The following is a 72,089-nucleotide window of genomic DNA, read 5'->3' as shown; positions in this document are numbered from 1 at the left end:
AGCCAATCAACAGCCATCCAGCCCTGTGATGTCACAGCCCTATAAATATGACAGCCACCTAAAATTCTGCCATTTACCACCGTACTTAGTGCAGGGAGAGACATGTCTGCAGGCGCTAGGGACAGTGATAGAAAAAAATGTCATTCTTCTAAAAAAAAAGATTTACAAGTGCAGGGAAAAATTATTCAAGGTGTAGGGAAAGGATAGGGAGGAATCATTCCACAGCATTTCTGTTGAACAGGGTTCATTCAGGAAGATGACAGCCTGGATAATAGGAACATTCCTATTAGACCTTGCAGTACTGACTGGGCACCCAAATTGCCATCATACAGATCTGTAATTCCAGGAAACTGTACTTATTAGGGTGCAAGTGCTGTTTGATACAGGCATTAACAGTGGTTATTACAAGGAAATATTTATATGTCTTATTTGCCCTTGTGCGGTGCACTTATCTGTAGTAAAGGCTTTTGTGGGGTGTTTTAGCAGAAAAAGAAAAAAATACATTTGTCACTCTGCGGTGCAGTATTCTGTAGTAAAGGCTTTTGTGAGGTGTTTTAGCGGAAAAATAAAAAATATATTTGCCACTCAGTGGTGTAGTTATTTTTTGTAAAGCCTTTTGTGCCGTTTATTAGCGCAAAAAGAAAAAATACATTTACCACTCTACAGTGCAGTAATCTGTAATATAGGCTTTTGTGGGGTGTTTTAGCTGAAAAATAAAAAATAAATTTGCCGCTCAGTGGTGCAGTTATTCCTTGTTAAGCTTTTTGTGATTTGTATTAGCACAAAAAGAAAAAATACACTTGCTGCTCTACGGTGCAGTTATTTCTTGTTAAGCTTTTTGTGACATGTATTAGCTCAAAAAGAAAAAATACATTTACCACTCTACAGTGCAGTAATCTGTAGTATAGGCTTTTGTGGGGTGTTTTAGCAGAAAAAGAAAAAATACATTTGCCGCTCTGCGGTGCAGTTATTTCTTGTTAAGCTTTTTGTGACATGTATTAGCAAAAAAAGAAAAATACATTTGCCGCTCTGCGGTGCATTTATTTTTATTGTTTGTTAAGCTTTGTGTGATGTGTATTAGCACAAAAAAAATTATAAAATTGCCGCTCTGCAGTGCAGTAATCTGTATATAAATTTATATTTGATGCTCAGTGGTGTAGTTATTTCTTGTAAAGCCTTTTGTGACATGTATTAGCACAGGAAGAAAAAATACATTTTCCGCTCTGCAGTGCACTTATCTGTAATAAAGGCTTTTGAGGTGTTTTAGAGGAAAAATAAAAATATACATTTGCCGCTCTGCGGTGCAGTTATTTCTTGTTAAGCCTTTTGTGACGTGTTTTAGCATACAAAGAAAATATATATTTGCCTCTCAGCGGTGCAGTTATTTCTTGTTAAGCCTTTTGTGACGTGTATTAGCACAAAAAGAAAAAATACATTTGCCGCTCTGTGGTGCAGTAATCTGTTATAAAGGCTTTTGTGGGGTGTTTTAGCGGAAAAAGAAAAAAATATTATCTGTAGTTTTGTGGGGTGTTTTAATTTTCTTTTTATTTATCTGATCTAACAGTATGTCAGGCAGAGAAGTGCCAGGCCCTGCACAGGGGAGTGGCAGAGGCCTAAATGTTTCTGGCGCAGGCAGAGGTTGCAGCAGAGTAAGGGGCCGTGGCAGCAGGGGTCACTTCGAGAGGCCTGAGCTCCCAGTCTCAGCTAGCGGTCATGTCGTGACCAGCAACCCAGCGGTTCTTGAATGGTTGACTCAATCTTCGACTTCATCGTAAGTGCCTACAGACACCCCTAGCCAAGAGTCAGTGGGTTTGTCAGACACAACCCTTAGTTGGCATGACCCTGGAGCAAGCCCTGTGCCTTCACCTGTCCTCAACCTGCCTCTCTCCTTTTCTGTTCCCAGAGCCACAGAAGTATTGCCTGCTGTGGGCTCAGCTCCACTATACAGCGAGGATGAAGTACTAGAGGACAGTCATCAGCTACTGCCTAGCCAAGATCTGAAGGAGACATCCGCCGCTTTCTCCGCTAGGTGGGCAAGTAGTGACGAGGGGAGTGGTGTGGGAGCTGGTGTTGCGAGCGGTCAGGCTCCTGACCCAGAGACCGTTAAGAAGGACATCAGTGACGTGCAGACAGTACTCGATGATGATGATGTAGCTGATCGCACTTGGGAGCCGGGTGATGAAGAGGCTCATCATTGGGAGAAGAGGGTGGCAGATTGCCCTTGAGCCAGCGACGGAGCCAACAAGTCACTAGCATTGCCGGGAGTTAGCAGATTGGCAGCAGTGGGAGGTTGGGAGCAAAACATGCCAGAGGTAGACCTCCCGCTTCGCGAGAGACGACCTGCCCGGGAAGTAGCGGTGCAAAGGTTCACGGAGGCAGCCACGGTGGCATTCAATCAGTGCGTAGTGTTGGTGGTAAAATCCCCTACTCAGCGGTGTGGCAGTTTTTTATTAAGCCTCCGGAGGAGGAGGAGGTAAACGTGGCCATACGTAGAATCTGTGGGCAGAAGGTGAAGCAGGGCCAGGGTGCCACATGTTGGCACTACAGCCCTGCGTCAACATATGCAGCATCACAATACAGTGGCCTGGGAGAACCGTCGCTCCGATGTAAGGGTCCATCACCCTGTGGCACGCATTCGGTTTCAGGCAGTCAAGGCTCTACCACCTCAGCCAAAGGGAGCTGTATGTCATTCCCATCATCTACTGGTTCTGATGCTCCTGCTCTTCCTCCTCCTACTCCTCGTCACTCATTCCATTAGCAATCAATCACCGAAGCGATTGAAAAGAGACAACAGTATGCGTGCACTCATCCAACGGCACAGAATCTGAGTGTGCTCCTGTCCAAGTTGCTGGTGCTGCAGTCCCTCCCATTCCAAGTGGTCGACTCTGCACATTTAATAGAACTGATTGCTTGTACCTAGCCGAGGTGGAGAGTCCCAAGCCGTTATTTTTTTTGCGAAAAAGGAAGTACCAGCCCTGCACAAATATGTAGAACAGAAGGTGGGCCAGTCCTTGAGCCTGTTGGTGTCTGCCAAAGTGCATGGCAGCATCTACGTGTGGATCTGTAACTATGGTCAGGGTCAGTACATGTCCTTTACAGCCCAGTGGGTGAATGTGGTACCTGTACAGCCAGACCAGCAACTTGGCCAGGTGAGGCCGCTTCCGCCTCCAAGTTGCCACGCCATTGTTCCAGCGACAATGTCCGCCTGAGCCTCCTCATCCTTCACAGTGTCCTAGGCCTCCACTGCAGGGACAATTCACATTGCTCCTCCAGCATACCATAGGTTCTGCACCTTGTTTGCCTTGGCGAATGGAGTCACACAGGGGAGGAACTGCTCCGTGTCCTTCAGCAAGAAAATGTATCCTGGCTTTCTCCGCGACAACTGAAAATCGGAACCATGGTTATAATGGAAAATAATAGGATTCTTTAATAAAGAATGCTACAGTAAGTATAATGTCAATTGAGGGTTAAAAAATAATAAAAATATAACTCACCTCATCCACTTGATCGCACAGCCGGAATCCACTTCTTTGTTCTTCTTAAAGGACCTTCATTCAGCAGGATCTGTGCTGACATCACTGCACTTACCATGTGGTGAACGCGATGACATCAGCGAAGGTCCTTTTGCAGGTCCTTTAAAGAAGAACAAAGAAGATGATCCCAACTGCGCGATCAAGTGGATGAGGTGAGTTACGTTTGTATTATTTTTTAACCTTCAATTGACATTATACTTAGCATTCTGTATTAAAGAATGCTATTATTTTCCATTATAACCATGTTATAAATGAAAATAATAAAGTAAATTGGGTCCCGGGTCATACATTACTCGTCTCCCACTTGCTTGCGGATGCGATGCAATTTTCATGCAGCCCCATTCATTTCTATGGGGCCTGCGTTGCGTTAAAAAACGCTGAATATAGAACATGCTGTAATTTTCACGCAACGCACAAGTGATGCGTGAAAAACATTGCTCATGTACACAGCCCCATTGAAATAAATGGGTCAGAATTCAGTGCGGGTGCAATGCAGTCACCTCACGCATTGCACCTGCGCGGAATACTCGCCCGTTTGAAAGGGGCCTAAGAGTGGCATAAAAGAAACAAATTAGTTATACTTACCTCCGCCTCTTCCCTGCTTCTCCTATTCACTCCTATATGCTCACCAGGCCCACTGGTCTGAGATTCCTGGTGCTTCTCAACACACAGGGAGAGCATATTGATCTCATCGCTGTCCACAATGGTGATCTGCCATAGCTAATGACTGAATGAGCAGACATGTCCTGTGTCGAGACTAATCAGGAAGCAGAGACCAACGGGTACCTATAAGCATCATTACAGGACCAGCAAGGAATCTGGAGAGGTGAATATGACTTATTATGCTTTTTTTTAAAATTTAACTGTGAGCCTTTAAAAATGAAAGAAAATTGGTGGAACAACTCCTTTAATACTATTCCTCAATTTTGGTATAATGTGCACATCCTGATATTTATAATGATCAATAAATATTTGGACCTTATCTATTTATATATCTGTCCATCCATCAGTTATATATCTACATTTTATCTATTGACCTACTATGAATACAAGGTAAATTTTAATGGTTTAAATCGTGTTTTAAAGCTTAAAAAATAGGCTCACAACATTCAAAAATATGCAGCTTTATAAAATCGGCAGGCTTATTTGTTTTCTCCTTTAATGGTGATTCCTGCCAACCTCTAGGAACCAGGATAGACAGGTTAGAAACTTTATTAGATAGCAGCTTCATAGATAGTGTAGCTACTATAGTATATTTTATTTACCAGATGTTGGACTGATCATAATTTAAGGGAAGAACTGACTACTACTGCATTTCAACCCTGACAACAGTCAGGACCTAATGTCATAGTCATTAGACACAGGCTCCAAATGTCAACAGTCAACACCAAAGAAGGCAGTTAACCAAATATTACTCCTTCTGCTATATGACTGTATATGTATATCATCCTGTTAGCAGGTTAATACAGGGAGTGCAGAATTATTAGGCAAGTTGTATTTTTGAGGATTAATTTTATTATTGAACAACAACCATGTTCTCAATGAACCCAAAAAACTCATTAATATCAAAGCTGAATATTTTTGGAAGTAGTTTTTAGTTTGTTTTTAGTTTTAGCTATTTTAGGGGGATATCTGTGTGTGCAGGTGACTATTACTGTGCATAATTATTAGGCAACTTAACAAAAAACAAATATATACCCATTTCAATTATTTATTTTTACCAGTGAAACCAATATAACATCTCAACATTCACAAATATACATTTCTGACATTCAAAAACAAAACAAAAGCAAATCAGTGACCAATATAGCCACCTTTCTTTGCAAGGACACTCAAAAGCCTGCCATCCATGGATTCTGTCAGTGTTTTGATCTGTTCACCATCAACATTGCGTGCAGCAGCAACCACAGCCTCCCAGACACTGTTCAGAGAGGTGTACTGTTTTCCCTCCTTGTAAATCTCACATTTGATGATGGACCACAGGTTCTCAATGGGGTTCAGATCAGGTGAACAAGGAGGCCATGTCATTAGATTTTCTTCTTTTATACCCTTTCTTGCCAGCCACGCTGTGGAGTACTTGGACGCGTGTGATGGAGCATTGTCCTGCATGAAAATCATGTTTTTCTTGAAGGATGCAGACTTCTTCCTGTACCACTGCTTGAAGAAGGTGTCTTCCAGAAACTTGCAGTAGGACTGGGAGTTGAGCTTGACTCCATCCTCAACCCGAAAAGGCCCCACAAGCTCATCTTTGATGATACCAGCCCAAACCAGTACTCCACCTCGCTGGCGTCTGAGTCGGACTGGAGCTCTCTGCCCTTTACCAATCCAGCCACGGGCCCATCCATCTGGCCCATCAAGACTCACTCTCATTTCATCAGTCCATAAAACCTTAGAAAAATCAGTCTTGAGATATTTCTTGGCCCAGTCTTGACGTTTCAGCTTGTGTGTCTTGTTCAGTGGAGGTCGTCTTTCAGCCTTTCTTACCTTGGCCATGTCTCTGAGTATTGCACACCTTGTGCTTTTGGGCACTCCAGTGATGTTGCAGCTCTGAAATATGGCCAAACTGGTGGCAAGTGGCATCTTGGCAGCTGCACGCTTGACTTTTCTCAGTTCATGGGCAGTTATTTTGCGCCTTGGTTTTTCCACACGCTTCTTGTGACCCTGTTGACTATTTTGAATGAAACGCTTGATTGTTCGATGATCACGCTTCAGAAGCTTTGCAATTTTAAGAGTGCTGCATCCCTCTGCAAGATATCTCACTATTTTTTACTTTTCTGAGCCTGTCAAGTCCTTCTTTTGACCCATTTTGCCAAAGGAATAGAAGTTGCCTAATAATTATGCACACCTAATATAGGGTGTTGATGTCATTAGACCACACCCCTTCTCATTACAGAGATGCACATCACCTAATATGCTTAATTGGTAGTAGGCTTTCGAGCCTATACAGCTTGGAGTAAGACAACATGCATAAAGAGGATGATGTGGTCAAAATACTCATTTGCCTAATAATTCTGCACTCCCTGTATAGACCACAGTGTATAGACCACTAGTGTATAGACATTTTAGACGCCGATCTTAATTAACTATAGTACAGACCAAAAGTTTGGACACACCTTCTCATTCAAAGAGTTTTCTTTATTTTCATGACTATGAAAATTGTAGATTCACACTGAAGGCATCAAAACTATGAATTAACACATGTGGAATTATATACATAACAAACAAGTGTGAAACAACTGAAAATATGTCATATTCTAGGTTCTTCAAAGTAGCCACCTTTTGCTTGGATTACTGCTTTGCACACTCTTGGCATTCTCTTGATGAGCTTCAAGAGGTAGTCCCCTGAAATGGTTTTCACTTCACAGGTGTGCCCTGTCAGGTTTAATAAGTGGGATTTCTTGCCTTATAAATGGGGTTGGGACCATCAGTTGCATTGAGGAGAAGTCAGGTGGATACACAGCTTATAGTCCTACTGAATAGACTGTTAGAATTTGTATTATGGCAAGAAAAAAGCAGCTAAGTAAAGAAAAACGAGTGGCCATCATTACTTTAAGAAATGAAGGTCAGTCAGTCAGCCGAAAAATTGGGAAAATTGGGAAAGTACGGGCTATTTAACCATGAAGGAGAGTGATGGGGTGCTGCGCCAGATGACCTGGCCTCCACAGTCACCGGACCTGAACCCAATCGAGATGGTTTGGGGTGAGCTGGACCGCAGAGTGAAGGCAAAAGGGCCAACAAGTGCTAAGCATCTCTGGGAACTCCTTCAAGACTGTTGGAAGACCATTTCAGGGGACTACCTCTTGAAGCTCATCAAGAGAATGCCAAGAGTGTGCAAAGCAGTAATCAAAGCAAAAGGTGGCTACTTTGAAGAACCTAGAATATGACATATTTTCAGTTGTTTCACACTTGTTTGTTATGTATATAATTCCACATGTGTTAATTCATAGTTTTGATGCCTTCATAGTCATGAAAATAAAGAAAACTCTTTGAATGAGAAGGTGTGTCCAAACTTTTGGTCTGTACTGTACGTCCAGACCGGGCCATTTACCCCCTTCCTGACCAGGACAAATTTTGCAAATCTGACATGTGTCACTTTATTTTGTAATAACTTTGGAATACTTATCCAAGCCATTCAGAAATTGTTTTCTCCTGACACATTGTACTTCATATTAATGGTAAATTTGAATCAGTATGTTTTACCTTTATTTATGAAAAAAATCTAAAATTTTGAAAAAAATACACTGTTTTCTAAATTTGAATCTCTCTGCTTTTAAGACAGTGATGCCTCATAAAATATTCATTAATGAACATTTCCCATATGTCTACTTTATGTTGGCATCATATTTTTAAGAAAATTTCCAAAGTATTATGCTGTACAGCCCCCAGAGAGGCTGTACAGCATAATACTGCACTGTACAGCCTCAATGCAGGGTTGATCGAGGTCTGTTGAAGACCCAGCAGCTCCTGCACTCCCCCGGCCACAGCGGTCGCATAACCACCGAGCCGGGACAGGAAGCACACATTGCTTCCTCAGCTGTATCCACAGCTCTGTGTATACAGTGATCCAGAAGGCAGGGACACCAAGGAACAGCCTACTCTCTGGGGTTCAGAAACATTCGATCAGAGATAAACCCGATCGCCCAGGACATTTATAGTCAATGGGCGGTCGGGAGGTGGTTAAGCCCTAAGCTGGTGTTAGTTCCGCCAAAGATATGAAGAGGCGCAGGCTTCTGAGCTGTCTTACATCTAGAACTTTTTCTACGCCTAAAACAGGCCTAGAAAATGGACCTGCTGGCCAGTCTCCTTCCCTGCCCATGCCACGCCCACAATTTTAGACCTGCCGTAGGCGGGGAAAAGTCACAGATTGTGGAGCAACTAACCGTTGCGCTGCCATCTGTGCCTGAAATACGCCAAATATAGGCATATTTCAGATTAGTAAATGACTCCCTAGGTAGCTAAAACCAAAAAATACATGCATTAAGCTAACAAAGTCTTTATTTTTTTTAAAGTAATGCTATCTTAAACGGGTTTTCAAAGCTCTGTAAATTGATGACATATGCTCAGGATAGGTCATCAATAACTGATAGGGGGCTCTGACACCCCATATTCCCTTCTATCAGCTGGACTCAGCACCCTCCAGCACTGGAACCTGGAGCATGGCATCATTCAGAATTAATAGGACTTGTTGGGTTACTGCATTAAGATCATTGGGAGCTAAACTGCTGTAACCCGGAATACTACACTTTGCATGTTGCCGTGCTTCTGGCTCTATTCAAAATACTAGGTCTAGTGCCAGAGACTGTAGTCAGATTGCCACGAAACTGGTATTAATAATTTAGGGTACGAATACATGACAACATTTGTAGCGTGACAATAAGTCAGCTCAACAAAAGGGTACATCTACACTGCAACATTTGTCACGCGACTATTTGTCACAGTAAAGTTGAGCAACATTTTTTTGTAATAATAGTCCCTGGCTGTAGCGCTGTCCAATCGCAGCAGAGAGCGTTATAGCCCGGGAGAAAAAAATAACTCACGTTCTCTCTGGCTGTGATGCTCTCCGCTGCAATTGGACAGCACTACAGACAGGAGAGAAGGAGACACCCATGGAGAAAGACTCAGTCTCCTCCTCATTGCTCCGATGCTAAAATTAGCATACCAGGCGGGAGAATACCGCAGCGCCCAGAAAGAACAGTATGTGCAGTTAGATCCCTGCACTATGCCCTGCATATCCTGATACTTAGTTTATAATGTTTGGACCCATGAAAGGGCCTCTTTAATTTCATTTTCTCAGACATTTTAACAATTAAAATATCCAAAATTTTGAGGGCAAACAACGGGTAAATGCTAACTTTCCCTATCCAGATCTATTTTTATCCATTTTATTGGTTCAATGGTAAGTGTCAGTGACTAACATTATAAAATGTCATTTCCAAATGTCAAATTCATTATGCCTTTAGGATTAACATAATTATAATTTTCAGTTAGTTTCTTTGAGGTTAAAGTTTAGGCCATGATATTCTGCTTAGACACAAATTAAGAACTATGAAGAAACTATTATGTTTCATAACCTTTACATTACATGTTAAAGAACCATTGAGACAGATGTTGCAACAGTTTTAGGACTGATGATGGCATAGCAATACATAGTAAAATATGCTGAAGCTATATCTTTATTATAAACCTTGAAGACCAGGTTGATAATAGATTAGGAGACAAGGCAAGATTTTTTATTTCTTTGCATTTTGGTGATCGTAACTATTTTCTCTTTTTTATGACTTTATTTATATTTCATGATAATAAACAATAAAATAGCTGAGCTTTTGTGGCAGAAAGGCCCAGGAGAGGAGAGCGGGGGATGGGAGTGGTAGCTTTAGCCCTAAGGATGGTAGTAGTGCTGACAGTGTAAATTTGCTCCATTTCTGGCTTTCCCTGGGCCTGCGCAGTGACAGGAGGATACACTGTTTCACCCCTCAGGGCAAACCCTGGTCTTAGGGCTCTTGCCTGGTGGTGATTGGGATACCCTTGATGTTAAGTGTTTTGGCAGGGTGCAAGGCAGGGGTGCCGGCAGATGATGAAAAGAGTCAACAACCAGGCCAGTAGATAGGAATCTATGTCTCTTTACTAAAATGACAGACAGGAATAGTAGTACATCTAACAGTATCAACGCACAGTTCCAAGAAAATCAGCTGCGGTATTTTATGCTGCACCTTGGTATCTGGTTCCGCTGGGGCAATATATGGTGTTGCACTGTAGAATTTGGTTCAGCTGGGGGATATTTTGTGGTGTACGCTGGCATTTGGTTCTGCTGGGACGATATATTTTGCAGCACTATAATTATTACAAGCTCCACCTACTTATGGTTTCCTTGCCTACTTATGTTGACTCGCCCATGGCATAAGGCCACTTTTATTTATTTATTTATTTTTTCCAGTGCCACTTCAATTTCCCACTCCACCCCTGCACATTACTATGAACAGGCACAATATGTTTGCATAAGGAAGTATAACTGCATATAGTATATAAAAGAGAATAAGTCATGACTCTATTTCTAATTTAAAAAAATTACATTAAATTATTTAAAGTTTAACCCCTTCAGGACCCTTCCATTTTTCACCTTAAAGACCAGACAATTTTTTTGCAAATCTGACATTTGTCACTTTATGTGGTGATAACTTTAAAACGCTTTAACTTATCCAGGCCATTCTGAGATTGTTTTCTCGTCACATATTGTACTACATAAGAGTGGTAAAATTGAGTCAATTTTTTTAAATTTATTTATAAAAAATTTCCAAATTACCAAATTACAATTTCTCTACTTTTATAATAGTAATACCTCCAATAATAGTTATTACTTTACATTCTCCATATGTCTATGTTTGGATTATTTTGTGAATGCCATTTTATTTTTTGGGGATGTTAGAAGGCTTAGAAGTTTAGAAGCAAATCTGTAAATTTTTCATAAAATTTCTAAAACCCACTTTTCAGGACCAGTTCAGGTCTGAAATCACTTTGTGAGGATTACATAATAGAAACCACCCAAAAATGACCCCATTTTACAAACTACACTCCTCAAGGTATTAAAAACTGATTTTTACAAACTTTGTTTACCCTTTAGGTGTTCACCAAGAATAAATGCAAAATATAGATAACATTTCAAAATATCACTTTCTGGCAGATTTTCCATTTGAATCCATTTTTTCCAGTTACAAAGCAAGGGTTAACAGCCAAACAAAACTCAATATTTATTGCCCTGATTCTGCAGTTTACAAAAACACCCCATATGTGCTCGTAAACTGCTGTACGGGCACACGGCAGGGTGCAGAAGGAAAGGAATGCCATACGGTTTTTGGAAGGCAGATTTTGCTGGACTGGTTTTTTGACACCATGTCACATTTGAAGCACCTCTGATGCACCCCTAGAGTAGAAACTTCGAAAAGTGACCCCATTTGAGAAACTACACTCTCAAGGTATACAAAACTGATTTTAAAAACTTTGTTAACACTTTGGCTGTTCCACAAGAATTATTGGAAAATGGAGATTAAATTTCAGAATTTCACTTTTTTGCAGATTTTCCATTAAAAATCAATTTTTTCCAGTTACAAAGCAAGGGTTAACAGCCAAACAAAACGCAATATTTATGGCCCTGATTCTGTAATTTGCAGAAACACCCCATATGTGGTCTTAAACTGCTGTACGGGCACATGGCATTGCGCAGAAGGAGAGGATCGCCAAGCGGTTTTTGGAAGGCAGATTTTGCTGGACTGGTTTTTTGACACCATGCCCCATTTGAAGCCCCCCTGATGCACCCCTAGAGTAGAAACGCCAAAAAAGGGTATATATGATTTTTGGTTGCTCTATATTACACTTTTTGTGAGGCAAGGTAACAAGAAATAGCTGTTTTGGCACAGTTTTTATTTTTTGTTATTTACAACATTCATCTGACAGGTTAGATCATGTGGTATTTTTATAGAGCAGGTTGTCACGGACGTGACAATACCAAATAACAAATTGTTTCAGTTTTACATAACAAAGCATTTTTGAAAAAAAAAATATTTTTTTGTGTCTCCACATACTGAAAGTTGTAGTTTTATTTACTTTTTGGGCGACTGTCTTGTGTGGGGGCTCATTTTTTTCGGGATGAGATTGACGGTTTGATTGGTACTATTATAGGGTGCATATGACTTTTTGATGCTTTTTTATTTATGTAAGTTTTACACAATGATTTCCTTTTTGAAACAAAAAAAAAATAATGTTTTAGTGTCTCCATAGTCTGAGAGACATAATTTTTTCAGTTTTTGGGCGATTATCTTAGGTAGGGTATGATTTTTGCGGGATGAGACGACTGTTTGATTGGCATTATTATAGGGTGCATATGACTTTTTGATCGCTTGCTATTACACTTTTTGTGATGTAAGGTGACAAAAATGGCTTTTTACACCGTTTTTATTAAAAAAAATTATGGTGTTTACCTGAGGGGTTAGGTCATGTAATATTTTTATAGAACAGGTTCTTACGGACGCGGCGATACCTAATATGTATACTTTTTTTATTTACTTAAGTTTACACAACAACAGCATTAAAAAAAAAACTATGTTTTATTGTCTCCTGCACCTGCCCGATCCCCATGAAGTACATGTACATCACGGGTCTTTAAGTCCCACAAAGTAATTACATACATGTACGTCATGGGTCCTTAAGGGGTTAAGTTAAGTACATAATATGTATTTTTAATAACACAATAATAATGATGATAATAATAATAATAATAATAATAATAATAATAATAATAATAATTGTATTCAGCGAATTGAAGTTAACAAAATGGACTTCGATATGAATTTAAGGAGAAATTTGATTGGTCACGAAGGTGAATTTGGTGGTGACATTATCACCAGTGCGCAAGAGATTTGGTGTGTTCTCTTCAATCAAGATGGCCGTGACGGCCTTTCCTCGATCAAATGGATGAGGTGAGTATGTACTTTTTTAACCCCTGAAAGGCCTCAATGTGACTCTCAGATTCTTCAATCAGTTTTGAACGTGGCAGCTAAGGCCGGCCGCGCAATCGCTGTTCCCTATCATTTAACTCGCTACATACAATGTAGTGCAAGTCCTGACGAAGTACTTCATAATTAATCAAATTTCTTGTCTGAGTTTTGCGAAGCAGCCAAATCCAATTTTTGAAAGCTTTGCTCATCCCCAATAAAAAAAAAAATAGTAATAATAATAATAAGAAGAAGAACAATAAAAATATTTCCCTAAAGTAATAAATTTTTTATATGGAATTGGTAGAGCCCTTGCTATAAGATAGTGTTTATCTAAATGTATTGCAAGTCAATGATGGGGGTGAATATATTTTTTGTATTGTTTAAATCATATTTATACTTCATTCATACACATAACTATAACAATATTCTGTTTTATTTTATTCTTCGGTTTTTCTCAAAATTACATTTGACTAAGAGGAAATTAAAATGGTTACTGCATATACTTAGACCAGAACAAATGTAATATTAATAAAGGCTGTATCAAAGTAATGAAATGAATGTATTAACAAGGGACATTTCTGCTTGACATTTGCAGGAACTATTTTTGAAATATTGGTATAATTATAATTCTAAGCCTTATTAAAGAAATGATTCCACGCACAAGACATGACTTTTGAGTCATTGGGTGGACTTAATGGCACAAATATTATTTAGAAATATCTGTATAGCTTCTATATTTAAATTTTACAGATATATAAAAATTGTACCTCTTCCATGTTTTTGACCTATTCTGGATTTGGCTGGCACACACCAAATAACATAGTTACCAAAATACTGCTGTGTGAAATTTCACCTTTAAGGCTGAGTTCACATCAGTGTTCAGCTTTTCTGTTCTCCTGCTCCGTTATAGGAGCAGAACAATGAAAAGACGGATTTGGCACATAACTGAGCCGAATTGAGCCTACAGACCTCATAGTCTGTAATAGGGTCTGTTAAGTTTCCGCTCAGAGGAAGATTTTTTAAGCGGAGACAAAAGTCCTGCATGAGCGTAAACCTAACGGACCCCTTTATAGCCTTTGGGGTCCATAGGCTCCATTCAGCTCAGTTTTATGCCAAATCCGTGCTTTTCAGTAGACTCCAAAGATTGTTACTATTGATGAAAATAGCTGGAAAAAGTCCAACAACTCTCCTGCTGCCAGTCTAAGGCTTTGTGGATATCATGTAATGGCAATCCATCAAAGGCCATGTTTTTTTTAAGTATACTGTGCTGTATATATGTATAGGTATTCTTAATTTTCCTATACAGTTAAATAAAAAGTAAGCTGATGTATTCCACCCTAATGTCGGTAAAAAGCACATTCTGTTGGCCTCTTTTGGATGAAAAGGTGCATATATATATATATATATATATATATATATATATACACACTCACCTAAAGAATTATTAGGAACACCTGTTCTATTTCTCATTAATGCAATTATCTAGTCAACCAATCACATGGCAGTTGCTTCAATGCATTTAGGGGTGTGGTCCTGGTCAAGACAATCTCCTAAACTCCAAACTGAATGTCAGAATGGGAAAGAAAGGTGATTTAAGCAATTTTGAGCGTGGCATGGTTGTTGGTGCCAGACGGGCCGGTCTGAGTATTTCACAATCTGCTCAGTTACTGGGATTTTCACGCACAACCATTTCTAGGGTTTACAAAGAATGGTGTGAAAAGGGAAAAACATCCAGTATGCGGCAGTCCTGTGGGCGAAAATGCCTTGTTGATGCTAGAGGTCAGAGGAGAATGGGCCGACTAATTCAAGCTGATAGAAGAGCAACGTTGACTGAAATAACCACTATTTACAACCGAGGTATGCAGCAAAGCATTTGTGAAGCCACAACACGCACAACCTTGAGGCGGATAGGTTACAACAGCAGAAGACCCCACCTGGTACCACTCATCTCCACTACAAATAGGAAAAAGAGGCTACAATTTGCACGAGCTCACCAAAATTGGACTGTTGAAGACTGGAAAAATGTTGCCTGGTCTGATGAGTCTCGATTTCTGTTGAGACATTCAAATGGTAGAGTCCGAATTTGGCGTAAACAGAATGAGAACATGTATCCATCATGCCTTGTTACCACTGTGCAGGCTGGTGGTGGTGGTGTAATGGTGTGGGGGATGTTTTCTGGGCACACTTTAGGCCCCTTAGTGTCAATTAGGCATCGTTAAAATGCCACGGGCTACCTGAGCATTGTTTCTGACCATGTCCATCCCTTCATGACCACCATGTACCCATCCTCTGATGGCTACTTCCAGCAGGATAATGCACCATGTCACAAAGTTTGAATCATTTCAAATTGGTTTCTTGAACATGACAATGAGTTCACTGTACTAAAATGGCCCCCACAGTCACCAGATCTCAACCCAATAGTGCATCTTTGGGATGTGGTGGAACGGGAGCTTCGTGCCCTGGATGTGCATCCCTCAAATCTCCATCAACTGCAAGATGCTATCCTATCAATATGGGCCAACATTTCTAAAGAATGCTATCAGCATCTTGTTGAATCAATGCCACGTAGAATTAAGGCAGTTCTAAAGGCAAAAGGGGGTCCAACACCGTATTGATATGGTGTTCCTAATAATTCTTTAGGTGAGTGTATATACACACACATACACAAGACTCCTGTCTGGAGTCTTGATGGTCCCTTGGCATGAGAATCCAGAAAAAAGTCATATGTTCACATCACATGACCATTTCATAGGTCAACAAGTCACAGGAACACGGAGACTATGGACAGGAGCAGAAAAAGTTCTGAAAGGATTGTGCATGGTCTACTGTATCTGTCTCTGTGTGTGATGTACGCTGACTGCGGGCCAATGTCTTGTATAAGTAATACACAATACCACTTCTCCTGTCCCATATATGTAACAGTGCATTGCATTTATCCCATATTATCAGTATCTGTCCTTATTCTGTACACTGCACACTACCACTTCTGTTGTTCTGTATTCTGGGTGCTATTTTTTATATCTGCTCTTATTATAATAAATAGACATCAGAAAAAATTAACAATGTTTGGGGAGGGACATTTGTTAAACTTTTGCATTGGGCACACCAATGCATTAAAACAGCCCTGATTGTAGGGCTCACAGCAGTTTTATAATAATCTATAAACCTTTGTATGAATTATCCAACTGAATGTGCAGAACCTAGAATAATCTTTTCTTAATACTTTCCCAATCTGGAATTGTCTAAGAAATATTAACTTGTCATTCATGCTACATTTTGTGTGTTTCAAAATGTAGTAACTAGGAAACTATCTCTAGGAAACTCATTCAAGTTCCAAGTTCACTGAAGGTCATTTTAACCTATGAGCATGATTTTGAAATTTGTGAGAAACCCTGAGGAAACCCACATAAGCATTGAGAATTTAGAAAGTTAATGCAGATGTTGTCCTTGGTGAAGTTCTAACCTAGGATCACGGTGCTGTAAGGCAACCATAGTCAGTGATTAACAATGCTTTCAAGTATATTGTTTATTTCATGGTTGTTGGAAAGAAAATTAGAAAAAATAGCCACTGATTAGTCCAGCACGGGAAAGGACTGTTACTGTTATTTTTTTCCTCTTCTGGCCCATTAGAAAGATACATGACATAAATTGTAGAATTACCATATAGCGAAAGTAATCTTTTTTTTACCGGTGACTGTATTTGTGAGTTATCAACTTCATTTTGGTCTCATCTGTGTCATGTGACTGACAAGCTGAATCTCCAACCACCAAAATGTCTTATGTGTGGACAGGAAGTCCGTTTCTCTCTTCATTACTATAAAAGTGGATTTAGACTGGCAGATCATCATTTGAGTGATCACCAACACGAGCAACTACCGACCAAACGTTCTTGCAGACAACTAGCATTTAAATGAAAGGATTATCGTGTAAAAGTTGGGTTTTCTTCAATGGCATAATCGTTCATACGCCTGCCTACACATGGCTCTCTATCGTAAAGAATAGACACAATGCACATTTACGTAACGCAAGTCAATAACGACAAACGATGATTGAACTTGCTCGCATCAACAATTTCACAGACATTGAATGAGCATTATTGGTAAGATCACATTTAAGCGCCATGATTCTCGTCCATCTTGCGCTCGAATCGTAACAATTATCTGCTTGTCTAAATCCTTCTTTAGACTGACAACGAGTCACCTATAGGAATAACTGACTTCATGTCCACACATAGGATGTTTCAATTGGAGAGTCAGAGTGTCAGCCACATCTTCCACCTGAGGACCAAAAGGGATTGTATAACTCGTTAATACTGCTGCCAGTAAAAAAGATTACCTCCAGTACAGTTTACATCATATTCCTTTCTAAAGGGCCAGAGAATAAAAAAAATGTGGGATTGCTTCTTTTAGCCTAAAGGGACCCTGCTACATTGAACATACAGTCCTATCTGAGGTTATAAGGGAGAGGGGGACCAACTCCAAATTAATAACTATGAATTTAGAACATGATGTCATAAAAGTGTCGTTTTTTGGGAAATGATACAGTATTGTCATTTATGCATTTTAAAAAGGACCTTTCATGTTTTTTTTTTAACCACATACATTCTCTTAATGCCACGTTCCTCCCAATTTCAGCAATATAGTTTATTTCCAGGTCTCACTGTCGTCTTGCTGTGTTTTCACACTAGACATGTTAATTGCCAGCCATGGAAAAGGGAGTCAGAGACCACATCTGTCCTCAGTAGATGTTATGTTCTGCATCACTATGATGCTGTCTAGTCAGAGAGGAAAGACCTGCTAATCTTCATGAGAGTTAAATAATCCTGCAAGACCAGTCAATGTAAATGCTTCATATTTTCTGCATCACTTGGAGGCTGTCCACTGCAGGACTACTACTGATGACAGATGGGCAGATATGGTCTCTTTCTCTCTTTAACTTGGCTGCCAATTAGCTTATCTGGCACCAAACGGATCAGGGGCAAGAGCAGGAATGGGGGAAGAAAGGTGTCTAGAAAAATAAAAATTGCATCACTGTATTCAGGAAGGCATCTTTAAGGGAAGGTACAGTATGTGGTTAACAGTCCTGGTTGTTCTTTCTAAGGAGTCCAGTGGGTGGTCCTGCTGGACTACTAAGCATGAAATGAGCAGAGATTTTAATGAAATAAATGTTATATTTTTTTTCACACAATACTATATACAGTATCAACCTGCTCCACATATCCTGCTCTGTAACATGCTGCCCTCAGATTAGATTGCATTTATACAGTATGACAAATAGCCTTTAAGGTGGTCAATGTTTTGATTTAAACAGTGTGTCCTATATTTATTTAAGGCTAAAATGAATATACTCATATTGTTCTTGCACAAGTTGTCTTTAAAAATGTTCCTTACATTGAACTCATTTAAAATAGGCATTTTTTACAGCAACTGAATTTTATAACAATCCAATTAGAATTCCTTTTGAAACACATTTTCATTATTTTCTTATGTCATTTCTTTCATCTATACAAACTTTCTAGAAGCTGAAATTGTGATAGGAAAAGATTACGTTTATAAAAGTGCTTTTCTTACACCCTATGGATTAGTAAAGGCCAAGCATATTTCTTATTACACTAGCGATAATGCTAAAGCTCATATTGCCACAAACATTTTATCTTTGACTTTTAATATTTTATATTTTTCTACAGAATATTTCAGTACCAAACTGAACTTTTATTGCAAACACTTTTACTACAAAGTATAATCAATCTACCAATATTCTAGCACTGGATAATCACTTTGTAAGTTCACATCATCATATATGTCAATATAGATAGATATGGTATTTTTGTACCCTAGGGTGGGCAGTGGCAGAATTAAGGATCAGAGGCTTCAAAAAGAACCCTAAATGATAGTCTTGGTCCTTCTAGAGGAAATTTTAATTTAATGAAACTATTATTTTCTAATATACTTTGGATATCAATTCCTCAAATCTTTCAAAAGATCGGATTGTAAATAATTAAATTATATCCTGGTCATGTGATACTTGGCTCATATGATCTCACATATATGACCCTATTAGTTCTAAGCAAACTTTCAGTTGAAAGGAGCTATAATACACCTTCAGAGGTCTATAGTGTCATACACCCCTATGTATTCGATTTGAAGCAATACCAATTGCATGTTTTTTTAAAATCAGTTTTAGTATGATAAATGGGCGTTTTTTTATGTATTTTATTTTTCTTAATTTTAAAAATATTATTTAACTATTTTTAACTCTCTCTCCTCCCTAGGTATTCAACTGTATAGTGACTTACTGTTCCTATTACTAGAGTTATATAGGAATAGTAAAATAGCAGGCTTGAGGACCTTCATGCCATTACGAACAACCAATTAGCACCCTGTAATTTCATTTGGAATGGAGGGTCTGATCGGGGAAAGAGGGAGCCCACTCCCTCCCTGTATCTAACCACTCAGATGTCATGGTCTCTATTGACCGTAGCATCTGAGTTGTTGAATACAGCGACTGGAGTTATCTCAAATCCCGATCACTGAATGCATGTTTCGGCTATGTAACACAACCTACACTCACCACTTATTGAGCAGACTTAGCTATTGAGCTTACTTCATACATGTTCTTCCCTGTATGAAGAAAGGGTTAAATAACTGTTTCATTCATTGTATGACATCATGGCCAGAGCCTCATGCTCTGCATGATCTACAGCAGTGTTCCTCAACTCCAGTCCTCAGGGTCCACCTGCCGGTCATGTTTTCAGTATTTCCTTAGTATTCAGCAGATGACAGAATTAGTGTCAATGCATCAGGACTTACTGCAGGTACTCATTCTGTGGTATATTCTCAAATGATGACTGGCAGGTGGGCCCTGAGGACTGGAGTTGAGGAATACTGATCTATAGGCTTCCACGTCTCTTCATGGTACTTTTCAGTGTGCTCTTTATATTAGTGTTTGACTATTGTTGGGAATGTCCTTTCCCTTTATTACAAGAAAGAAGGTAATTCCAGCATTTTTTTTTACTATTTTAAATTCATGTATTTAAAATTATGCTGACCTAAACTACGTTACACATATATTGAAATATATTATTGTCCACATTATTTTTCAATTTGATTATCAGTTAATGTAAAGTGTTGTGTCTTGATTTCCATATATTTCCATGTCTGTTATATCTAACAGTGTTCAATTCCATTACGATATTTTAAAGATATGAATAATAAATTAACTTTGATGTTACCGATTTAAAGTATTTTTGTGACATATACTTTACCTATCCCTGTAGCCCCATTGCTTGATAAAATAGCATAAAGTTGGTGAAAAATGCATTTCATCTTAGAATTTAGGCTCCCAAAGCAACACAGGTCTAACAAATTCATTTCTTGGCATTTTTGTTCACATGCAAAGGGAAATGCAACATTTCTTGGAAGTGTCTGACAACAAAGATGGTAAATGTCAAAGGCAATTAAGCGCAGTTGCAGAAAACTAGCAGCTGAAGATAAAAAGAATACAAGCTGTCGAAGGTCTTTTCCGTTCCAGTGGGACACTTCTGATCATATAAGATGAATACTGCCAATATAAAATGTGCCATATTTTTAAACAATATTCTTAAATACAGCAATTAGGGCTTTTATTATTGCTAAAGTCATTAAAGCTAGAAATATTTCTGTTTAGCAAAGACATGGTTGATCCACTCTTTTATTATGTTTTTGCTCCGCTTTCATATAGCCATGTTAAAATAAAAGCACCCTTTTGTCTTCCGACCTGTTTCATGTTTAATGACTATTTATTGCTGAGAGACTCTTATACCATAATAGAAATGGCATGTTAAGCCGAGAATAACATTGCTTTTTGAAAAAGTATGCCACTACCAAAAAAAGAAAAAGAAAATAATTGGCGTACTATTTCATTGACCCATGACTGTAAAAAAACAATGTGCTATTCCATCTGCTTCCCATTTCAGAGAGTGTAATACAACAAAAGTTCTGAAAAGTTAGAATGAGATGACCTAGGTCACTTACTGTAGAAGTGTTCTGCAATCATTGAATATAAATGCTAGAAACCTTCTCCATGGTGATTCATGATAACGTTAAAAGCCATGGGTACCTTGGAGTAACAAGAAGAGCATATAAATGCACACACTGACCTTCATGGAATAATTAAATGCAGGCATCCATTCTATTACCAATCTTTCTTACTTACACAATGCTGTTCTCAGATAATGCCCAGAAGGTCACTTCCATTTTACATCTTTTTTGTGCTATTTTTGCACTGTACAATTACAAGGATTTCTACACCTGTGGAAAATCCCTGCTAAGCAAGCGCTATGCCTCATCTTTTTTGTTGCTTGGAATAAGAGGTTACTAACAGTAAAGATTAGCTATATTATTATACTTTATACCATAGCAACTATAGGATTATATGGTACATTATGGAAAGCAATGTCATATATTAAAGTGGAAAGCAAAATGTCATTCTTGTTTTCATGCTGGACCTGAAAATGAATATTGATGCTCTGAAAGGTGCTGTTGACCACAGATGAATGCACTGACATTTACAATATTTGGAAAAAAGCCAGCAAAAGTAAAATGTTAGATGTGCTGCAAAACATGATACCTTTTTACTCAACACTTTAAAATGTTAACATTGTATGTTAGGGTCGCTAATCTAAGTTAAAAGTAAAGTGATCGTATTAAAAAGAAAGAAGAAATCCCTTAGCTATGAATGATTCATTGAAAGGGTTTTCTGAGACTGATGACCTATCCTCTAGTATCTGATCGGTGGGGGTCTGATACCTGGGACCCCCGCCAAACAGCTATTTCAGAAGGTAGTGGTGGTCCTGTGAGTGTTGCCTCCTTCTTGCTGGTTACCAAGAACAGCACCATACATTGTATAGTGTCTGTGCTTGGTATCACACTCAGCCCCATTTACTTCAATGAGGCTGAGCTGCTCCATGAATGTGTCGTCACTGGCTTAGGAAAAGCTGAGAGAAGGGTATGGTGCTCACAGGAGTGCAGGTGCCTTCGCAAACAGCTGATGGGCTCCCGGATGTCTGACCACCACCAATCAGATACTGATAACCTATCCTGAGGATAGGTCATTCATATAAAAATCTCAGAAAAAACTTTTAGGCCCTCGTATATGACTATTATTGCATTCTGATTTATTATTTCAGTGTATTGCTCTGTTTAAAGAGGACTTGTAATCAGCATAAGTCATACGAATAGATGCTCCAGAATTGTTTTTACAAGGATGAAACAAGTAACAAGAATAACAATTCTGGAGCATCTAATCTTATGACTCTTACAATTTGTTTATTATTTTTTTTCCAGAAGTTATGAATGCATTACCAGCAGTTTGCAATGAAGGTCCAGAATGAGTGTTACCAGTTGGGCATATGTCCTACACAGTCTGAAACTAATCAGTACGGCAGAGAACGAGAAAGAGGAGAAGGTGCTCATATGGTAAATAGGTAAAGGTCTAAGAACCCTGGTGGGGTATGTAGTCTGCTCACCTGTATTTGTTGTGCAGGGCTGGCGGTGGCCAAGTGGGGAGAAGAATTGCACAGAAATGAGCAGAAGTATGGTATCTGCCACGTCTCTAGATGGATAGTCAGTAGGCATGAGACATGACATGAGGCACAGATGAAGTAGTGATCTCTTATTGACAACACATTTCGGGGTGCATGACCCTTTTCTCAAGTCTGCAGTGTGTGAGATTGATCGTGAAAAGGCACTGCTGGGAACTATGGCTGTTTTGCACATATGGAATGAGCTCATGCATCCATCTGGAGATTTGGCAGATACAGTACCATACTGCTGCTCATTTCTGTGCAACTAATCAGTACTGACAGTGGCAGACTTTGCAGGAAAACCCTCCCAACTGGTAACACCCAGCTGGACCTTTATTGGAGACGGTTGGCAATTAATTCATAACTTCTGGAAATGGACGTTTCAGAGTTGCCATTACATGTGAAATGCAAGTAGTTAATAAACAGTCATGTCAAGAGAGGTGACTGTTTCTATTTAACATTATCAAAATTATTCTTAAATATGAATAAGAGTTTATGAGATTTGACATGCTCCTGTCAATTAGATATTTCTGTGCACCATTTTGGTCATAAAATATAATCAGTTTTGCTTTAGTAAAGAATTTGTTACTTGCCACTAAAGACTGCTTACAGCATTAAATGTTATGTTAATATTAGTGTTGACCGAATAAAAGCCAAACAAATTGACTTTGATCCGAATTTCAGGAAAAATTTGATTCGCCGCAAAGCCAAATTTCCTCATACTTCATGGTAACTAATCAATTTTCCCTGAAACGATGGCAAAAAAACAAAAAAAACTCATCCACTTGCTCGCAGAGAGGCTGTTGCGGCCATCTTGAATGGCCTGGAGCAGTGACGTCATCAGCGGTGTCTTCAATCAAGATGGACTTGACGGCCTCTCCGCGAGCAAATGGATAAGGTGACTATGTTTTTTTTTTTGGGGGATTAAGGGTACTTTCACACTAGCGTTTTTCTTTTCCGGCACTGAGTTCCGTCAAAAGGGCTCAATGTCGGAAAAGAACTGATCAGGCATATCCCCATGCATTCTGAATGGAGAGTAATCTGTTCAGGATGCATCAGGATTTCTTCAGTTCTGTCTTTTTGACTGATCAGGCAAAAGATAAAACCGCAGCATGCTACAGTTTTATCTCCGGCCAAAAAAACTGAAGACTTGCCTGAATGCCGGATCCGGCATTTTTTTCCATAGGAATGTATTATTGCCGGATCCGGCATTCAAAATACCGGAAAGCTGGATCCGTTTTGCTGGATGACACCGGAAAGACGGATCCGGCATTTTAATGCATTTTTCTGCCTGATCAGGCATTTTTAAGACTGATATTAATGTTGGGTTACAGATGTATGTTTTTGTGGCCCACCAAATTTAATTAAAAATGTAGAAAAAAGTGATCTGTAATTCTTAGATATTAAAACTTAACTTTTAATATATAATACTACTAATAAATGGTTGCCCCTCCAATTGATGATTAAAAAGTACAAATCGTGTGTCAATCCACAATAAATGGAGCTAATGTAGAAGTAAATCACCAACTTATAATAGAGTAACAGGAGACATAAATCACTTCAACAGGTTGGATAAAGGTGCACAGCGGCACTCTAAAGATAGAAATAAACCGTTTGTCCTACCACTCCTTCGAATGGTTCCAATTGTACAGCGATTACCTCTCGGACCCTAGATGTCATGAGTCTTTGATGGTTTAAAAAGATATGCTGCACATGGGTAGGAATCCAGACTAGATTTTCCTATATATGCACTAAAAGGGGATCCTACGCTAGCCCTATAGGCCTAACCACGGAGCACCCACTAAAATAAGGGTGTGCCATCTGGAACCTAACCCTGGAATTGAAGACCCTAGTTTGCCCTCTCCTAAAAAATCCCTACACGCATGTTTCACTTACAGATGAGAGTAAAGCTCATCAGGGGAAACAACAGGGAGCTAGGCATATGATTATCTCCAAGTGCACAACCAACAGTATTAGCTGTGCACCTTAGATATTAGGATTATGAGTCCTGAGATCTATCAGGTAACAAAAATCCATTCAATGAATAGGGGGGGAGAGAGGGTAATAGATAGATACCCCCTTCCTCCTAACAAAAGAATTATGGTCTTTCTTAGGGCCCGATATTGCCATGTGATTCCTACCTCCCTCCCACAGATTCTGCTATGGAAGCTCTCCGCTCTCTCATATAAGCAAACTTTCAAGTATGTGGAAGAAGTTAGGAGGATTTCATACAATTTTACAACAAATAATATTTTGTATTTATATTAAAGATTGCAGAATTTATTTATTATGTTCAAAGTTTTCAGCAAATTAAGGAGATTTGCTCTTTAGAGAAGCAATGGAGAAGAGAATAAAAAAAAAAATATTTATGGCAGATGTGGAGTCTGGAAATTTTTTTTTCCACAATGCTCCAATTTGTTATAACAAATCACTGGCATGCTATACCTTACAATGGAATTGTCAACAAATCAAAGCAAATTTGTATAAAATGCTGTAAAATGCAGAGGGGAGAAATGTTTTCTCTTTGCTTACCAACATTTATATTTTGACACTAGGATTTAATCTTGGGGCATTGCCAGGGAAAAGTATAAATAATGCTGCCGAAATTTGTACTTGATAATATACACCAGTGATACCATTACATTTCCCCAGATCTGCTTTGCTGTACAAATTCCATTTGCAGAGATTTATAAAATAAAATATATCAATTTTTACCATTGTAAGACTTCAAAGCTAAATGTGATTCCTGAGTAGCAAATATCTTCATACCCACATGTTTCTATTCTTCACATAATCCTTTTGCAAACTGTATATGCTAATGTCACTTCAAAAGAACAACCACTCCCTGCTGACTCTTGTTAATTATAAATGTGTTTTTGCCAAACATGCTTTATTTTTAAGCATTACCAACAATGTTTTTCTGGAAACCTATGATTATGGTGAAGTAGGAGTAAGGATGTCTTTCATTTTTCCTGCAATATATAGGTAGGCTTAAGTAAAATGACTTATGCTATTCTTGTCACACCTACCATTGTAGCTAGAAATACTAAAAGTGAACTTTATTTTATATTGAAAAAGAAAAAGGAGGATTATATGAAAAATTACTGATCTGTTCTTCAGGGAAAGTACAATAGTCCTCCTGAGAAACAGTATTAGCATCATGACATTAAGAGGTGTGCATGTTTCCAGCCTGAGAAATTCTAAAATGTGTAGCTAAACTGGATTTTGATAAATAAGTAAGATGAATAGACTGTAGATGTAAAGTAAAAGAATGTTTACAGGTTTAGTTATTACAAGAAAAGAGGGAACATCGCAGACAGGTACATGGAATGAATAGAAATGATGTGCAAGGTTATTAATGAGAAATGCTGATGGGATGGGATACAAGTTCTTTTATGTGGCTTCTCATTGTAAATGTCTTGTGCTCTCTGATTCTTGCTGTTATTCAATAATTTTCTGTTAATTTTTCCAGTTACCTTTTCCTACATAGGTTAGTTTCATTTTGCAAGTACACAATCATGAAATAAATAATCTCCACTCAAGGTGGGTTGTATCACTGGGGTCCTGCAAGGGAAAGTTGTTAACAATGTAGAGTTATATAATACTTAGTGTTGAGCGCGAATATTCGAATCACGAATTTTAATCGTGAATATCACCACTTCGAGAATTCGAAAATATTTAGAATGTAGTGCTATATATTCGCGAATGGTGTTAAATAATCTAATCGCAAATTTATCGCGAATATATTACATTGCCGATTATCGCAATCAAGTAAAAAATGACTGGAGGTCACGAATTCCTGAATTTGCAAATTTATGGCAAATAGTCGGCCAAAAATTGATGAAATATCCCAAATTTGAATATTGCCTATGCCGCTCATCACTAATAATACTAATACCTTTGACATAGCTTGATCAGGTCATTAAGGTCTATCTTAAACCCTTGCTGCTCCCTTCTTTCCTGCCTGAATTTCTTTGATCTACTACCAACTTGTTGGCTGTCCCTTTACATCAATTATCTTTTTGGTATCTTGGCTTTTTTGGTATTGATTTTTGTCTCATTTTATAACTTTTGTTATAGGAGGCAGATGTGGATTTGCTCTGCCACAGAAAAGATTTGACATAGGTCTACCTCTAAGTGTGTTATCTAAGTGCCCCCTTGGTATTCATCCATTAACTACTATACAGTGCTCTGGACTCCCTTGCATTAGAACCACCAGACTGCTACCTCTTAGAGAAGTCTCTGATCAGTGATTAATTATCCACAGGGGTCAAGAGACACTGGTGTGGAGCACCAAAGTATCAGGTAAAAAAATTGTCAGGAAATAAGCCAAGGTTCGGACAGGCAGTGTATTAGAAATCCAATAAACAGTTCAAAGGTCAGGGTAGGAAGCACATGGCCAAACAAGGATCCCACGGATGTCAAGTCATGCAGTGAAGGGTCAAATCCAGAAACAGACAGAGGTCGGTGCACAAACGGGCAAACAAGACAATAGCATACCTTTGTAGGAAACTAGCTAAACAGAACTTAATGCTCAGGCACTGCCCCACAGGGGAAGGTGCTTTAAATACCCTGAGGTGGACTGCCATAGCCTGGGGAAGATTAAGATACAAATGCATACTGGCCCTTTAATAGCCAATGAGAGGACTTGCATATGCGCCCTGCAGGCAATGAGAGGCAAAAGAAGGTGACAAACAGGCCTCAGCCTTCATGCAATGGTCAGAGCAGTGCTGTTCTGGCACCTGATACTGCCGGAAAGGAGCAGCAATACCAAACAGGGCAGAGCAGGTGTGCATTCCCTAGGCTGTACATGCCTGGAGGAGTGAGGTAACAGGCATGGACCACTGGCATAGCAATTCTGATGTGTTCAGTCTCCTCATTGGACCTCTGCCTTATGTGTCAACTGTATCACTGACTGCTCTCCAGCACTGTATTCTAGTCCCAAGTCTGTCTGCATATCAACTTATTTTAATCACTGATACTGGAAGACTGGCACACTATGGGACATAGTGGGCAAGTCCAAACTGCAATGAATTTATTATACACACAGATAAAATAAAATAAAGATAAAAAGTATAATGTTAAAATGTTAATAACAATGGATAAAAGGTGCCTGGAAATGCAGAGTATTGCACAATGTTGCAGTAAGTATCCAGCGGCTAGCTCAGTGGAATTTGCAACATAAAATATTATACACCATTAATACCGTATAACCAGCAACTTGCTCCTATTAGAACTTGGCGTCCTCAGATATGTCCACAGTTATTGGTTAGGTTGTAGAATGGATATAAAATCATTAATTGTATCCTTTCTAGCAACAATGAGTCTATTTGTTGATATCACTTTAGATGTAATTGTGTCCTTTTATGAAGTATTGTTCACTGGTCATCTGAATCTTAAAACCGGTAATGATAACCCACTTCTTTGGGCTTACCTTTCCTTGTCCCGGCTGTTCAACGGTGTCTTGAAGCTTTCCAGGGCCCGCTGAACACTGGCGTCCCGGCTGTTTCTCAGTCGGCGTCCCACGTGTATTTAGAAGGTGGTTGATGCTTCCGGAGATGACGTAGCAGGCAGACGGGACTAGGACTTTCAATATTTCTTAGTCCAGATCCTCGATCCAACAGTCGATAATATTAGGGCGATGATTGCTTGCAGAATTCACAGTGCACTGTTAATCATCACGATAAAGTCCATTCTTTTGGAATAGGGGTCATATCTTGATTTTATACCAAACACGTTTTGGGGATGACTCTCCCCTTCTTCAGTGGTGATGACCCTTCTGTCTTCATTGTGGGTTTTTATACCCTGATTGGTTGTCTCCAAAAACCGGTATGGATTATTTCTGATGCCATTTTTCTCATTTTGCAAATTTCCCAAATTTATTTTTGGTTTGTATTTGATGGGGCATCTGTATGTCGTTTTTGCTAGTTGTAGTTTCCATTCATTCAATTTTGTACTCAATTTTCCCACCTGCGGTTTTGTTGCGGTTATTGTGCGTTTTTATCTTAATGGTGCGTTTTTTTTATATAAGTTGCAGTTTCTTGCATTATACATACTACATAGAAAATTCATTCGATATATCACTTCTATAATAAAATAATACACTTGATGTATTTAACCTCATTAATGTCAGCTTATATTGATTTTGTTGCGATTTTAACAGTTTTTGCTGCTTACATAAAAACATTAAGACTTTCATTCATATAGTGTAATAGTGAACTCAATGAGTTCAGACCTATATTTGTCCACTGTGTGGATTCTTATCTCCATATTTATATTAAGGGTATAGGGTATTTGGTTTTCCGTACACATACGTGCAGATACAATCTATCTTGATTGATGTAATATTGGAAAGATGGAAAGGGTACATGCGCACGTCACCAAGGGAGGATCACAGTGCTGATAAACAGCCAGACATGCGATCCTCCATCGGTAGACGAGCGAACGCCCCATTATTTCACAGAACACCAAATATCTCCAGATCAGCATTTAGTCCCATTGGTATGAGACTACCAAAATAGTAAATTCGCCTTGATTCAGCCCTCAACATTTTCTCAATATGATTGCCTCCTCTCCAGTGATGTTCTATCTGCTCCAATGCCAAAAAGGACAGACCGCTAAAATCTTTATTATGCACTTCTTTGAACTGTTTTGATAGGGTGTTGTTTTCACTGCCTTTTGCTATATTATTTAGGTGTTCGGAAATTCTAGTTTTCAGCTGCCTTTTTGTTCTGCCAATATATTGTTTTGGACATGGACATTGGATCAAGTAGACAACACTGTAGGAGTTACACGTCATAAAATGTTTGATGTTCATAGAGAAGGAGTTCTGGGTTGAAGAAATTTCTGTTGTCTTTTTTGGGAATTTTGTTTTCTTACAGCCCATACAGCTTCCACGTCTGAAAAAACCATCAGGTTTCAGACAGTTTTGTTGGATTGTTTTTTTGTGCTTTTTTTTTAACGGTTGGTGCTATTTGTATGCCTAAGGCTACTTTCACACCTGCGTTCAGGTGTCCGCTCGTGAGCTCCGTTTGAAGGGGCTCACGAGCGGCCCTGAACGCAGCCGTCCGGCCCTAATGCATTCTCAGTGGAGGCGGATCCACTGAGAATGCATCCACCTGCGAGCGTTCAGCCTCCGCTCCGCTCAGTGAGCGGACACCTGAACACTGCTTGCAGCGTTCGGGTGTCCGCCTGGCCGTGCGGAAGCGAGCGGATCCGTCCAGACTTATAATGGAAGTCAATGGGGACGGATCCGCTTGAAGATGACACCATATGGCTCAATCTTCAAGCGGATCCGTCCCCCATTGACTTTCAATGTAAAGTCTGAACGGATCCGCTCAGGCTACTTTCACACTTAGAAATTTTTCTAAGTTATAATGCAGACGGATCCGTTCTGAACGGATGCAAACGTCTGCATTATAGGAGCGGATCGGTCTGATGAAACATCAGACGGACCCGCTCCGAACGCTAGTGTGAAAGTAGCCTAAATTAGGCGCTTTGGTATATGTAATGAGGGGGCTTGTGGGTAGTAAAGGATCGATAAGTTTGTAATGGAGAAAATGGTGCCAATGGCGTCTAATAATTCCTGTTACTTGTCTAGATCGTGCGTTATATGGAAGGATCATTCTAAACTCAGGATTTTTATTTGACTTTTGTGTTATCTTTTCATCAAAGAAGGATTTTCTGTCTAATCTTCTTACTTTTTCGAGAGCTTCCTCCAATAGATTATCTGGGTATGATTTTTCTTTCAATTGCATTTTCATTGTGCTGGCTTCTTCTTCAAATTTGTCATTTTCCGTACAGTTTCTCCTGATACGTCGAAACTGTCCGAAAGGAATATTAGTGAGCCAATTGGGTAAATGGCAACTCGAGAAGAGGATGAATCCGTTTTTAGCTGTAAGTTTATGGTAAGTATTACATATATATTTGTTTCCTTTCTTGATGATTTTAATGTCTAAAAAACCCACCTTGTCTCTGTTTATGCCTGATGTAAAACGTAAATTATATATGTTGTTATTTAGTTCTTCCATAAATTGTTGCAGGCTGTTCTCATCTTTTCGCCAGATGAAAATAACATTGTCAATATAGCGCCGCCATAGGACCAGGTCCTCCCCCTGCCTGGGACTTATGGTGTCATGTTCCCACTGTGCCAAAAATAAATTGGCATAGCTGGGGGCAAATCTGGTCCCCATGGCGGTGCCCTTTAACTGTAAATAATAATCTTCCTCAAAAAGAAAATAATTATGATGTAGAATATGATCGACATCTTCCAGTATAAAGCTTATCTGTACTGGTTTCAAGGCATTATCCATATTGAGTTGATTTCTCAAGGCCTTAACTCCCTGTGTATGGTCGATTACAGTATACAGGGATTGAACATCCAATATATTTATAATCCATTCCGGATGGACATTCAATCCTTCTAAAACGCTGATGATTTGTGTAGTGTCTTTGATGTAAGACCTGGTGGTTTTAACCAAAGGTTGGAGTAAGGTATCGATATACTGCGACAGATTTGCTGTTAGGGAGCCTATTCCTGATATAATAGGATGACCAGGAGGATTTGTTAGATCCTTGTGTACCTTAGGTAAACAGTAAAATATTGGGAGTCTTCCTGGTGTTCCCATGATAAATTTGTACTCCTGGTCAGTTAGGATTCCCTGTCGCAGCCCTCTGTCGCAGTATTCTGACAAAGAAGCCCTGAATTCCACTATGGGGTCCCCTTTTATAAGTTTATATGTGGATTGATCTGACAATTGTTTCATACATTCACTATTGTATTGTTCCTTTCCCCAAATAACAATAGCACCCCCCTTATCCGCAGGGCGGATTATTACATTTTGTTCTTTCTGTAGTTCTTGTAGTGCTTTAGTTTCACCCCTGATTAAATTATTCTTATTATATCTGTGGCGAAAATAACCTCGCCACTGGGTTTTGGAGGGGCCTGGTTGCCAGCCTCTTGCCCCAGGATTATGGGCCCTCTCATCAGCCCATGCAAAACTTAAACCCCATGGCGATTTGACTGTGTTTGTGGCATCTGAGCGCTCAGATCCAAGCCATATGGGGATATGTGGGGTTTTGAGGTGTGTGACAGAACCATCTGTCTGTGTAATTGTATTGTATGTTATGTGATGGCACCCAGATAGCTAATTTTATTGTATTTGTGTATTCTGAGTGATATTAACCTAATGATATGCACTCAGACTTGAGCTATCTGGGAATATGTTAAATGTCTGTGTTTGCTGTGAGGGTGTGACATTGTGTGTTTGGGTGGTGATTCCTGTCCTGTTGTTCCCACATGTGTATTGGTGATTTCCCTTTGTACTGAGAGATAATTGAATTACTCCTCGGGTGTCTCCAGGGCAGAGAGGAGGAAACCATGATGCATTGTGGGGATGTATTGTGTCTGTGTATCCTGCAGTGCTGCATATCTGTCCTGTGTCACAGTCTTCATTCTGGTCCCCTAGGGGCGTGTCCACCAGATGGGGACCTGCATAAATACGGGCGAGTAGCCCTCAATAAAGTGTTCCTGTTTTACATTCAACATAGAGCCTCTTCTCATGTGTGTGGGGATTGCTATACTTGTATACTCCCCTGGCTATTACTCCTAGCTCTTGTAAGAGCTGTTCCTGGTTTCTGTGGTGGTATCGGTGTCGAGTGGAGTGCTTGGAGTCCTCGGGAGGCACTGGGAGCATTTATCAACGGAGGTACTAGGTCGGGGTGCCAGGAGATCCGTTACAATATCTTTTTTACTTTTATCTTGTTTAAATCGGTCTCCACGCTTTCTTTGAAAAGTCATCATCTCAGGGCTGATTTCAGCCCTGGGAAATTTTTTTGATTTGCCTTTCAAGTGAGTGTGTTTGAAAGGGTCTGTTTCCCCGGTATTTGTAGTTACCGGATTTTTCAAAAAGTACTTTTTTAGGCACATTTTCCTAATGAATTTTTGGATGCCTATGTATACGTCAAACTTGTTTAGTTTTGTAGTGGGGGAAACTTTGAATCCCTTATTCAATAGAGTGATCTGATGTGATGTAAGATTAATTTGACTAAGATTAATTATATTACTTTGATCTGTGTCTAATGCTGTCCTCTGTGCTCTGGTTTTCTTCTTCCCTCTTCTTGTCTTCTTGATTTTGGGGGTATTCTTTGTGATACTGTTGCTGAGTGTCTTGTACGTAATTGCTCTGTGCATTGTGCAGATGCGAGTCGTGTTTCCTCAAATGTGTCTTTGCATATACTGGTTTCCTCTGTTCTTGAGGTGAGGTCCTGTGCCTCAAATTGTATGGTGGTCTGTATGGAGTTTGTGCTGTTATCCCTTGGTCTGGTGATTGTGACTGTCTGTGTCTGATTCTTGGTGGGGGATATGGTGGAGTCTGATCTAAAAAAGAATATTGTACCAGGGTTTCATATCAATTTTGGGTCGGTATATTGTATCTATTATGTTCATCATGTTCATCTTGTGTCTGATCATACATTTCTCTTAATGGGTCTGCCCTGTTAGGTTGGGTTTCATTTTTCTTGGTTTTAGATATGTTTTTATATTTCTTCATTTTTTTCGACATAATATCTTGTTCCATTTTATCTAGACTTCTACAGAGTCTTTCTTGCTATATATCATACATCTGGTTCTTTGGCAATTTGTCTAATACAATTTTGAGTTTAGAGATTTTTTCGGACAAAATTACCAGAATCTTAGATCTCCTTTTCACAATCAGTTCTACTAATGCACGTGACTGTGTCATCAGAAGACCCTCCCATTCTTTGTTGAATTCGTCTCCCATTAAATCTTGTGAGGGTACTTTAATTAATTGTAGACCTCTTGGGATCTTATTACATGCTAGATATTATGTGGGGGATTGGGTCAGCACAACCTGTATGTAGGTGCACATCACTATGCGAAATACATATACAAACGAAAAATACAAATGTGATAGCACACTACATCCAGAATTCCTCCATGCTGGATGAGGCACTGGTGAACATTTTGGCCAAAGCGTAATAAGCCACTCACCACGTCAAAGTCGCCTCTAATGAGTGGTCCCTAACACTAGTTCCTACCTGTTCATGGGCCATGACAGCCACACAAAGTCCAGGGAATGCAGGTCAGCATACACGCCAAGCACACTCTGCTTTTAACCCCGTCCGGTGCCATTACAGCTTTCATCGGATCCAGGGATGCAAGTACCAACATGCACGCTGAGCCCACCATATACTTCTCCTGGAGCCAAATGGCTACTGGTAGGTTCTATATAAGCAGACTCAGTTTTATACTGACTTTAAAACCAGCCTCCAGGACAGATTGACTGGTCAGGTGTGCATGACTCCAAGGAGATCGCCACGCCTCCAATATATACTACAAAGAAAAAATGTGGGGGATTGGGTCAGCACAACCTGTATGTAGGTGCACATCACTATGGCGAAATACATATACAAACGAAAAATACAAATGTGATAGCACTCTACATCCAGCATTCCTCTATGCTGGATGAGGCATTGGTGTACATTTTGGCCAAAGCGTAATAAGTCACTCACCACGTCAAGGTCGCCTCTAATGAGTGGTCCCTAACACTAGTTCCTACCTGTTCATGGGCCATGACAGCCACACAAAGTCCAGGGAATGCAGGTCAGCATACACGCCAAGCACACTCTGCTTTTAACCCCGTCCCGTTAGAGGCGACCTTGACGTGGTGAGTGGCTTATTACGCTTTGGCCAAAATGTACACCAATGCCTCATCCAGCATGGAGGAATGCTGGATGTAGAGTGCTATCACATTTGTATTTTTCGTTTGTATATGTATTTCGCCATAGTGATGTGCACCTACATACAGGTTGTGCTGACCCAATCCCCCACATTTTTTCTTTGTAGTATATATTGGAGGCGTGGCGATCTCCTTGGAGTCATGCACACCTGACCAGTCAATTTGTCATGGAGGCTGGTTTTAAAGTCAGTATCAAACTGAGTTTGCTTATATAGAACCTACCAGTAGCCATTTGGCTCCAGGAGAAGTATATGGTGGGCTCAGCGTGCATGTTGGTACTTGCATCCCTGGATCCGATGAAAGCTGTAATGGCACCGGACGGGGTTAAAAGCAGAGTGTGCTTGGCGTGTATGCTGACCTGCATTCCCTGGACTTTGTGTGGCTGTCATGGCCCATGAACAGGTAAGAACTAGTGTTAGGGACCACTCATTAGAGGCGACCTTGACGTGGTGAGTGGCTTATTACGCTTTGGCCAAAATGTACACCAATGCCTCATCCAGCATGGAGGAATGCTGGATGTAGAGTGCTATCACATTTGTATTTTTCGTTTGTACATGCTAGATATTGTTTTAGGGAACGTATTTCCCAGATTTGTCTCAACTGTTTTTGCATTACATATTCAAGTTCTCTAAATGTATCTGAAATGGATGTCTCCCCAATTTGGCTTACATGGTCTTCTTCTTTCAGCTTTTTGTTTTTTACTTTCCATATGACTCCATTTGTCCATGATTATGAGATAAGGAGCTAAATTTCCTCAGTGGGTGAAAAAATCAAGAAATCAAATAGAGTTAGAAGGGAAATAGCTCACCTCCTCACAATCACGGAAAGGTGCTCAGATCTGTAATGATTCACCCTTCAAAAAAAGCATAAAATAACTGATACTAGAAGACTGGCACACTAAACATATGGGACATAGTGGGCAAGTCCAAACTGCAATGAATTTATTATACACACAGATAAAATAAAATAAAGATAAAAAGTATAATGTTAAAATGTTAATAACAATCAGGGTGGATTTGATTTAAATCAAAATGATTTAAATCACGATTTAAATCATGATTTAAATCACTAGTCAGTAAGGCTTGATTTAAATCATAGTTTTCTACATAAAGACTAATTCTTGCTGGTATAGCTTATAATATGCAAGTAGATGAAGATTTAAACAACTTTTCATATTAGTTTGATTAGGTTGATTCTGCATTCATAGGTTTGTAGAAGTTAGGATTAAGGTATTTTTCTCAACTCTGTTGATGTTTTAACATTTTTGCTGTGAAGAAGAGGCATGTGATCTCTGCTGAGTCAATTCAGTTTTGAGAACTGCAAAAGTAAACCAAGCATCTGTGATTATATCTTGTAGGCAGAGAAACTGCCCAATAATCTTACAAAAACCTCTGGAAGAGCATGACATTGTGAATGGATTAATGGAATTTATTTACCCAAAAAATTACACATATAGAAACATAGAAACATAGAATGTGTCGGCAGATAAGAACCATTCGGCCCATCTAGTCTGCCCAATATACTGAATACTATGGCCCTGTCTTATATGAAGGATGGCCTTATGCCTATCCCATGCATGCTTAAACTCCTTCACTGTATTTGCAGCTACCACTTCTGCAGGAAGGCTATTCGATGCATCCACTACTCTCTCAGTAAAGTAATACTTCCTGATATTACTTTTAAACCTTTGCCCATCTAATTTAAAACTGTGTCCTCTTGTAGCAGTTTTTCTTCTTGTAAATATTCTCTCCTCTTTTACCTTGTTGATTCCCTTTATGTATTTAAAAATTTCTATCATATCCCCTCTGTCTCGCCTTTCTTCCAAGCTATACATGTTAAGGTTCTTTAATCTTTCCTGGTAAGTTTTGTCCTGCAATCCATGTACTAGTTTAGTAGCTCTTCTCTGAACTCTCTCCAAAGTATCAATATCCAAAGGTCTCACTAGTGCTCTGTAGAGTGGCATGAGCACCTCCCTCTTTCTACTAGTAATGCCTCTCCCTATACACCCAAGCATTCTTCTAGCATTTCCTGCTGCTCTATGACATTGTCTGCCTACCTTTAAGTCTTCTAAAATAATGACCCTTAAATCCCTTTCCTCAGATACTGAGGTTAGGACTGTATCACTGATTTTATATTCTGCTCTTGGGTTTTTACGCCCCAGGTGCATTATCTTGCACTTATCAACATTAAATTTTAGTTGCCAGATTTTTGACCATTCCTCTAGTTTTCCTAAATCCTTTTCCATTTGGTGTATCCCTCCAGGAACATCAACCCTGTTACAAATCTTTGTGTCATCAGAAAAAAGACACACCTTACCATCGAGGCCTTCTGCAATATATATTAAACAATATGGGTCCCAGAACAAATCCCTGAGTTACCCCACTGGTAACAAGACCATGGTCTGAATATACTCCATTGACTACAACCCTCTGTTGTCTGTCCCTCAGCCACTGCCTAATCCATTCAACAATATGGGAGTCTACGTACAGCCTTATTCTACATAATTAAAAAACTGATCTTTATTTCATGATGGAATAACCTTTGGATGGTAATATATTTTCTTCAAAAAGCATTTTATATAAAAAAAAATCAGATTTAAATAAAAAAAATCCGATTTTTTTGATTTAAAAAAAAAAAACATTGATTTTTATCCACCCTGATAACAATGGATAAAAGGTGTCTGGAAATGCAGAGTATTGCACAATGTTGCGGTAAGTATCCAGCAGCTAGCTCAGTGGAATTTGCAACATAAAATATTATACACCATTAATACCGTATAACCAGCAACTTGCTCCTATTAGAACTTGGCGTCCTCAGATATGTCCACAGTTATTGGTTAGGTTGTAGAATGGATATAAAATTATTAATTGTATCCTTTGTAGCAACAATGAGGACAAAATATCTCACAACTGCGGTGAGGTCAGTGGTATAACCAGAATGGCAATTTGTTGATATCACTTTAGATGTAATTGTGTCCTTTTATGAAGTATTGTTCGCTGGTCATCTGAATCTTAAAACCGGTAATTATAACCCACTTCTGTGGGCTTACCTTTCCTTGTCCCGGCTGTTCAACGGTATTGTGAAGCTTTATTTTAATCACTCTTTTCAGCAGTCACTAATCTAATCTACCATGACCTACAGATTTCAAAGTCCAATCTCCACGTGGGTTGTCATGGGTTAAGACTAGTAAATCTGTTTATAATATCTGCTATTTCTATCTGTTATGTTGTGGTAAGATAAAATGCATATTTAAGGGGTCATTTCATTATCATTTAACAAAAAAGTTTTTGAAGTTTGGGTGAAATCCGTAGTGTGACAAGTAATCAATTTTTATACAGTATAGATATTAATGAATTGTTGAATTTCTCTGCTTCATGGCATTTCAATATTCAGTTATATGTTCTAGCACAGAAAAATGGAGCAGCATTCAAGCATGTAAAGTTGCAAAAAAAAGTATGTGAACTCTTTGGAATTATATGGATTTCTGCACAAATTGGTCATAAAATGTGATCTGATCTTCATCTAAGTCACAACAATAGACAATTACAGTCTGCTTAAACTAATAACACACAAATAATTAAATGCTACCATGTTTTTATTGAACACACCATGTAAACATTCACAGTGCAGGTGGAAAAAGTATGTGAACCCTTGGATTTAATAACTGGTTGAACCTCCTTTGTCAGCAATAATAACCAAACGTCTCCTGCAGTTGCAGATCAGACGTGCACAACGGTCAGGAGTAATTCTTGACCATTCCTCTTTACAGGACTGTTTCAGTTCAGCAATATTCTTGGGATGTCTGGTGTGAATCGTTTTCTTGAGGTCATGCTACAGCATCTCAATCGGGTTTAGGTCAGTACTCTGACTTGGACACTCCAGAAGGCGTATTTTCTTCTGTTTAAGCCATTTTGTTGTTGATTTACTTCTATGCTTTGGGTCGTTGTCCTGTTGCAACACCCATCTTCTGTTGAGATTCAGCTGGCGGACAGATGGCCTTAAGTTCTCCTGCAAAATGTCTTTATAAACTTGGGAATTCATTTTAACTTCGACAATAACAATCCGTCCAGGCCCTGACGCAGCAAAGCAGCCCCAAACCAGCTCCAAACCATGATGCCCCCACCACCATACTTCACAGTTGGGATGAGGTTTGGATGTTGGTGTGCTGTGCCTCTTTTTCTCCACACATGGTGTTGTGTGTTTCTTCCAAACAACTCAACTTTGGTTTCATCTGTCCACAGAATATTTTGCCAGTACTGCTGTAGAACATCCAGGTGCTCTTGTGCAAACTGTAAACGTGCAGCAATGTTTTTTTTTGGACAGCAGTGGCTTCCTCTGTGGTATCCTCCCATGAAATCCATTCTTGTTTAGTGTTTTACGTATCGTAGATTTGTTAACAGGGATGTTAGCATATGCCAGAGACTTTTGTAAGTCTTTAGCTGACACTCTAGGATTCTTCTTCACCTCATTGAGCAGTCTGTGCTGTGCTCTTGCAGTCATATTTACAGGACGGCCACTCCTAGGGAGAGTAGCAGCAGTGCTGAACTTTCTCCATTTATAGACAATTTGTCTTCCAGTGGACTGATGAACAGCAAGGCTTTTGGAGATATTTTTATAACCCTTTCCAGCTTTATGCAAGTCAACAATTCTTAATCGTAGGTCTTCTGAGAGCTCTTTTGTGCGAGGCATCATTCACATCAGGCAATGCTTCTTGTGAAAAGCAAACCCAGAACTGGTGTGTGTTTTTTTTATAGGGCAGGGCAGCTGTAACCAACACCTCCAATCTCATCTCATTGATTGGACTCCAGTTGGCTGACACCTCACTCCAATTAGCTCTTGGAGATGTTATTAGTCTAGGGGTTCACATACTTTTTCTACCTGCACTGTGAATGTTTACATGGTGTGTTCAATAAAAACATGGTAACATTTAATTCTTTGTGTGTTATTAGTTTAAGCAGACTGTGATTGTCTATTGTTGTAACTTAGATGAAGATCAGATCACATTTTATGACTAATTTGTGCAGAAATCCATATCATTCCAAAGGGTTTACATACTTTATCTTGCAACTGTATACTGCTACTTCATTCATCCCTACAGGACTGCAAAAATAAAGCTACATATAGCACTCTGTATCTCTGGCAGCCTAATTCAGATAAATATAGTGGACACTCATCGCATATCCTGTTTCTAGTGGTTAAATTTGAAACTAGGCACATCCTATTTAACAATCTATAATGGCTATCAATGGAGCAAAATGATGAAATACCATAAATTGATCTCATGTCCTAGATATATGTCACAATTTAGTTCATAATAACATCTGCATTAAAGGCAAACATAGTTGTCATAGTCTTAAAGGGAATGTGTCATCAGAAAAAGTGCTATTGTTTAAATCATGTTTTATATTAATCATATTTTGAAAACATTTTTGGTGATTTAAATTTTATTTTTAATGTCAATATCTATATAAAAAAAATGAAATTCTGCCATTTTCACACTGGCCACTAAGTCTAATAATAGACTCTACTTGGTCTGTACAGACAATGTTACTGCTTTTCCTATCAATGCAGGTAGGACTACAAAGACAGATATCACCTTTGTATTGAGAGAACACAGGATCCACCATAGACAATAGGTGATATCACAGCTAGAGTTGAGCAGACACCTGGATGTTTGGGTTTGACAGGTTCGGCAGAACTTCACAAAAAAGTTCGAGTTCGGGACCCGAACTTGACCCACACTTGACCCCGAACCCAAACCCTATTGAAGTCAATGGGGACCAGAACTTTTGAGCACTAAAATGGCTGTAAAGATATTATGGAAAGGGCTAGAGGGCTGCAAATGGCATCAAAATGTGGTTAAGAGCATGGCAAGTGCTCTGCAAACAAATGTGGATAGGGAAATGACTTTAGATATATATGTAAAAATAAAAAGTAACAATCTTGATCTAGGAGGACGAGGTCCATATGGAGTAGAGGGCTGAAGAGGCGGTGGATGTGGCGGTGTAGGTGGAAGCGGCGGAGGAAAAGGAGGAGGTAGTTTACACTGCTTTTTGGTTTGAATTTTTTTTTTATTTTTTTTAAATTAGGGTAGACCCCAAAACATTGGGAAATATAACCTGTGATAACCCCCCTCCAGTCGTACTAAACACACATTCAGACAATACACTAGCTGCAGGGCAGGCAAGCACCTCCAAGGGGTAAAGGGCAAGCTCAGGGCATGTGCCCAATTTGGAGACCCAGAAGTTGCAGAGGCTGACCCTTGTCAGTCAGTTCGTGTAGATGTATGCACACATACTGCCTTACCATGTCACACGTCCCCGTGATGTTTACAATCCAATTTGATATCTGCTCTATTAACTTTCGATGTTCTTTTCTGCGCCTACTATGGTGATCACAGGTGGCGGGGAATCAGGGTTCCAGGCTGGAGAGGGAGCCTGAGAAAGGGATACCACATCCAAGGGAGGTCAATGGATGAAATTAAATGTAATCGAGCGGAAATGTGGGACAAAGTATTGAAGCAAAAGCTTCCAAGTTAAGGAAGGGGCGTGCGGCAATTACCCACTCCCGACTCGGGGAGGTAAGTAACATAGTAACATAGTACATAAGGCCGAAAAAAAACATTTGTCCATCCAGTTCGACCTGTCATCCTGAAAGTTGATCCAGAGGAGGGCAAAAAAAAAAACCCTTTGAGGTAGAAGCCAATTTTCCTCACTTTAGGGGAATAAAAAATTCCTTCCCGACTCCAATCAGGCAATCAGAGTAACTCCCTGTATCAACGACCCCTCTCTAGTAGCTATAGCCTGTAATATTATTACACTCCAGAAATACATCCAGGTCCCTCTTAAATTCCTTTATTGCACTCACCATCACCACCTCCTCAGGCAGAGAGTTCCATAGTCTCACTGCTCTTACCATAAAGAATCCTCTTCTATGTTTGTGTACAAACCTTCTTTCCTCCAGACGCAGAGGGTGTCCCCTCGTCACAGTCCTGGGGATAAATAGATGATGGGATAGATCACTGTACTGACCCCTGATATATTTATACATAGTAATTAGATCTCCCTTCAGTCGTCTTTTTTCTAAAGTGAATAACCCTAATTTTGGTAATCTTTCAGGGTACTGTAGTTGCCCCATTCCAGTTATTACTTTAGTTGCCCTCCTCTGGCCCCTCTCCAGCTCTGCTATGTCTGCCTGGATCACAGGAGCCCAGAACTGTACACAGTACTCCATGTGTGGTCTGACTAATGATTTGTAAAGTGGTAGGACTATGTTCTCATCACGGGCATCTATGCCCCTTTTGATGCAACCCATTATCTTATTGGCCTTGGCTGCCTGACACTGGCTTTTGCAGCTTAGTTTGCTGTTTATTAAAATTCCTAGATCCTTTTCCATGTCAGTGTTACCGAGTGTTTTACCATTTAGTATGTACGGGTGACTTGCATTATTCCTTCCCATGTGCATAACTTTACATTTGTCAGTATTAAACCTCATCTGCCACTTATCTGCCCAAGCCTCCAGTCTATCCAGATCGCTCTATAGTAGTATACTGTCCTCTTCCGTGTTAATTACTTTACACAGTTTTGTGTCATCTGCGAAAATTGATATTTTACTATGCAAGCCTTCTACAAGATCATTAATAAATATATTGAAAAGAATAGGGGCCAATACTGACCCCTGAGGTACTCCACTAGTGACAGTGACCCAATCTGAGTGTGTACCACTAATAACCACCCTCTGTTTTCTATCCCTCAGCCAGTTACTTACCCACATACAGACATTTTCTCCCAGTCCGAGCATTCTCATTTTATATACTAACCTTTTATGTGGTACAGTGTCAAATGCTTTGGAGAAGTCCAGATATACGACATCCATTAATTCGCCGCTGTCAAGTCTAGAACTTACCTCGTCATAGAAACTGATTAAATTAGTTTGGCACGACTGATCCCTCATAAAGCCATGCTGATATGGCGTTATTTGCTTATTTCCGTTGAGATGCTCTAACATAGTATCTCTCAGAAAACCTTCAAACAGTTTACCCACAACAGATTTTAAACTTACCGGCCTATAGTTTCCAGGCTCTGTTTTTGGACCCTTTTTGAATATTGGCACCACATTTGCTATGCGCCAATCCTGTGGGACATTCCCTGTCAGTATAGAGTCCGCAAATATCAGAAATAAGGGTCTGGCTATGACATTACTTAATTCCCTTAGGATACGGGGGTGTATGCCACCCGGTCCTGGCGATTTGTCTATTTTAATATTTTTAAGTTGCTGTTGTACTTCTTCCTGGTTCAGACAGGACACTTTTAATGGGGAATTTATTTTTACATTCAGCATTTCATCTGACAGTTAATTTTCCTCAGTGAATACAGTGGAGATTTTTTTTTTTAACAGCTTTGCTTTCTCCTCGTCGCTCTCTGCGACTCCCCCCTCATTATTAATTAAAGGGCCGACACCTTCAGATTTATACTTTTTAACATTTATATAATTGAAGAGCATTTTAGGGTTAGTTTTACTCTCTTTGGCAATTAATCTCTCGGTCTCTAGTTTGTTTTTTACATGTTCTATTTTTTTCCTTATAGTTTTTCAGTGCTTCCGTGCTACCCTCCTGTTTTAGTGTTTTATGTGCTTTCTTTTTGTCATTTATTGCTTACTTTACAGTTCTGTTTATCCACATTGGTTTCTTTTTTTTCCTTAACCTTTTATTCCCATACGGTATGTACCTTTCACAATGAAATTTTAGGATGCTTTTAAAGATATCCCATTTTGTGGCTGTATTTTTTATTTTTGAGGACTTTGTCCCAGTTAGTTAGGCCTATGGCCTCTCTTATTTGGCTAAATTTAGCTTTTTTGAAGTTTGGTATTTTTGTTCCTCCTTGTAGAAATACTCTTTTGAATCATTGGAAGGTTATTACTTTATGGTCACTATCTCCCAGGTGTCCCCCAACCTGCACGTCTGTTGTTCTGTCAGGCCTATTGGTTAATACTAAGTCCAGTATGGCCGTCCCTCTAGTCGGGTCCTGAACCAGTTGGGAGAGGTAATTGTCTTTGGTTATTGCCAAGAACCTGTTTCCTTTATGAGATATACAAGTTTCAGTTTCCCAGTCTATATCTGGGTAGTTGAAGTCCCCCATAATAACCACCTCATTATGATTTGCCGCCTTGTCTATCTCATTTAGTAGTAGATTTTCTGTGGACTCTGGTATATTAGGTGGTTTATAGTAAACTCCTATTAGTAATTTTTTTATTGTTTTTAGCTCTACCCACAGTGACTCCACATGTTCATGTCCCTCACTTATATCTTCACGGAGTGTGGGCTTTAGACAGGACTTTACATAAAGGCAGACCCCTCCCCCTCTCCGGTTTTGACGATCCTTTCTAAACAGGCTGTAACCGTGTACATTAACTGCCCAGTCACAGCTGTCATCCAGCCATGTCTCAGTTATTCCCACTATGTCGTAGTCCTCCTCACACATCACTAATTCCAGTTCCCCAGTTTTATTTGTCAGGCTTCTGGCATTAATATACATACATTTGAGAGGTTTATGTATATTTTTTACCCTACACCTTTAATTCTGAACTGTTCTAGTCCCTCCTTCCATTCCTCCCCCAGGTAGTGACGATAAATTACAATACATGACTCTTAAGATTCCCTGTTATTGGAATGATTAATGGTGCCGCTTTGTTGACTCTAGCTACTCTAGCTAACTTCTGCCTGATCGCACGTCCCTGTGACGTCCACCATCCATTTGGATATCTTCTCTATAAACTTTCAATGTTCTTTTATGAGCCTACCATGTTGATCACGGTTATTGGCGAATCAGGGTTCCACGCCGGAAAAGGAAGCGTGAGAAAGGGAGACCTCATCCAAGGGAGGGCAATGGCTGCAATGGGATGGAGCGAAAAATGTGGGACAAGTTTTTAAAGCAGAAGGATCGATTGAAAGGGCCAATTAAAGACAAATTTTAGAAATTTAAGTCCTTGTCACCTATGCAGAGCAGGAGTTTTTCATCATCAGAAATGGGTTAATGTCACCCAGCAATGGAATAGATTATTTTTAAAAATTTCGGTCCCTGTCACCTATGCAGAGCAGGGGTTTATTCACTGCAAAAATTGTAAAATGTCACCCAAGAGTGTAACAGAAACATTAGTGAAATGTATTAACCTGTCTATTAGGTAGAGCAGGGGTCCATCACAGCCAAAAATTGGTGAATTTCACCCAAAAATTTAACAGACAAATTAGTGAATTATTTTTACCAGTCTACTAGGTAGAGCAGAGGTATATCAAACCCAAAAATTGGTGAACTTCACCACTAAATGTAACAGACAAATTAGTGAATTATTTATACCTGTCTACTAGGTAGAAAAGAGGTATATCACACCCAAAGATTGGTAAATTTCACCACAAAATATAACAGACATATTAGTGAATTATTTATACCTGTCTACTAGGTAGAGCAGTGGTATATCACACCCAAAAATTGGTGAATGTAACAGACAAATGAGTGAAATTACATAAAATAAAATGCGTAAAAAATAAATAAATTGATTTATGAGGTTGAGGTCCATATGGAGTAGGAGTTTAAGGAGGCGGTGGATGTAGCGGTGTAGGTGGAAGTGGCGGTGGAGGAGGACGAGGTAGCCAACACAGGTTTTTGGTTTTAATTATATATTTGTTTTTATTAGGGTACACTCCAAAAGAGTGTGAAATATCCAAAATACATAAATGAGCAATTGCGCTGTAGTTTAACAATGGCTGGTTAAAGCCGGTATACATGTCTATTCTGCACAAGGTACGGACAAGTCCTGTGGGATCCATGCCTGGTTCATTTTAATGAACATGAGCTTGTCCACATTGGCTGTGGACAGGCAGCTTCGCTTGTCTGTGATAAGGCCCCCTACCGTGCTAAACACACGTTCAGATAATACACTGGCTGCAGGGCAGGCCAGCACCTCCAAGGCGTAAAGGGAAAGCTCAGGCCATGTGCCCAATTTGGAGACCAAGAAGTTGAAGGGGGCAGACCCGTCATTCAGTACATGTAGGCGTGTGCACACATACTGCTCCACCATGTTGGTGAAATGCTGCCTCCTGCTAAGATGTTCCATATCAGCTGGTGGTGCTGGTTGTTGTGGCGTGCTGACAAAGCTTTTCCACATTTCGGCCATGCTAACCCTGCCTTCTGAGGTGCTGGCGGTGCCCCAGCTGCATTGGCGACCTCTTCCCCCTCCTCTGCCTTCGCCTTTTGCTTAAGCTGTGCTCCCGCTGTCAGGTGGGAATGCCACCAGCGTGCGCTTGTACTTGCGCATCTTACAATCACGCTCCAGTGAGGGAATTAAGGACGGTACGTTTTCCTTGTTACAGGAATCCTGCAGCATGGCCACCCAGTAATCAGCACAAGTTAGAATGTGGGCAACTCGGCGGTCATCGCTCATGTGTGCCAGGCTGCCCAGAGGCAACGAAAAGCTGTCCTCTGTAGGAGGTGTATGGTCTGTGTCCTCTGTATCCCCCAAACCACGCACCAGTGATGGCCAGAGCTGGTCTGGGTGCGACCCTGCTGTGAACAAGGTTCATCCTCCTCCTCCATCTCCTCATCCTCCACCTTGCCATCCTCCAGAACTGTGCCCTGGCTGGACAATTGTGTACCTAGCGTTTGTGGGAGTAGGAATCCACCCTCGGAGCCACTTTTGAATGACTGTCCGGAAACCCTATAAAATGATTCCTCTTCCTCCTCCTCCTGTGCCACATCCTCTTCCATCATCGCCAGCAGCGTTTTTTCAAGGGGGCATAGAAGTGGGATAGTAACGCTGAGAACGGCGTTATCGGCACTGGCCATGTTGGTAGAGTACTCGAAACAGCGCAACAAGGAACACAGTTCTGGCATGGAGGCCGAGTCATTGGTGGTGAAGTGGTGCTGTTCCGCAGAGCAACTCACCCGTGCGTGCTGCAGCTGAAACTACACTATTGCCTGTTGCTGCTCGCACAGTCTGGCCAGCGTGTGCAAGGTGGAGTACCACCTTGTGGGCACGTAGCATATGAGGCGGTGAGCAGGAAGGCCGAAGTTATGCTGCAGCCCTGACAGGCGAGCAGCAGCAGGGTTAGAACGCCAAAAGCGTGCACAAACGGCCTGCACTTTATGCAGCAGCTCTGACATATCGGGGTAATTTCCTTACCGGGGTAAGGAATCTCTGCACCACCAAATTCAGCACATGCGCCAGGCAAAGGATGTGCGTGAAACCGGCTAGTCCCAGAGCTGCTATGAGATTTTGCCCATTATCGCACACCACCAGGCCGGGCTTGAGGCTCACTGGCACTAACCATCGGTCTGTTGTTCAAGGCCCATCCACAGCTCCTGCGCGGTGTGGGGTTTGTCCTCCAAACAGATACGTTTTAAAACTGCCTGCTGTCATTTACCCCTGGCTGTGCTGAAGTTGGTGGTGAAGGTGTTACGCTGATCGGATGAGGAGCCGGTAGAGGATGAGGTAGCGGAGTAGGAGGAGGAAGCAACAGAAGGCAAACTGAAGAACCCTGCAATCCTCAGTGGTGGAAGGACATGCGCCAAACTACTATCCGCCTCAGGCCCAGCCGCCACTGCATTTACCCAGTGTGCTGTTAAGGAGATATAATGTCCCTGACCGTGCTTACTGGTCCACGTATCCGTAGTGAGGTGGACCTTTCCACAGATGGCGTTGCGCAGTGCACACCTGATTTTGTCCCCCACTTGGTTGTGCAGGGAAGGGATGTGCCTGGAAATGTAGTGGTGGCTGGGCACGACGTACTATGGGACAGCCACCGCCATGAGGCTTTTAAAGTTCTCTGTCTCCACCAGACGGCATGAAAGCATTTCAAAGGCCAGTAATTTTTAAATCCTGGCATTCAGGACCAGGGATCGCGGGTGGGTAGGGGGGTACTTCCTCTTCCGCTCCAGTGTTTGGGAGATGGAGAGCTGAACGCTTCCGTGGGACATTGTGGAGATGCTTGGTGACCCAGGTGGTGGTGTTGCTGGCAGATCCTCTGTTTGCGGAGTGGCACTGTCACTCCAGAGGTGGATGAAGAGGCCGAGACTGCAGCAGAAGAGGAAGCAAGAGGAGCCAGAGACCTTTCTTTTTTTTCGAGGTGTCTACTCAACTGCAGCTCGTGCTTTGCACTTAGATGCCTGATCATGCAGGTTGTGCTCAGGTTGAGAACGTTTATGCCTCGCTTCAGGCTCTGATTGCACAGCGTGCAAACCACTCGTGTCTTGTCGTTAGCACATTGTCTGAAGAACTGCCACGCCAGGGAACTCCTTGGAGCTGGCTTTGGTGTGCTCGGTCACTTAATCCGGTGGGCAGTAGCAGGTGTACTGTCTAGGGGACGGCTGCTCCGCTTTTGCACCCTGCTCCCTCTTCTGCTGTGCTGGTGGCTCTGTGCGACCACCGCCTCTTCCCTCGAACTACACAGGTCACTCGCATGACCTTGATTCCATGTGGGGTCGAGGACCTCATCGTTCTCCACATCATCTTCCACCCAGTCTTCACCCCTGCCCTCCTTGTCGGTCTGCACACTTTCGAAAGCCCCAGCAGTTGGCACCTGTTTTTTCGTCATCATCCGAGACATGCTGCGATGGTCCTCCCATGTAGTCCTCTTGAAACATAAGTGGTTGGGCATTGGTGCACTCAATCTCTTCCACTTCTAGGGCAACAACAGTATCTAAATGGTGTATCTCACAATGACATATGCAGCAAAGGCTGCAAAATTAAGTTTTTTGCCCTAAATGGGTGTTTTTTTTAATAGCAGAATAGAACAACACTATCTAAAGGGTGTATCTTACACGTACAGATGCAGACTAGGTTGCAAATTAAGATTTTTGCCCAAAATGGGTGTTTATTTAATACCAGAATAGCACAACAGTATGTAAAGGGAGTATCTCACAATGAAAGATGCAGCAAAGGTTGCAAAATTTAGATTTTTGCACTAAATGGCTGTTTTTTTAATAGTTGAATAGAACAACAGTATCTAAAGGGTGTATCTCACAATGACATATGCAGCAAAGGCTGCAAAATTTAGATTTTTGCCCTAAATGGCAGTTTTTTTAATTGCAGAATAGAACAACACTATCTAAAGGGTGTATCTCACATGTACAGATGTAGACTAGGCCACAATTTAAGATTTTTGCCCAAAATGTGTGTTTTTATAATTGCAGAATAGAACAACAGTATATAAATGGTGTATCTCACACATACAGATGCAGACTAGGCTGCAAATTAAGATTTTTGCCCAAAATGGGTGTTTATTTAATACCAGAATAGCACAGCAGTATGTAAAGGGTGTATCTCACAATGACAGATGCAGCAAAGGTTGCAAAATTTAGATTTTTGCCCTAAATGGCAGTTTTTTTTATTGCAGAATAGAACAACACTATCTAAAGGGTGTGTCTCACACGTACAGATGTAGACTAGGCCACAATTTAAGATTTTTGCCCAAAATGTGTGTTTTTATAATTGCAGAATAGAACAACAGTATATAAATGGTGTATCTCACACGTACAGATGCAGACTAGGCCGCATATTAAGATTTTTGCCCAAAATGGGTGTTTTTTTAATAGCAGAATAGAACAATAGTATGTAAAGGGTGTATCTCACAATGACAGAAGCAGCAAAGGCTGCAATATCAGGTATTTTGCCCAAAAAGGGTGTTTTTTTACTAACAGAACATGACGGCTGTATATAACGCTTGAATTTCACACGTGCAGATGCAGCAAGGGCTGTAAAATTGTGTATTTTGCCCAAAAATTTTGTTTTTTAAAACCCAGAAAATGATAGCTGTATTTCTAGCTTAAATTGCATACTGACTAATGCGGCAGAGGCCCCAGATGGAGGGTATTACCAAAAATGTGTGTTTTTTCAAAGCCAGAAAATTATTGAAGTATTTCAAGCTTCTTTTTAACAATCACAGATGCAGCAAAGGCTGCAATATTAAGTATTTTGCCCAAAAATTGTGTTGTTTTTTTTTACTAACAGATTATGACAGCAGTATATAACGCTTGAATTTCACACGTGCAGATGCAGCAAGGGCTGTAAAATTTTATATTTTGCCAAAAAAAGGGTGTTTTTTAAAACCCTGAAAATTATAGCTGTATTTCTATATTATATTGCACACTAACTAATGCGGCAGAGGCACCAGATGGAGGGTATTGCCAAAAATGGGTGTTTTTTCAAAGCCAGAAAATTATTGAAGTATTTTAAGCTTGTTTTTAACAATAACAGATGCAACAAAGGCTGCAATATTAAGAATTTTGCCCAAAATGGGTGGTTTTTTTACTAACAGAATATGACAGCAGGATATAACGCTTGAATTTCAAATGTGCAGTCGCAGCAAGGGCTGTAAAATTTTATATTTTGCCCAAAAGGGTGTTTTTTTAGAACACAGAAAATTATAGCTGTATTTCTAGCTTAAATTGCACACTGACTAATGCTGCAAAGGCACCAGATGTAGGATATTGCCAAAAAAGGGTGTTTTTTTTTTAAAACCAGATTATTATTGCAGTATTTCAAGCTTGGATTTTAATGTCACAAAAGCAGATATGCAGTGCTGGTGCACTGAACTTGCAAAAAATGTCCGCCGCCGCCTACCTAACTAACAGATGGATAAAAGTTATTTTTCTCTGTCACTGGGCTCAGGGCAGGGTAAAAAGATTGTGCACTGCACCCACACAACAAAATCTATGTAGATCGCTGAGTTCAATTGGAGTTCTGATTAAAGATTCTGTCCTATTCTCTCCCTCACAGCAGCAGCATCCTATCCTTACACTAAGCACAGCAGAGTGACGTGCAGCACTACGTGACTCCAGCTTATATAGAGGCTGGGTCACATGCTGCACTGGCCAATCACAGCCATGCCATTAGTAGGCATGGCTGTGATGGCTTCTAAGGGCACACAGTTAAACGCTTGTTGATTAGCTGCTCTGCAGCCTTTCAAAAAGCGCCAAGAAATCGCCGAACACCGAACCCGAACCCGAACTTTTACTGAAATGTTCGGGTTTGGCTCCGGGGTCCAAAAATCCTAAAGTTCGGGTTCGCTCAACCCTAATCATAGTTTATCTAATCCCTTCTAATCTCTGCCCAGGTCACAGAGCATGCCTAGAAAACGATCACATAGATGTCATTAAGGTTCTCTCCAGACCAATGTGTCTGTGGCCCATGGTGGCTGTTGTAAATCATATCTCTAAATGATGTTAACAACAGCAAAGGCAACATGGAGGCCCCTAATCATGTTCAGGAAATAAAAAATATATATAATAATAATTACCATCAGAAAATAAAAGTGTATTAGACAAAAAATATGTGTCAATGCAGTATATAGTTTTAACTGGCAAAAAAAATAAAAATGGTGACACGTTCCCTTTAAGGGCAATAACAATTTTATTTAAAAAAAACAATGAATTCATGGTACGCTATGTTTAACTGGTACTTTAAGAAACTGAAAACCATGCATAAACCTCCACAAATGTTCTCTTTGTTAGAATTATCATGTAGTGATAATAAATGGCTGTAACTTTCCGACAGTACAAAATACACACTAAAGGCTTCCAGGTGCTTTATAGAAAGATCCCATACAGTATGCCCAGAAATCAACTCTAAATAGTCCCTAATAGCTCAGTACACTCAATTTAGATTTTCTTCTGACTAGGTTCCTAATAGTTCAACAACATTCTACATAAATGCAAATTACTGCAAACTTTGAACTAAATAAGGTTCAGGAATGTTAACTGCTGTAGGGTTAAAAAAAAAAACATGCTAGAAGCTTAGGAGAGACACAGTGTTGCTAATGGAGAGCTAGAAAGTACCAAATATTTAGCAGAGAGGAAAACATCAGCAATGAGCCCCTGTCTACCATGGAGGAGTAAGCAATAAGTATTATCAAATCACTCTCCTCTCAATTTCTTCTACTTGCCCAAATCCCCACACATACACAATGTATGAGTGAAAGTGTCCATCATCTGTGGTTATCTACAGCTTGGATTATGTGTGCTAATGACAGTGACCCACCCACTATCAACAATCTTTACAACACTTGACTTTCACTTATATTATTACTTTGCTTGGAAATGTTGAAAGCATTGTGGTGCTTTGTGATAAAGCAATATTGTGAGACCCCCAAACATGAGCTGATGGCAGTGAACAAAAAAAGAAGAAGCCCTACTCCCCTTCTCAAACCCCGCTGTTTCAGTGCTAGCTCTCTAGTACTCCCAATGGCCTTAGTTCTGGCCCTGCAACAATAACATTCCTGACTAGCAGCCAGCCAGGGACTTCAGCGGTCATACTTTATAGTCGGTCACATAATGGAGAAGATTACTTTTATTTTACAACATTTCCTATTTTCCAGTCATCAGCTCATTTAGATAACAGATATCAGAAGGTCTTTGTAAAAAGGTCATGAAGCTTTAACACAGTAGGGATGAGAGCTCTCAGACACAGAGAGGCAGTTTTGGAATGCTTTTAATGAAAACGCACAGTTTACTCCTGCTAGTTAAGCCTTGGTGCTCACACCTAGCACCATGCTTCCTCTCTTTCTTTGTGTCCGTTCCGTATCCAGGCAGACACCTGGGCTACATGTCGAACTGCCACATGCCTCTACTGGTCCACTTGCAGGTGACTGCGCTACTGCAACAACTACTTCCTTGGTGGTAACATAGGTTTAACTTGCCAGAATAAGATACTCAATGAGGCCAAGTGAACAGGCTTGACCATTTACTCCCAAAAATCTAATGGCAAAATGTACTAATCCCCTAGGGGATAAAGGGGTAAAACTTAACATTTATTAAGAATGTTTCTAAAATAAATAGGCGCTAAAGGAGGAGCCACTAAGACAAAGAGGGCCCCAGAGGGCCTAAACTAGACATGCACAGTATGGCGACAGAAATATAGCAAAACAGGAACGTTCTCACCCATGTATGGAGTAAACCTAGATGGCAGAATCTCTTTCGTGTTGCTGATGTCAAACGATGGACATTAATGATGCGTCGCCATACCGGATCCGTTCCAGCGTATTCACCACAGCATAGACAGGAATCGGGAGCAGCAGGCCCTAGAAAACCCTACTAGAGGGGCAGGGGATATAGCGCCCTACCTGTCTATACAAGGTACTTGCCCCGCAAGGGGCGTCACCGTCCGGATACCTATCCCTATTTGGGGCGGAATCCCTAGTACACCCTATTCAGGTAACTCCCGACGTGTCACGTTTCATTCAGCGTACTCATCAGGGGAGATGTACATATGTAATGTCAAGCAATGGATGGGGCTTGCATTACACAACAAAAAATTAGTGAGGGGGAGATTGATAAGGGATATTCAAGAGAAACACTCTTGAGTCAGTCGGACTCAAACCACCTTAAATAACCACAACAACCCAGTTAGCTAAATTGCAGGCACACCAGTAGGTGATGCCTGCCAGAGTCCAAGTATGACCCTATGATATGTGCTATCCAATTTGGCTGTCAGCAAGGACTGCCTACCTGTCAGCGCCTTTTAACTGCCTCCGGACCGGCTAACGCAGGATCTCGCTCCGGAGGCGGCAGTCTCAGGCAGAGTCAAGCATATACGCCTCATCTCGCGAGACGCAAGATTTCCTGTGAACGCGCGCACAGAGGCGCGCGCGTTCACAGGAACTGCAGGTAAGGGAGTGGATCTACAGCCTGCCAGTGGCGATCGTTCGCTGGCAGGCTGTAGATGAGATTTATTTAACCCCTAACAGGTATATTAGACGCTGTTTTGATAACAGCGTCTAATATACCTGCTACCTGGTCCTCTGGTGGTCCCTTTTGCTTGGATCGACCACCAGAGGACACAGGCAGCTCAGTAAAGTCCCACCAAGCACCACTACACTACACCCCCCCCGTCACTTATTAACCCCTTATTAACCCCTGATCACCCCATATAGACTCCCTGATCACCCCCCTGTCATTGATCACCCCCTGTCATTGATCACCCCTCTGTAAGGCTCCATTCAGATGTCCGTATGTGTTTTACAGATCCACGGATCCATACGGACGTCTGAATGGAGCCTTACAGGGGGGTGATCAATGACAGTGGGGTGCTCACCCCATATAGACTCCCTGATCACCCCTCTGTCATTGATCACCCCCCTGTCAGGCTCCATTCAGACGTCCGTATGTGTTTTACGGATCCAGGGATCGGATCTGCAAAACACATACGGACGTCTGAATGGAGCATTACAGGGGGGTGATCACCCCATATAGACTCCCTGATCACCCCCCTGTCATTGATCACCCTCTTGTAAGGCTGGCTCCATTCAGAGGTCCGTATATGTTTTGCAGATCCACGGATCCATGGATCGTATCCGCAAAACACATATGGACATCTGAATGGAGCATTACAGGGGGGTGATCACCCATATAGACTCCCTGATCACCTCACTGTCATTGATCACCCCCCTGTCATTGATCACCCCCCTGTAAGGCTCCATTCAGACGTCCGTATGTGTTTTACGGATCCACAGATACAAGGATCGGATCCGCAAAACACATACGGACGTCTGAATGGAGCCTTACAGGGGGGTGATCAATGACAGGGGGGTGATCACCCCATATAGACTCCCTGATCACCCCACTGTCATTGGTCACCCCCCTGTCATTGATCACCCCCCTGTAAGGCTCCATTCAGACGTCCGTATGTGTTTTACGGATCCACGGATACATGGATCGGATCCGCAAAACACATACGGACGTCTGAATGGAGCCTTACAGGGGGGTGATCACCCCATATAGACTCCCTGATCACCCCCCTGTCATTGATCACCCCCTTGTAAGGCTGTCTCCATTCAGAGGTCCGTATGTGTTTTGCGGATCCATGGATTGGATCCGCAAAACACATACGGACATCTGAATGAAGCCTTACAGGGGGGTGATCAATGACAGGGGGGTGATCACCCCATATAAACTCCCTGATCACCCCACTGTTATTGATCACCCCCCTGTCATTGATCACCTCCCTGTAAGGCTCCATTCAGACGTCCGTATGTGTTTTACGGATCCACGGATCCATGGATCGCATCCGCAAAACACATACGGACATCTGAATGGAGCCTTACAGGGGGGTGATCAATGACAGGGGGGTGATCACCCCATATAGACTCCCTGATCACCCCCCTGTCATTTATCACCCCCCTGTCATTGATCACCCCCCTGTAAGGCTCCATTCAGACGTCCGTATGTGTTTTACGGATCCACGGATCCATGGATCGGATCCGCAAAACACATACGGACATCTGAATGGAGCCTTACAGGGGGGTGATCAATGACAGGGGGGTGATCACCCTATATAGACTCCCCGATCACCCCCCTGTCATTGATCCCCCCCCTGTCATTGATCACCCCCCTGTAAGGCTCCATTCAGACGTCCGTATGTGTTTTATGGATCCACGAATCCATGGATCGGATCCGCAAAACACATACGGACATCTGAATGGAGCCTTACAGGGGGGTGATCAATGACAGGGGGGGTGATCACCCCTTATAGACTCCCTGATCACCCCCCTGTCATTGATCACCCCCCTGTAAGGCTCCATTCAGACGTCCGTATGTGTTTTACGGATTCACGGATCCATGGATCGGATCCGCAAAACACATACGGACGTCTGAATGGAGCCGTACAGGGGGGTGATCAATGACAGGGGGGTGATCACCCCATATGAACTCCCTGATCACCCCCCTGTCATTGATCACCCCCTGTAAGGCTCCATTCAGACATTTGGCACAAGTTAGTGGAAATAGATTTTAGTTTTTTTTTTTGTTTTGTTTTTTCTTACAAAGTCTCATATTCCACTAAATTGTGACAAAAAATAAAATCTCACATGAACTCACCATACCCCTCACAGAATCCAAATGCGTAAAATTTTTTAGACATTTATATTCCAGACTTCTTCTCACGCTTTAGGGCCCCTAAAATGCCAGGGCAGTATAAATACCCCACATGTGACCCCATTTCGGAAAGAAGACACCCCAAGGTATTCGCTGAGGGGCATATTGAGTCCATGAAAGATTGAACTTTTTGTCCCAAGTTAGCGGAAAGGGAGACTTTGTGAGAAAATAAAATAAAATCAATTTCCGCTAACCTGTGCCAAAAAAAAAATATCTTCTATGAACTCGCCATGCTCCTCATTGAATACCTTGGGGTGTCTTCTTTCCAAAATGGGGTCACATGTGGGGTATTTATACTGCCCTGGCATTTTAGGGGCCCTAAAGCATGAGAAGAAGTCTGGGATCCAAATGTCTAAAAATGCCCTCCTAAAAGGAATTTGGGCCCCTTTGCGCATCTAGGCTGCAAAAAAGTGTCACACATGTGGTATTGCCGTATTCAGGAGAAGTTGGGCAATGTGTTTTGGGGTGTCATTTTACATATACCCATGCTGGATGAGATAAATATCTCGGTGAAATGCCAACTTTGTATAAAAAAATGGGAAAAGTTGTCTTTTGCCGAGATATTTCTCTCACCCAGCATGGGTATATGTAAAAAGACACCCCAAAACACATTGCCCTACTTCTTCTGAGTACGGCGATACTAGATGTGTGACACTTCTTTGCAGCCTAGGTGGGCAAATGGGCCCACATTCCAAAGAGCACCTTTCGGATTTCACAGGGCATTTTTTACACATTTTGATTTCAAACTACTTCTCACGCATTAGGGCAACTAAAATGCCAGGGCAGTATAACTACCCCACAAGTAACCCCATTTTGGAAAGAAGACACCCCAAGGTGTTTTGGGGTGTCTTTTTACATATACCCATGCTGGGTGAGAGAAATATCTCGGCAAAAGACAACTTTTCCCATTTTTTTATACAAAGTTGGCATTTGACCGAGATATTTATCTCACCCAGCATGGGTATATGTAAAATGACACGCCAAAACACATTGCCCAACTTCTCCTGAGTACGGCGATACCACATGTGTGACACTTTTTTGCAGCCTAGGTGGGCAAAGGGGCCCACATTCCAAAGAGCACCTTTAGGATTTCACAGGGCATTTTTTACACATTTTGATTTCAAACTACTTCCCACACATTAGGGCCCCTAAAATGCCAGGGCAGTATAACTACCCTACAAGTGACCCCATTTTGGAAAGAAGACACCCCAAAGTATTTTGTGATGGGCATAGTGAGTTCATGGAAGTTTTTATTTTTTGTCACAAGTTAGTGGAATATGAGACTTTGTAAGGAAAAAAAAAATCATAATTTTCCGCTAACTTGTGACAAAAAATAAAAAGTTCTATGAACTCACTATGCCCATCAGCGAATACCGTAGGGTGTCTACTTTCCGAAATGGGGTTATTTGTGGGGTTTTTCTACTGTCTGGGCATTGTAGAACCTCAGGAAACATGACAGGTGCTCAGAAAGTCAGAGCTGCTTCAAAAAGCGGAAATTCACATTTTTGTACCATAGTTTGTAAACGCTATAACTTTTACACAAACATTTTTTTTTATCAAAGACATGTAGAACAATAAATTTAGAGAAAAATGTATATATAGATGTCATTTTTTTAAAAAAAAATTTACAACTGAAAGTGAAAAATGTCATTTTTTTGCAAAAATTTAGTTAAATTTCGATTAATAACAAAAAAAGTAAAAATGTCAGCAGCAATGAAATACCACCAAATGAAAGCTCTATTAGTGAGAAGAAAGAGAGGTAAAATTCATTTGGGTGGTAAGTTGCATGACCGAGCAATAAACTGTGAAAGTAGTGTAGTGCAGAATTGTAAAAAGTGGCCTGGTCATTAAGGGTGTTTAAGCTAGGGGGGCTGAGGTGGTTAAATGTACCAAGTCACGCGCCAGTGTTCCAGATCTACCCTACTTCCGGCCACGTGACGCCGGATATAGGAAGTCACGTGACCGGTGGAACGCAAGGAAGTGGGCCGGCACTCTCCGGTGATGCGTCCCAGAGCCTGCAATGACAGTGATGACGCCACAGATCACGTGACTGTGCACATGATCGGACTAAGCAGGCCCTGGAGCGCAGCACTGTCAGTGCGCCATTCCCCCAAACAAACGGACCATAGCAGGAACGGTTGTATGTGTAATCAGGAGGTAGGACTATATACTTGGCAACCAATGTGTCTGACAATTAATTCAGACAACAGAGGCAGCAAATGGGGCCCATTATAGAAGGGAACCCCTAGTAACAATATGAATATTTGATAAACATAGCTATTAAAGGCAGGCTTAAAGAGACACCGACCTCAGGTGGAGCTAACTTGCTAATCGCAGGGAAGACCTAAAGATGAAGAGATAAGATGGGGAGAAGGGGGGGGGGAAACAGATTCAAATATAACAACTAAAGTTCAGTTGCTCATTTAAGCCCAATGGGGCCATGGTTTTTAAATAGTAAATCCAACGGGTCTCACGCTGAAGGATTGTGTGGTCCCAATCCCACCCACGCCTTGGGGGGAAGACCCGATCTATGCCCATAACCGAAATACGGGCTTTCCCATTGTGGTAATTGTGGATGTGATTAGCCACAGGTGTATCTTTGGCCTTGGATATATCATTTAGATGTTCAACGATTCGTCTGCAAAACTCGCGGATGGTCTTGCCCACATATCCTCTGCCACACTATCTATCCACATGAAGTGCAGACCCAAACGCTCTCCTCAGAACTTTGTCTGGATATCCTCGCTGGCGAAATCTAACGCGTAGGTCGGCCGCCTGCCTAATGAACTCACGCTTAGTGGAACAGTTCCTCCTGAGATGGAGGTACTGTCCCTTAGGGATTCCTCGCTTAAGCGGGAGAGGATGACTACTCTCCCACGTAAGTAGGGAATTAGTAGACGTCGGTTTTCTATATACAGATGTCTAGAGTTCACCAGTGTCTGTCTTGGAAACAAGGACATCGAGAAAGGGCAGCTGTTTATTGTCCACTTCACAGGTAAAATGCATACCAATATTATTGTCGTTGAGCATCTCCACCAACGAATGGAACGATAGTTCACTTCCGCTCCATATGATGAAGATGTCATCAATGTACCGCGCCAGCAAGCCCACCTGGTCCATGAGTACAGACCGGTCCTCCCTGAAAAACAAGGTCGCTTCCCACCAGCCCAGGAACAAATTAGCATACGATGGGGCACATGTGCCCCTGAGCTGGTGGTAGATCCTCCCATTAAAGGAGAACACATTGCAGGTCAGGGTGAATTCCAATAGGGAGAGGACAAAAATGCTGTGGGCGCGGTACTGACATCCACGGGTACTCAAAAAATGTTCCACTGCCCTAATACCGAGGGTGTGGGGAATGCTGGAATATAGAGCTTCCACATCGATGCTTGCTAGCATACTCTCATCCTCGATGTGGATCCCTTCTAACTGTTTCAACAAATGCGTGGTGTCACGGGTATAGGAGATGGGGAGAACAAAACCTTCTCCCCATCTTATTTCTTCATCTTTAGGTCTTCCTGGCGATTAGCAAGTTAGCTCCACCTGAGGTCGGTGTCTCTTTAAGCCTGCCTTTAATAGCTCTGTTTATCAAATATTCATATTGTTACTAGGGGTTCCCTTCTATCATGGGCCCCATTTGCTGCCTCTGTTGTCTGAATTAATTGTCAGACACATTGGTTGCCAAGTATATAGTCCTGCCTCCTGATTATACATACAACCGTTCCTGCTATGGACCGTTCGTTTGGGGGCGTGGTACATTTAAAAGGCACTGACAGGTAGGCACTCCTTGATGACAGCCAAATTGGATAGCACATATCCTAGGGTCATACTTGGACTCTGGCAGGCATCACCCACTGGTGTGCCTGCAATTTAGCTAACTGGGTTGTTTTAGTTATTCAAGGTGGTTTGAGTCCGACTGACCAATTCCCTGTGTTTCTCTTGAATATCCTTTATCAATCTCCTCCTCACTAATTTTTTGTTGTGTAATGCAAGCCCCATCCATTGCTTGACATTACATATGTACATCTCCCCTGATGAGTTCGCTGAATGAAACGTGACACGTCGGGAGTTACCTGAATAGGGTGTACTAGGGATTCCGCCCCAAATAGGGATAGGTATCCGGACGGGGACACCCTTGCGGGGCAAGTACCTCGTATTGACAGGTAGGGTGCTATAGCCCCTGCCCCTCTAGTAGGGGTTTCTAGGGCCTGCTGCTCCCGATTCCTGTTTATGCTGTGGTGAATACGCTGGCACTGATCCGGTATGGCGACACATCATTAATGTCCATCGTTTGACATCAGCAACACGAAAGAGATTCCGCCATCTAGGTTTACTCCATACATGGGTGAGAACGTTCCTGTTTTGCTATATTTCTGTCACCATACTGTGCATGTCTAGTTTAGGCCCTCTGGGCTGTCTTATGTTTGTTTGTCTTAGAGGCTCCTCCTTTAGTGCCTATTTATTTTAGAAACATTCTTAATAAATGTTACGTTTTACCCCTTTGTCCCATAGGGGATTAGTACATTTTAACTTGCCAGAATGCTTCACAGTGTTCACCCACATCATTACAAAGAGCATGCTAATTCTGGTGAGCCAAGTTGGCTGATGGCTGATAACCCTTTGTGAGGAGGTGCTCATTTACTGTCCTCCTCCAACTTACAAAATCATAATTGAGAAATACAAAAATATTGTGGACCAAATGTACTTATAACAGATAACATAGTGATCTTTGGCAAAAGTCTCACAACTAAGCCACGGTAGGTCTGCATAGTTAGAGGTCATGCAGTAATCTACTACTGTTAGTGCTATATTGTTTCTGCACATGTGAGGACCAAGTGACAGATTGTCATTGGCTACGTGTATTGCAGCTTGCCAAGAGGAGAGGAGAGGATAGTAACTGCAGTAGTAGCAATAATGGAAGTCGTAGATACTCAATCTGATGCTCCCCTGGGCCTGGTGGTTGTTTGGGGTGCCCTTGAAGGTGTAACCTCAAGGTGCAAGGCTGGGTTCCCTGAAACTTGAGGCAACGATGAACCATGATGCTGGTGTTAAGGCCAGGCTTTATGCAATAAGTCCACTGTACTTTATTTAGTCAGTTCAATAGATGTTCACACAACTACTGTACACATTAACAGCAATCTTTACAGTTTTGATATGCTATTCCCAAGGCTTTATATGGATAATAGAGAGCTGAATCTCTTTTTTATAGTCTGGACAATCTTTCCAACTCAACCAATGGGTGTGATTAATCTCTCCCACTTTGCTGGGCCCCTGGATATTGTGAAGGTGTCATCACATGTCGCTGTTCTCTGGAAGGAATGGTGCAGCATAGTGCACCCCAATGGGAAATAAGTACAGAGATTCAGGGTTTTGCAATAAACAAGTGTGCTTCTTTACTGTAAGACCTTAAATGCAATACAATACAAGCTAGGCACTGAGAAGGTTCTGTCCATAGGAAAAGCCTGGGCTAGCTGTTTCCCTCTCTCTGTCTCTCTCTCAGAAGGCTGGTACCCTGGCTTTAGTTATCTGTCTTGCTCTCTGGTCAAAGGGCTGGTGACCAAGGGTCTGTGGCAGAGTATCCCCATCTTCTTCTAGTCACTCTTGCAGTCTGGCAGAATCCATTCTACTGGTCGTTATCTTTAGATAACGGCATAGTCTCTCCTACTAAAACACTGGTCCCTATCTGCAGACAACTAGGGGCTTTAACTTCTCTCCATATATACAATTTCTAACAGAACAAAAACCTTCTAGTGGGAGGAGTGGAGACGATAATCACAACCTATACAGAAACATGCTTGTCTTCTCAGTATGTCATAGACTTGTATATCATTTCAATACAAGTCTATGGGAATGACAAAGCAGCTTTTATAGACATAAACAAGTCTTCAGATATAAACAACAGTGCTAAACCAGACAGTCAAAAGGTGAGTCTGTTTTTCCTCCAAAACTTTGCATATTCCTTTATTGTACCTACGGAAGATTTCTAACTTCTCAGGGCATAGTTTGGGAGACCCACAGTCTCTTAGTATTAGCTGGCTGTGAATTTAACTTTTCCACAGTGCAGTGCAGATATAGTGCAATAACAGTGCAAATGAACATTATATATTACAATAAGCATAAAATGCAGTTCAACAATATAAAACAGTATTTTATAATAGAGAGTTGATGGCTTGCACAGTAGCAAAAGGGTAGATGTCCACTAGTGTCCATGGTTCAAAGTACCCCTCCAAAGCAGTATGCTGAATGTTCTGCTGCATTCTCTCTTTTTTTCCCCTTAATGGTTGGCAGATATACTGAAGCTTTGGTTGCCTAGGATGCACAGGGCAATATATCTCCCAGTGTAACTCTGCTCTTCACTGTTTTCAGATGTTTACACATCCATAGCTAGCACTAGACTGAAACAACTTTCTCCTAGAGAGCAAGGATTGATGCCGGCCCTGCCTAGCAAAAGTAACTTGGCACCTCCTACACCAAATATAGACTATGGGACATACATTAACTACAGCACATTAAGCCCTTGCATTTGGCGCCCCGGAGCTACTGAAACAGCATAATATAGAAGGCTATACTGCTTCCCTAGCTAAGAAGCTTGTTGTGCTACACTGTTTCTGTAGCTCTCATGTAAGGCAATGAGAGCTACTGAAACAGCAGAGCGCTGGAGCGGTCTGCTGTTTCCTTGCCTGGAGGTGGTCAGGACTGTGTCTCATCTCACCTTAGTAACGGTGAGATAAGACAACCCTTTTAAGTTTTAACACAGTGCTAAACCTTATGGAGGGCAATTTGTTTGCACTATAATTATCCTATTTGACACAAAATACTGCTGTGAGGTATTAGTAAGAACTGGAATGGGATGACATTATAGTAAAATAACAGAAAGTAGTAATATTTTCATAATTGTATCATTGTCTGTAATAGTGTTGGGCAAGCATGCTCGGCCAAACACTAGTTCGGCTCGAGAATCGCGATGCTCGGCACATCGCAGTGTTTGGACGAATACCGCGTGTCCTCGAGCGCGATGCTCGAGTCTCCTCCCCGCACGTTTGTTGGCTGCTACGCAGCCAATAAATGTGCAGGTAAGTGCTGCCGTTCACTGTAATGCCATGGCCATGTTAGCTGCTGGCATTACAGTGATTGGCTGGCTCGAATGCATCATTGGATGCTATATAGCACCCGATGACACGTGTTCAGCTCAGTATTAGTCAGGGAGAGCTGGAGAGCAGAAGGGAGAGATAGTGTATGGATTGAAATAGCAATATTTTGTTATAGACCCAAATGTCCTTTTAAAGACTATTGTGTGTGGCAGCAATTTACATTTTTGGCGCAACCTGCGCTAAATTGCTAAAAAATGTTAGATACCCAAAAGTCCTTTTAAGAACTATAGTTGTATCTGGCAGCAATATATATTTTTAGCGCAACCTGCTTGCAATTGTTTGGTTGCTGAAGACAGCGACATTATCTGTGCTACATCTTTTGCGCAGCCTAAAAATATCTGTGACATCCAGTGTACTTTTTCCGTAGATGGTGTCCGCCGCGGACAGTTACATTACTTGCACTACATCTCCTGTATAACGTTTGTGTATCTGAAATATCAGTGACATTCAGTCAATTTTTTTTGCTGCTGGTGGCAGCGACATTACCTGCACTACATCTCCAGTATAACGTTAGCGCATCTGAAATATCAGTGACATTCAGTGTAATTCTTTTCACCGCTGGTGACAGTGACATTATCTGCGCTACATCTCCTATGTAAAGTGTGCGCAGCCTAAAAATATCTGTGACATCTAGTGTACTTTTTCCGTAGACAGTGTCCGCTGCGGACAGTTACATTACCTGCGCTACATCTCCTGTATAACGTTTGCGTATCTGCAATATCAGTGACATTCCGTCAAATTTTTTGCTGCTGGTGGTAGCGACATTACCTGCGCTACATCTCCAGTATAACGTTAGTGCATCCGAAATATCACACTCGGATATTCCGAGGAGCTGTTTTCATCGCCATTCCTTAATTTGGGCCTCTCGTCAAGCCTGCTTGAAGAGGGACATGAGGAGATCTTGTGCCCTGATTCCAAAACTCTGGAGCATCCACAGTTTGAAGAAGATTATGGTGCGGAATGGCAATTAGTGTTTCACGATATGGATGATGATGATGAGACACAGTTGCCAATAATTCAACCGCAATTAGTGTCTCAAGAGGTTCATGATGAGGGTGAGACACAGTTGTCAATAACTGAGGTTGTTGTTAGGTCAGCAAGTCAGGAGGATAACCAAAGTGAGGAAGTGGAAAAGGAGGTTCTGGACGATGAAGTCACCAACCCAACCTGGGAAGGTGACAAGCCAAGTGAGGACAGCAGTACAGAGGGGGAGGGATCTGCAGCACCACAACAGGCTGGAAGAGGCAGTGGGGTGGCAAAAGGGAGAGGCGGGCCACACCAAACAGGCCCACAACTGTGCCCCGAAGCACCCCCTTGCGGCAATCTCCCTTGCCAAGGGGTAGGTGTTCCGCAGTCTGGCGCTTTTTTGAGGAAAGTGAGGACAATAAAATAATTATTTGCAACCTGTGCCGTATAAAAATTAGCAGGGTCGTGAACACTAGAAACCTTACCACCACCACCATGATCCGCCACATGGCATCAAAGCACCCTAATAGGTGGGCCGAATGCATGGGTCCACAACCAGTGTCAGCGGGTCACACCAATGCCTCCTCTTTCCCTGTGTTACGTGCTGGCCAACTCCCCTGTCCAAGACGTAGGCCCGGATGCCTCCTGCCATGCAGCTGGACCTTCGCAAGAACCATCAGCTAACACATCCACTTCTGTGTCCCAGCATACAGATGTCTATACCCCAGGCCTTTAAACAAAAGTGCAAACACCCAGCCACCCACCCACAGACCATAGCACTAAATGTGCACCTTTCCAAATTGCTGGCCCTGGAAATTTTACCATTTAGGCTTGTGGACACTGAGGCTTTTCGCAGCCTGATGGCTGTGGCTGTCCCTTGGTGCTCTGTCCCCAGCCGCCAATATTTTTCACGGTGTGCTTTACAACAGAATGTGTCCGGTAACATCACCCGTGCCCTGACCAACGCAGTTATTGGGAAGGTCCACTTAACGACTGACAGATGGACAAGAGCTCTTGGCCAGGGACGCTACATTTCCATGACAGCACACTGGGTGAACGTTGTGGAGGCTGGGAGCGAGTCGTACCCTGGGATTGCACAGGTGCTACCAACGCTAAGGATTGCGGGCCCTACTTCCATCAGGGTTTCCACCACCACCTACATTAGTGACTGCAACCCCCCCTTCTTCTACTCCACCTGCTCCTCCACTTCCACCTCTAAATTATCATCTTGCAGCACCAGTCAGACATCATTCAGTAGCTGGAAGCAGTGTAGCACTGCAGTGGGGAAGCGTCAACAGGCCGTTCTTAAACTGATCTGCTTAGGTGACAAACAGCACACCGCCGCAGATCTGTGGCAGGGCATAAGGGACCAGACTGAGCTATGGCTCTCGCTACTCAACCTAGAACCAGGCATGGTTGTGTCTGATAATGGCAGTAACTTGGTGGCGGCTTTGGAGCTCGGCAAGCTCACACACATACCATGTCCAGCCCATATGTTCAACCTAGTGGTTTAGCGGTTTCTCAAAAGCTACCCAAATTTGCCTGAGCTACTGAGCTACTTGCGTGTGTGCCCATTTCCGCAAGTCATCGACAGCTTCTGCCAGTCTGGCAACGCTGCAGCAACGCTTGCAATTGCCAGCTCACCGACTGTTGTGCGACGTGAGCACGCTTTGACACTCCACGTTTAATATGTTGGCCAAGCTTTGTGAGCAGCAGAGGGCAGTAGTGAAATACCAGCTGCAACATGGTAATCGCCTTTCCAGTCAGCTTCCGCTCTTCACAAGTGACAAGTGGGCATTGATGTCTGACCTCTGTGAGGTTTTATGCAACTTTGAGGAATCAACACAGATGGTGAGCAGCAATAATGCTATTATCAGCGTAACCATCCCACTGGTGTGTCTACTGAAACGCTTGCTGCTCACAATGAAGGTGGACGCTTTCCATGTGAAGAGGTGGAAATGGGGGAAGACAGTACACAGGTGATAGAGATACCATCCTCAGTTCGTCTTCTCAATGCAAATTGGATGATGAGGAGGAAGAGGAGCAGGAGACGCTACAGAGGGTAGTACCCATGGAAGTTTAATTCCATCTGTTTAGTGTGGATGGGTAGAAGAGGAGGAAGAGGATGAGGAAATTGAGAGTCATCCTCCTGATGATGACATTGAAGTCTTGTCTGTTGGGACTTTCCCGTGACCCTTGGTTTGTATGTATTTTGGCCAACACCGATTACTGGTTGTTCACCCTTCTCGACCCCCGCTACGAGGAGAACTTCTCATATCTCATTCCTGTGGTGGAGAGGACAAGCAAAATGGTGCAATACCAGAAGATCCTTGTGGAAAAATTGCTCCTAAAATTTCCAGCTGACAATGCTGGCTGCTGAGTACGTAGTTCCTTGGCCAAACGAGGAGGGGAGACGATGGGAACAAACAGCAGTTCCAACAGAGGCAGGTCAACACTCTCCAAGGCCTGGGACAGTTTTATAACACCCCGCCAGCACCCTCAACCTGATGCGTGGCCTAGTGTCACAAGGAGGGAAACATTTTGGAAGATGGTGAAGTAGTACATAGCAGACAGTGTCAGCGTCCTCAGTGATCCCTGTGTGCCTTACAACTATTGGGTGTCCAAGCTGGACACGTGGCACGAACTGGCGCTCTACGCCTTGGAGGTGCTGGCCTGCCCCGCCACCAGCGTTTTGTCTCTGCCGATATTTAGTGCTGCTGGGGGCATAATAACTGATAAGTGCATCCGCCTGTCAACTGCTGACCAGTTGACTCTTATAAAAATGAACAAGGCCTGGTTTGCCCCTGACTTCTCTACTCCACCAGAGGAAAGCGGTTGAACATAAAGGCACTCTAAATGTGGCTGTTATGGTGTATTGAATACAATGTATTCCCATGCACCCCTTCCACCACTAAAAAGGGCATATGGTTCAATCTCCCTTTTCACATGCTCCTCCTCCTCCTCCATCATATCAACATGCATATTAGGCTGCCCTCGCTCCTAATGTTTTAGAGGGTAAGCTCAGCAGCGGGCCCTTACCCATAATGTTTTGAGGGTTACCAGCAGGCCCTCAACCATAATGTTTTAGAGGGTCAGCTCAGCAACAGATCCTCACCCCTAAATTTTTAGATGATCAGCTCGGCAGCAGGCCCTCGCCACAAATTTTTTTAGATGGTCAGCTCGGCAGCAGGCCCTCTCCCACAATTTTTTTTAGATGGTCAGCTCGGCAGCAGGCCCTAGCCCATAATCTTTTAGATGGTCAGCTCGGCAGCAGGCCCTCACCCACAAAGTTTTTTAGATGGTCAGTTCGGTAGAAGACCCTCACCCCTAATGTTTTAGATGGTCAGATCAGCAGCAGGCCCTCGCCCCTAATGTTTTAAAGGGGCACCAGCAGACCCTTGCTTCTAATGTTTTTGAGGGTTCACCAGCAGGCCAGCAATCATAATTTTCCAAGGGTGTGTATGATGCCCTCCTTTATGTGTAATAAAGGGTGTATTGGAGTGCCGGTTCCTTGTCATTTTTAGCAGCCCTTTCGATTAGTGCATAGGCTTTATGAGTGTAGGAGTCCCACTACCTGAACAATTGTACCACAATCTGAATGGGTCCCTCCTTTATGTGATATATAGGTTGTATCGGAGTGCCTCTTCCTTGTAATTTTTGGCAGCACTTGCACATTATATACAAGTAAATATACAGGAAAGAATGTTTCCTAACAATTTTTCCTCTAAAATTGATCTTATCTTCGGTTCGGTGTGTATTATTGTCAGTCTGTAAAATTGGCGTACTACATCGTTCCCAGCAGTGACCTGGGAATCCAAGATGCATCCATACATCGTCCCCATGCTGTTCCCGAACCATTTCAGTGGTGTTTCCATCAATTTCTGACCTTTTACTATGAACCAGACATCCTCCCCTCTTCAGAGCAGGGGGTGCCTGGTTTAATGCTCGGGTTCTCCCATTGACTTTCATTGTGGAGCATCCCAAGGTTTTTGACTCGAGCACCCGAGCACTTTGCTGCTCGACCAATACTAGTAATTAAGTTAAAATGAGCTTTTAATACATTGTTTTATATAAATAGGTCCAAAATTCTGTGCTGATTATTATATTTTTTTTCAAATATCTTTGTGGTAATCAGAGCTTCCATAGTGGAATCTTCAGGCAGAATCTGGAGTCAAACACGATTTTATAATTAGATGCATGACTACGTAAAGGGGAACAGAACATTTAGAGATCTGTATAAAAAAGAAGCTCCGACAGATTTATAAATCAAACTCTAGAAAAAGAGGCGGGAACAAACATGCCACATAAATTTGTGGATAAAATATGATAAACCATGTGGCCAGAAGCTTGCACCTTTTTGTACCTCACACTTATAACCATATGATTAAGGCCCTCTGCACATAACGTATCCATTTTGTGGTCTGCAAATAACAGTTCCCCAAAGTACGGATGCAGTCATTGTGCTGTCCACATTTTATTTGCAGAGCCATTGCTTTTCATGGATCTGTGATCTGCATTTTGTGGACATTGGGGGTCATTTACTATTCTGAAATAGGACTAAATTAGGCATATTTCAGGCACAGATGGCGGTGCAATGGTTAGTAGCGCCACTATCTGTGACTTTGCCCCAGGTCTAAAATTGTGGGCGTGGCATGAGCGGAGAAGGGGATGGTGCCCTCTCCGTGAGGCACGAGCCTTGAGCCAGATGGCTATAGTACAAATTTAAAAATGTAATTGTTCTGTCTTCGTACATGTTCACACAGTGTGCAGTCTGACATGCAGCATAAACCTTTCCTATCTTCCACATAAGAGGACTGTTTTTTGCAGTCTACTTTGTTTATTGGTCAACAGGTTGTTTTCTCTGCGTGGTGCGCGTGAGTGAGTGAGAGATTGTATATGTGGTAAAACTACAAGTATACAAATAGCATGTATAAGTATTAGGCATAAGATAGCATGTACTATAATATTTACAGTACAGACCAAAAGTTTGGACACACCTTCTCATTCAAAGAGTTTTCTTTATTTTCATGACTATGAAGGCATCAAAACTATGAATTAACACATGTGGAATTATATACATAACAAACAAGTGTGAAACAACTGAAAATATGTCATATTCTAGGTTCTTCAAAGTAGCCACCTTTTGCTTTGATTACTGCTTTGCACACTCTTGGCATTCTCTTGATGAGCTAGTCCCCTGAAATGGTCTTCCAACAGTCTTGAAGGAGTTCCCAGAGATGCTTAGCACATGTTGGCCCGTTTGCCTTCACTTTGCGGTCCAGCTCACCCCAAACCATCTCGATTGGGTTCAGGTCCGGTGACTGTGGAGGCCAGGTCATCTGGCGCAGCACCCCATCACTCTCCTTCATGGTCAAATAGCCCTTACTTTCAAATTTTTCCCAATTTTTCGGCTGACTGACTGACCTTCATTTCTTAAAGTAATGATGGCCACTCGTTTTTCTTTACTTAGCTGCTTTTTTCTTGCCATAATACAAATTCTAACAGTCTATTCAGTAGGACTATCAGCTGTGTATCCACCTGACTTCTCCCCAACGCAACTGATGGTCCCAACCCCATTTATAAGGCAAGAAATCCCACTTATTAAACCTGACAGGGCACACCTGTGAAGTGAAAACCATTTCAGGGGACTACCTCTTGAAGCTCATCAAGAGAATGCCAAGAGTGTGCAAAGCAGTAATCAAAGCAAAAGGTGGCTACTTTGAAGAACCTAGAATATGACATATTTTCAGTTGTTTCACACTTGTTTGTTATGTATATAATTCCACATGTGTTAATTCATAGTTTTGATGCCTTCAGTGTGAATCTACAATTTTCATAGTCATGAAAATAAAGAAAACTCTTTGAATGAGAAGGTGTGTCCAAACTTTTGGTCTGTACTGTACATTAACAGTGAAGGCACATGGTAAAATGGCTGCCTATACATAAGATTGCATGGCTAGCTAACAGTAATAACAACTCCTTGAGTAACAATAACAAACTGACTGAACAGCTCTGCATAAGACAATATCCCAGAAACAGAGGTAGATCTCTTACCGTCTATTGAAAAATTTCATTTTATGTCACAGAATTTTTTTTGAAGCGCACACGTTACACAGCAGATGTGGGCCTCGTCAGGTAACTGTCAGAAGAGGACACCGTCTATTGAAAAATTAAATTTTATGTCACAGAATTTTTTTTTGAAGAGCACACGTTACACAGCAGACGTGGACCTGGTAAGGTCACTGTCTTCCTATTACACCACCTATCACTGAGAGCAAGTATCCTAAAACAAGATGTTTTGAGATCTGCATTATCATTATTTGTGGTTCTCTCTTGATACATACCCGGCATCATCTGGTTCCGCGGCAATTGTCTTATACGGTGCACATTGTTGCACGTACACTACTACTGTTTATAGTATATTTGTCCCCTGAGGAACCCCCATAATTATCCTCCAATAATAAAAGTGTGGGGGGGGGAACGAGTCGGGATATACTTTAGCTAGCCTTCTCTCAGACAGCTTAAGGACAGCTTAAGGACAGCATAGTCCTAGGTACGAGAACAGGGAACACCTACCATCAAGGTGTGTCCCTGAGTTGAGAAGTGTAAGGGATCAGTTAAGGGATAGTTTTCATCCCCGCATCTGACTGATTGTGCTTCGGCACTTCACTTCCTCAGCCCTTTTGTAGTTGATAGCTTGTTATTTTTGTCAAAGGATCCATTGGATCCATGGGTGTCATTATTTTATTTATATATAATTAAAAGTTATGTTTTAGGATACTTTCTCTCAGTGATAGTTGTTTTTTCTCGCAAGTCCTCTCAATAAAATTAATCAGTGACTTTTTTTTCTTCCTATTACACCCCCTACACTGTCTGTCCCTTCCTATGCACAGCTCTCCCTAACACTGAGCAATTTAGCACAGGTTGTGCTACAAACAGATATTGCTGCTGTCACACACAATAGTTCTTACAAGGACTTTTGGGTTTCTGAAACGTTTTTGTACAGAAATAATATTCAATTACACTACCTACACTGTCTGTCCCTTCCTATGCTCAGCTCTCCCTGACTTCGAATGAACCGAACACACGTCATCGGTGCTATATAGCACCTGATGACGCGTTCCGGCCAGCCAGTCACTGTAATGCCAGGAGCCAACATGACTACTGGCATTACAGTGAGGGCAGTATTTACATGCACGTTTATTGGCTGCTTATCAGCCGCAAAACGTGTAGGGGGGAGACTCGAGCATTGCGCTCGAGCACATGTGGGACTCGGTCGAGTAACGCCATGTGCCGAGCATAGCGATGCTCGAGCCGAACTGGTATTAGGCCAAGCATGCTTGCTCAACACTATAAGGCATGCTTTAAACTCTTGAACCTAATATCTCTATGATTTTTAAACCTGTAAAGAATCCCATTTCATGCTTAAGTTTCGACTTATGTCCCTAATTAGTTTATATCTCTGTGAATTTTTACACAAAGTTTTGGCACTATACCATGCCTTTCACTTGCCACATCTTGTTCATATTGACCATAATGGATTTCTGACATGTGGTTGTCAAAATACAGTATGACAAGGGATAATACAATTAAACTTCTGCCACTGATCTCCAAATCAAACAATATTCCTGCTTGCGTTCTCCCAATGAATGCTAAGAAAACTTTTGACCAGGTAAACAGCTCTTTATTTCAAACCTTAGTTTAGCAGATAGTCCTTGACTTTGTAGCCAAAGTATTTCTGTGCGTCACCAATCCCAGAATATCTTTTTTTATAAATATTGAAGGAATCTGATGAATAGGTTTTGTCACCATTTTTAGAAAACTAAACTAATGCAGACGTTACAGCCTTGAAAGTCTCCTTTTTTCAATGATGTTCCCTGTCGATTCAATATCTTGGTGTTCAGATGCAATAAACTCTCTCTTTACTAGTGATGAGCGTCATATTCGAATTTGCGATATTTCGCGAATATTTGGGCGAGAATTGGCCATTATTTTCTTGATTGCAAAAATCAGCAATGTAATATGCGAATATTGCTAGCACAATACAGGCGTGGGTCACTTTTGCAACCTTTTTTAAGCTGCTAGAAGATTCCTGAGACTGGAGAAAATGGTTGACACAGCAGAACATTACAATAGCTTTATATACAGATAGAGTGCTCCAATATGTTAGCAATTGCTCAAATTGGCAATTAATGATGCGCATATTTTGGTGCAATAAGTGCAACTTCACATTTTATCAGGTCTGACTACATTTACTGATTGGTGCACTAAGTATTGTTGTGAACTTGTGACATCACAGCACTATGTCTGTATGTATGTATGGACAGCAGAACCTATCAGCTACACTATATCACTATCTAACCTACACTGACTATCTCCCACTAACTATCTGTATTATATATTTAAGCTAACTAACTAACTATCTAATGTTATGACACAGGAAAGCAGAGAGCACAGCAATAACACTGCTGTCTCTCTCAGATCTGCAAAATACTGCATAGACTGGCTGCTGGGGAGGTTCTTATATAGTAAGGGGTAGGCAACTTTCCTATTGGTTGCTAGGGATGTTGCTAAGCTCAGACAAAGACATTGCAGCCTTCTCATTGGCCCACAAGCAAGAAGCAGGGAGAATCATGGGTTCAGATGAGAAAGAAAATCTTGAATATTCACAAATACAAATATATAGCACTATATTCGAAATCTTCACAAATT

This window comes from Bufo bufo, chromosome 2 (assembly GCF_905171765.1).
Source record: "Bufo bufo chromosome 2, aBufBuf1.1, whole genome shotgun sequence".
Lineage (NCBI taxonomy): Eukaryota > Metazoa > Chordata > Amphibia > Anura > Bufonidae > Bufo > Bufo bufo.
Note: the sequence above shows the minus strand (reverse complement) of the source record.